General features: G+C 35.1%; 5 protein-coding genes and 1 pseudogene across 5 annotated transcripts; 1 reads left to right on the forward strand and 5 right to left on the reverse strand.

Moving 5' to 3' along the window:
• Positions 1–24,192: 24,192 nt before the first annotated feature.
• Positions 24,193–24,819, reverse strand: LOC142597872 (UMP-CMP kinase-like). Its single transcript, XM_075734889.1, has one exon. The coding sequence runs from the start codon at positions 24,817–24,819 to the stop codon at positions 24,193–24,195; it is 627 nt and encodes a 208-aa protein (XP_075591004.1).
• Positions 24,820–33,921: 9,102 nt separating this feature from the next.
• On the reverse strand, positions 33,922–38,408 carry LOC142597873 (extracellular signal-regulated kinase 2-like). The gene is made up of 3 exons (XM_075734890.1): positions 38,343–38,408; positions 37,574–38,232; positions 33,922–34,006 (listed from the first exon to the last, which is right to left on the reverse strand). Exons 1-3 carry the CDS (start codon positions 38,406–38,408, stop codon positions 33,922–33,924), a joined length of 810 nt encoding a protein of 269 aa, XP_075591005.1.
• A 2,904-nt stretch (positions 38,409–41,312) lies between these two features.
• LOC142597874 (adenylate kinase-like) lies at positions 41,313–42,083 on the forward strand. The gene has a single exon (XM_075734891.1). It carries the CDS (start codon positions 41,313–41,315, stop codon positions 42,081–42,083), a length of 771 nt encoding a protein of 256 aa, XP_075591006.1.
• A 2,508-nt stretch (positions 42,084–44,591) lies between these two features.
• LOC142597866 (aspartate--tRNA ligase, cytoplasmic pseudogene) lies at positions 44,592–45,626 on the reverse strand (annotated as a pseudogene).
• A 713-nt stretch (positions 45,627–46,339) lies between these two features.
• LOC142597875 (uncharacterized) lies at positions 46,340–47,328 on the reverse strand. The gene is made up of 2 exons (XM_075734892.1): positions 46,661–47,328; positions 46,340–46,382 (listed from the first exon to the last, which is right to left on the reverse strand). The coding sequence occupies exons 1-2, from the start codon at positions 47,326–47,328 to the stop codon at positions 46,340–46,342; spliced, it is 711 nt and encodes a 236-aa protein (XP_075591007.1).
• Positions 47,329–59,576: 12,248 nt separating this feature from the next.
• LOC142597876 (calcium-dependent protein kinase 5-like) lies at positions 59,577–60,748 on the reverse strand. The gene is made up of 2 exons (XM_075734893.1): positions 60,280–60,748; positions 59,577–59,614 (listed from the first exon to the last, which is right to left on the reverse strand). Exons 1-2 carry the CDS (start codon positions 60,746–60,748, stop codon positions 59,577–59,579), a joined length of 507 nt encoding a protein of 168 aa, XP_075591008.1.
• Between the last annotated feature and the right edge of the window lie 698 nt (positions 60,749–61,446).

Genomic DNA, 61,446 nt, shown 5'->3' on the forward strand with positions numbered 1-61,446 from the left:
AACAAGATGAGATTAAGTTTAAAAAAGAAAAAAAAAGTGTCTTGATGCTTAAAAAGGAAATGGAAGCACTTCAAGAAAAATTGCAACGCAAAGAACAAGATCTACAAAAAAAGTTTTTGGAAAAGGAACGTGAGCACAAAGAACAGATGAAAAAAATGCAGACCGACTTGAAACAAGAAAAAAACTCTATTGAACAAAAAGTCGATCAGTTGATTGTATTGTCGAAAAAACTTGAGAATCTTAAGAACGACCTTTCTAAGAGAGAAGATGAACTTAATACGAAGCAAAACTACTTAGAAAGGTTTGAGAAACATTTAGAGTCCTGGAAGGCTGAGATCGAAAATAAGATCAGCAACTATATGGATTTAGGTATGGATGTCGAAGGCGTTAAAGCTGCGGCGAAGCGTTTGAAAACGTGTAGCAGCCTGAATAAGCCAGAATTATTTAGTTTTAAACCGGAAAATTTTGTAGATACGCCGTCTAAACTTAAAAAAACGCCTATAGCAGAGTCTTGCAATTCTTCTAAGTCATCCGTTAAAAGCAGTGTCCAGGATTCAGTGTGTTCAAATATAAACAACTTAAACCAAAAAATTATTGGTTTGATGAGTATGTGCGAATTCGATCAATCTTACGACAATATTCAAACGCCTACAAACGACGAAAATCAGAACGTTCAGTTAGAAGTTAAGCCTACTGCAAGTGAACAAATTAAAAAAAATATTGCTACTCTGTATAGAAAGAATGAGCGTGATGACCATCTTGTTGAGCAGTCCACATCAACTAAAAAATTTTTCAGCGATCTTTCATCTGAACATATCGAAAAAAGTTTACCTAAGAATTCAATTACTGAAAATAATAATGATAATGAAAATTTACCAGATGTGATTCGAGTTAAAGATTTAGATCAAAATGAAATCAATTCAGATTCGTTCGAAAGCCTACTTAATTTAGACGAATTAGTTAGAAACAGTCTGGAAAAAGATATGAAATATGAGCTGTCCACGTCTGTAAGTGCGATCGAACCCAAAAAAATTTACATTGACGAAAATACTAATAAATCAATATTATTAGAAGAAAAAGAAAATATCGGATCACACAAAAATCATCAAAACGCGGACATGGTTACTACTTTGGAAAACTCGGAACAGTCTGCGCAACTCGAAGCTGCCTCGCACAACAACTTTAAAGAGAATTTCTTGGCCGACTTAACAACGCAAGAAACAGAACAAGGCGTGAAGCATTCCAAAGAAAAAACCGATGAGGAAATTTTAGAGAGCATTCTCGAAGACATAGCAATCGAATATAAAAACATTAGTTGGAATGTTAAATCGTGTTTTGACCAGAAGCCAGAAGCAAAACTTGATCTAAAAAACGAAATAAAAAATAAAAGTTCTTTACAATATGTACAAGATGAAAATACTTATGCACAATAAGCTAGTAATGGTTCTGAAAATTTCACATAAATGGTTCATTGAAACAATTGTGAAGAAATTATCTCTGCGTCTGGGCTAGCGCGCGACAAGACTATTTGTTCTAGTTTGGACATGGATGCTGGGTCTTTGTAAACGTTTTGCATTAAAAGTGCATAGCACTCGTTACTCAGCTTACTCTGTACAAAATTCTGAGAAATATGGTCTACATTGCTGAGCTTTTTCAGAGTTGATCTGAGACAAAGCGATACCGTCAAAAAGATATTCATCATGGATTGTTTGAAGACGTTTTTCAAATTTTGCGAATATTCAGCTAAAAATCGACGTTCGAGCATTGATTCGTTCAACTGGTCACGTATCGTTCGATACAGCAGATACATGAACGTTTCAATTTGGACAATTTCAGGATCTTTAATTATTGTTGGGACGACCGAAAGAGATGTGTATTTTTCCGCCCAAAGCAGAAATCCGTTATTGTTCGAGTTGGGAACAATCATTGGCTTGGCGTTTTTCGGATGCTTTTCATACCAAGCATCAACAGCTTGATATATTTCTGACTCTGTCTCAAAGTCTCGTTCAAATAAAAATGGCGTAGTACTCAGTTTTTGATAATCAAACCAGTTTGAAATGATTTTCGTTTGATCTACTTTAGACACCGCTATGTCTCGCAACTTGGTATCGATGCCATCATTCTGCGTGAAGTACGTCAATACGGATGCCAGAAAATCTTCAAAATTGGGTACTGGAACTTGCACCGTGTATGTCTCAAATGGATTCAAGTAATACTTGATTAAGTAGCTTTTGTTGTAGGTGCTGGTACGTGCGAGCCAGAGCAAAAATGACTCGTGTATATGTGGCTTGTAAATATCCTTGTTTATTTTTTTTCTAATCACAACAGCAATATTTTGTTTTGGAGTCTTAACGTATTCAGACCAAAAGTCTTCTTTCTCTAATGCTTGTATCAGAAAATTGTTTTTCAGCAAGTTTAGTCGTTTTGGGAAGTTAAATATTAAATATCCACTCTCTGTCGCATGAGAGTTTGTCAAATATTTGTTGATTAGAGTACGTTTTATTTTTGTGTCGTGAACTAAATTAGGATATGTCGAGCCATTGTAAATCTCATTTTCTAGTAAATGCATCACCTCAGAATCTGTTTGCTCCTTACAAGTTGTCTCGTTTTCGTCAACTAGATCAGAACTTGCGGTGTCTATTTTCTGTGTTTTGAAAAAAAGCCGAGTTGGGAAGAAACAGTCTGTACCGTACTTTTCGGAACTTTTTTCAAAAAAAATCTTGGGGATTTTTTTGCTTTTCTAGACTAGCAAGTGTGTCAATAAAAAAAGCCCATAGTTTGATGCTGTTTTTGTCGAACTTGTAAAACTTTTGATAGATCTCTTGTATATCAAAAACGTTTGCGTCGTAGTTTCTCTTAACCGATTTTTTAGGTTCATCTGTATTTGAAAGAGAAGGTAAAAGAGTTACCTTATTTTGATCAACGCTGTGCGAGCTTGAAGAGCTCTTTTCACCCTCAAGCAACTTGTTACAAACATCTAATAAAAAAATGACTAGCAACTCTCGATTTATGCTTGTTTTTTGGTAGTAATAAATGCTATACGCCCTGTCAGTCTTGATAAGTTTAAACTTTAAAATATCACTGGTCTTTAAGTTGATTGCTTCGCCATACAACGTTAGTAGTTTTAATTCTCGAACACAGTTGCCACTTTGTGAATATGAAAGCACTGATTTCTGCGTTAGAGTCTTCCAAAAGTATTCAAAATCTTGAGCGGGAACTTTGCTTACAGAGGTAAGGATATCGTGTTGCATTTGCACTAAAAACGTTTCTATACCGTCAAATTGTGTTGGACCACTACTTATCTTGTTATTTGCTACAATTAGATTTGCTTTTGACAGCTTGTTTGATATAAAACACTTGCGATAACTACTGTCAACTTGAATGTTAGGAATGTAAGGATTGTTTTCGACCTTTGCTTTTATTTCCCAAAGAATGCTGTGTAGGCTGTTTTTTAGTACGGATTCGATTAAGTTGAGCGTTGATTGCTCGAGATCTTCAGACTTGCTATAAATCTTTGTTTCCTTTGCTGGAACCGTATTATCTATTGTTTTTAAAGAATTGTTTCGTAGAATATTCTCTTTTTGGGCAACACTATTAGACTCTTCTCGGTCAGAGTTGATCGAACCATAAAGGTTTTTTTCGAAGATGAAGTTTTCATAATCATGGTATTGGTCGAAATCCAATTGATTTTTAGGATTTAAGTCTGATGGTTGCTCTTGTTCGATTCCACTGAATTCAACGTCTCTAAACGAATATAACCAATCGATTTTGTTTTCGGTTTTTTCAGAATTTGAGCTTTTTGTCGAATTAGATTGTGCTATTAAAAACGTAGAATGATCTTTTGATAATAAGCTAGACCTATGATAGTTTGCAGTAGAACAAAATCCGGGTTTAGTAGAATCGTCAACTTTTGTTGTACTATAGAATTTAAAATGATTTGAAAACAAGTTATGATAAAATTTATAGCAAGGGTCTTCAAAATCTAATAAATCAGCTACGGCTTGAGTAGGTCTAAAATGACTTTCTGAGCACGATGACACTAAACCTCTGGATTGAGTTATTCTCATTAACGACTCGCTAGAACGAACTGAATCTATAGTTTCAATCGACTCGAGGTTGCACAGAAGTTCAGCTTTTTTCTCGTTTGTTTGCGTCAAACCTAGATGACTGGTTTTGCAGCGAACATGATCATGATCGTGCGAATAATATGGATTTCTTCTCAAATACTTTATAAACGAATTACGGTATCTTTGAATAAATACCTTATGTTTAAAAGCGGTGAACTTGAATTTCAATCTACTCAGCAACTTTTTTTGAATTCTTTTATATTTTGTCTGGCGACTTGTTGGAAACAGAACTCTTTCGAAAACTGAAGCGTCATTACTTTCTTTAATTACTCTTTTGTATGTTACTACTATAATCAAGAAAATATTTATCAGTGTCAAGTAAACATTCTCGAATTTATTTATTCTCATTACATTTTGTAATTCTATTAACACAATGGTGCATGAAATTTAATTTAAGTACATATCACGTAGGGCCACTGCTAATTGATTTAGTGTGATAGATTTTGATTTAATAATATTTACAAGATTATATTTAACACAAAAATTAATTTACTATTTTTATCATCGAAAATCAGATTCACTCATTTTTGGTAACATTATAAACCGACGTTAGGAATAGCTGTGAATCTTTCACAGATTTCTAAAAGTTCATTTTGGTTTTAATTGCATAGATTTTTGTTTTTTGTGTGTTATTCTCCGTTTCACATTTAATGATGACTGATAATACACAAACTGAAAATTATCCAAACGATAATTATAATATATTTGAATACTTTTACGATCCGCTGTATGTCACTAAAAATTTGAACTCTACTCTGCCTGTTTATATCAACCAAACCCTTTGGTACAATAGTCTGTTAGATAAATTTCGCGTACACGATTTATGGTTTAAAAATAATTATTCTTGCAAAATCTGTTTGATAAAAAACTTAACTTTCGCACGCCAATTGAAAAACAACTATAAAAAGTACGAGCTAGTACTTGCTGACATGGTTCAACGAATGATTCAAAAGAAAAACTTCATCCTTCTTGTAACTGGAAAAATGATGAGCGGAAAAACTTATTTTGGAATAAGTTTAATTTTTAATTTGTTGCTCAATTTACTGCTAGATAAAAACCTTTCCATTGATCAGTGCAAAATTTTGTATGTTTCAGAAGAGATGGTCGACACCAATTACTGGAAAAAGATGTTTGAAATTGTAAGCAACGAATATAACAAGCAAACTAAATTAAATGTAAAAATCAACGTCAATGGTATGGCAACAATTTTATACGGCTATCCAGATAAAACTTTAAAGTTGAAAAAACTTATTTCCAAATATAAGATAATCATGATTGACGGCATTTCTATCGAAGAATCTCTTTCAGATTTGGCGAACGTCTTATATAAATCGTCTTATTTAATTAATACATATCCAGATGCGATTGAAAAAAATTATTACATCTTGCAAAATGGTCTGATCGAATTGCGCAACAAAATTCCATTTATTTACAAATAAAAATTAAACTTATTAAACTATATTAATTAATTTTAAATTATAGTTACTCAAAACATAAAGTTGTTTGTCTTTATTAAGACCTTTTTGGATTGGTTTATGGAGACAGAAAAGAAAACATTGATAAATATACCTGAAGATTGCGAATTCGAAGAGTATGAATTAATCGATATAAAAAAAGTTCCAGATAATAGTCAAAAATTTGACGAAATTTGGCAAAACTATGAAGAAGTCTGTAAGTTAAAAGCACTGAATATCTTCTAGCTTGGGAGTGCGAAGAGTTCGATAAGGATTATTTCAATAGATTGCAAGACAATTTGCTAAAACCCAAAATTTAGTACGAACTAAGTTTTCTCACAGCTTTTGAGTTGCCTATTTATTTATGATTAACGTTAGTGAAATTTGATTAATTCTGTCAAAAATAAATATAAATTTAAATAATGGATGCATTCAAATACTAAACTATTTTATGAAAAAGTAAATAACAACAAAGATGGCGGAGCGTATCCCGAATTTAAGCAGTTTCAATACCCGTTAAATTTAGGAAATTCGAAGAACAGTTTGCCTTTAATTATCATTATTGAGGAAAATAATGATGAAAAATCTATTTTAGTCAAAAAACAAAATGATAATCAGTTGCTACATGAACAAAAAACAGATATTACCGAAACCAGAGATTTTGAAGATACAAAACAGTATTTACAAAAAAAAATTTCCGAAAATCTGCGAAACAAACAGACAAGCGCGATTGAAGATTCGTTGTCAGCCGTTCCTGTCAATATAAATTTGAAAACTGTAGTTCCGTTTTTAGACGAAGATGTCACGGCAACGATCATACAAAAAAAAATTGACCCATTGTCTGTGAGCGCATTTAAGCACAATAAAGTTCTGGCAGTGAACATACCTGGCAATACTCCCATACTACGGGAAGAACCCAGCAAGGCTACCAAGGAAGAGTTAGCTATGTGGCATGTTCCTAAAAGCGTGAGCCAATGGAAAAACAAAAAAGGTGTGATTGTGCCTTTGGATGTCAGAATAAGCCAGTGTAAAGATCCTTCTGAAAAAAAATTTTTCAAGCAAAACTTCGTTAATTTTGTAAGCGCTTTAAATAAGGCTGAAACGGAAATCCACAATCGTGTTGAAAGATCAATCAACGAACTAAACTTATCGCAAATCGAAAATGAATTAAGTCGTGCAGAATTGTTTGCTGAAACTGACTCAGAAGTTGAAGATCTATTAAAAAACGATTCAGCTGACAATAAGCTCGAAATACAGCTTGATAAAAAAGACACTGCTCATTTCGAGACCTCAGATGATAAACATGATCTAGATAATTCAGTAAATTCGCAATCTCTTGAAGTAATTGCCAATAGTGAAACTGCAAATCTAGAAAGTCATGCTCTAGGTTCAACTGGACTTGCTTCTTCTAGTAAACAACAGCCTGACCAAAACATAATTGAATCCAGCTCTTCAGAAGATAAACCCTCCGATGTGATAAGTGAATCAGATACAGAAAATTCAGAACTAGACGATGAAATTAAAAAAGAACTCACGCGTGTTGAAAAGCAACTAAGAAGAAAAATTTTGCGAGAACACAGAATAGAAAGAGCTTCGAAACGCAACAAGCTCAGCCAAAAGTACAACTCCAGTCAATACGTCAAAGTCTCAGTCAACGAGGAAGTTTTCAACGAAACCGAAAACATCGCCTCCGATCTTTTTGTCAATGCTGACGAAGAAAACATGCTGAAGGAAAGAAACGAGGAAGAAGAAATTCAACTCTTTTCTAAACCTTTACTGGGCAGGAGTGCGCGCTCTCGCTTCTAAATATTTGTTGTTAGATTAATTTGCGTTGTGCATTATCAGTAAAAAAATCGCGCCCACTATTATTGTAATGACTTGGACTCTTAAGTAACGATCAGACATTGCACTTTTAATCATGTTGCTTACTCTTTGCTCGGTTTCAGAAGAAACTTTGATAATCGTTTGGTACTCATTGAGCGCTCTGTTCAGCGTTTCAGTTTGTATGTCCATTTTCTCAGCTGTGTTACGTACAGACTGCTCAGATTTGTTGGCAACAGACACTATGTTATCCGTAATACCTTCATTCTCCTGCATTATCTTATCTCCTTTTTTAACAAACTCCAGCCAACTCAAAGTGTTGTCTGCATCTTTGACCTCCTTGTGCATTTCATTTTCGTCTTTTTTGAAATTTTTTTCTGTTATCAAAGAGTCAAATAATGATTTCAAAACTATTATTCGTTTGTTTTTTTCAGTAATTTCTTTCTTGATGTGTGCTTCTCTAGAATTTTTTTCACTGGGCAGCTTTGAAAGTTCGAGTTCCAATGAATCGATCTGAAGTTGGATCATTTGAAAATTTCGTTTCAGCTTGTTAATTTGAACGTCAACGTCATCATCAGCTTTGGTATTTAAGTCGTTCAAAACAACCTGAATTCGATCTAATTGTTCGTCAATATTTATAAGACATTTTATTGCCTCGTCTAGATCCATTTAAAACTTTAAACTACTAATCTGACTATTTATATAATAAAAATTAAAATAAAAATTTTTTGACTTTTCGCAAGAGAAAGCGTTATTAACGAACTATTTATACTGAGTTAAATAATTTATCATATGTCTATTTTCAACACTGAGCTAGATGACTTTTTCAGTGGTTCGGACCGCGCCAAAGCTTCAAAACCGAACAGTCAAGTAAGTAAATAGCTAAAAGAGTTCATTTTAGAAAGACCTTGGTGATTTGACGCAAGAGTTGTTTACTATGAGTCAGCGTACTGCTTTAGCAACCAACAGTAACTCGATTAATCAAAAAAGCAATGGGGTTCTTCCTGTCACCATATCAATGATTAAAGAACACGTTGAAAGCAAGCCAAACACCACTTTTATAACGCAACTTCGAGGGTAAGTAAAATTTCACCGATATTTTTCAGGCGTAATTTTTCCATGGTTGAAATGTTCGGGAAGTTTGAATCGCTGGAGCAAAAAGAAAACACATTCGAAGGCAAGGTACGTTTTACAGTGGTATAATTTTTTAGTTCGTCCAAAATGGTGAATCGGTCAAAGTAACTTACATGATTCGCAAAGACTTGTATGACATCATTAAACAAGAAATGAAAAAATATCAAGAAATGATTCACGATTCATATTTCGTTATAATAGGTTCGTTATCGCAACGATCAGGCGTGATTGTGTTTACAGCTTCCATTATTCGTTCAGAACCGGCTGAATACGGAAAATATTTCGACTTATGTTTGAAGAAATTCGAACTAGAAACTTCAGATTTCATAGCTCAATCGACTGAAATGGAAGAAACTAGTGAGGATATTTTCAATCAGCTGCATGATCAACTACGGCCAGAAGTAAATCGAAGCTTTACAAAGCCGCTTGACGAGCAGAAAAGTGACTCGGACTACGAAGAGATCGAATGTTCCGATATAGACATTGACGATAACGAAATACAGATTCTGCTGAGCGATTGCCCTCTTGCCAAGCACGTATGGAAAAGCTTAAACGCGACAAAGGATAAAGTCATGGTAAAATCTACAATTCAAAAAGAACTAAAAAAATATCCAAAAAAACAGGTGAATCAAGCAATCGATTTTATGATAGAAGAAGGTGTGGCTTTTTACTGCAACGTTGAAAAAACGCAGGTCAAGCTTGCTTGAAACGTCAAAAGCCCGCGTAACTTCTTTCGTAGTGATGCGACAAAAAAATGTAAATGAATTTTTTTTTAAATAAAAAATCAAAACGATGCTAACGTAAATTATTATAGTTTCAAAGAATTTATCTGGCAAGACAAAGTTGTGAGGATGCACTTGAAAATCATTCCCAGAGACGCAGAAGTAGCTGAATTCTACAGAAACCACAACACTTCTTATTCAGGCGATGCAGGTCTGAATTTATTTTTTCCAGACGACGTTATAGTTCAGCCTGGTGAGACTGTCAGCATCAGTTTGGGAATTAGAATTGCTGCTTATAGCAACAAAGACGACACAGAATCTATTTCTTTCTTTTGTTTGCCACGAAGTAGCATTTCTAATACCCCTTTACGATTTTCCAACTCCATCGGTCTGATTGACGCTGGTTACCGAGGAGTCATCACAACAAAATTCGACAACATCAAGACGTACCCTTATCACATCAAAAAAGGAGACAAGCTTGTGCAGATAGTGCACCCCTCTTTAAAGCCGGGATTCACCATTGAAATTGTCGACAAATTGAGCGAAACCGTTCGAGGAGACAAGAGTTACGGATCATCCGGTAGATAATTTACATCGTTTAAAATTAAAATATAAATATGGCATTTTAATAGTTTTTTCAATTCTTTTTGGCTAATTTTCTTAGAGCTCGAGTCATCTATAAGTATTATATCTTGCGAGCGAGTAAAAATCAAAGTCGAAAAATGCCCGCAATCTGTTGAACTGAACAGTATTACACTTCTAAGTTTATAAGTTTTGCGTGTCGCGCACTCTTGCGATATTTCCAGCGGAGTTCCTGCAATTAACGGCCAAAAGAAAACATCACCCGCAAATTGACTCGTATCTAATAATTTTTTTTTTTCGTTTTGGTATTCGTTTACCAAGACTAATATGGGAGGCAAACGCTGAAAAGTTTGATCCATTACCAATCCTGAATTTTCTGTGCCTTTGCAAGGTGACAATGTTTGTTTTTTGTACTTTAAAACTATTTTTTCGCCGCTTTTAATCACTTCCAGCGCTTGGTTCAACCTAATGTAGAACGCAGAACTTGCTTGTTGCGACTGCAGGTCATAGCACGTGAGAGACTGTTTGAATATCGAATTCAGCTTCTTTATTTTAAACAGATTTGAAATCTTGGAGCTTCCTGAAACGTAATCGAAAAAATTTAGTAAATTAAAAAAATGAAGCAGAACACTCGATGGGGTATCAGGGATAACGGTTTTTTTTTTCGTTTTCAGAAAGTTCGCATATGCCAGGAAAAAAGATGTATTTTCGATCTTATGGGGGCCTTTCTGACTGCAAAGCAAAGCCATCAATTGACGCAATGCACTATCACCAGGCTGGTTTAACAAGTTATTTGCTAGTAAATCATGAGTTACAACACGAAAAAAAATTTCATTATTCAGGGTACATGTAAGAATGGCCACCAAGTAGCAATTGTTGTTGACGTTTTCGAAGAAAAAAACTTCAATGCCAGGCATTGCAAATCGATGACGCTCCAACGAGACGGTTGAAGTATGAAAAAGTATTAATTATCAAAAATTTTGCACATTACTGCAAATTTTAAAAAAATTTTTGTCCTAAAAATTTTGATACACATTAATATTTTTTTAATTTCCACTTAACTGATATCAACCAAATGATAGATAAAAAAATAGTTAGTCGAGTAGAGACTATCTTGTATGATGATAAGAATAACCAGAAGATTATAATAGAAAGTACCTGTCACAAAAAAAAGGGCGAATCTTGTGAAAGCATAAAATCAGAACCTAATCAAACATACGCGACGTGCTACGAAGACAACGACGCTGAAAAAAACGAAGCATCTTGCAGTGACGAGGGCAAAGAAAGAAAAAACAGCATTGAAAACGACACTTTGACGCAGAAAGAATCTTGCTATTCTTCTTGTAAGTGTCATTCCGAAGAATATTTCAACGATTCATGCAGTAAAATTTGTACTTGTTCTTGCAATTGCCCTTGTAAACAAACCTCGTATGACAACACAACAGGCTCTAACACAGTTTACAACTATCAAACGAGGCAACAAGCCCAAAGCGAACCTTGTCAATGCTACTGTCACCTAGCCCCTATGAACACAAACTACTACAACACTACTCAAAACTATAATACTTCGTATAGGAAACTACAGCAGCCGTGCCAATGCAACAACACAAACAATGTGTGTATGCCCAGCTCCGTTCCTGTAATCACTTACTCTCATTCACCGGCAATGATTGTCTCTCCAGTCAGCGTTGGATACGTACAGCCACCGCCTGTGCACAATTCATCGAACACTATGTATAGCACTATGAACTACAAAACCTCGCAAACCCCCTACATTTCTCTTTCACCAAAGCCCTGGGTAAGTACTGCAAGGGTTGCTTGCCAAAACCCACAAAATATCAACTATGTTGTTCAAAATTCAGTGCCAACTTATTCCACTGTCATTCCTAGCCATTATACACAACAAGTGTCTAATTCAACCGTTCAACATCCTTATGTTTCGACTGTATCATCCGCTGTGACTACAAATCAAGCGTCTAACGCCAGCGGTCTGTCGATCACAATTCCGATGTCCTCAGAAAAGGCCGAAGGAAAAACCAAGTCAAAAGGCTATGTGGAATTAGACATCCCTGGATACGGCAAATACAATGTTCCTTTCAAATTAAAGGCTAAAAAGAAATAGTAATTAAACAACTAAAACTAAATTTTAGTTTTCAATCAGACAATAGTAAATCATTGAATCATATAAATTAACCGTAATAATCTTCATTAGCAATAAAATTTAATTATTAGCAGTCATAACTGACAATTGATTATTTCACATTAATCGCTAATCATATCAACGTGAACCATAACGTAAATATATAAATCAGATTTTTTTCAACATCTTGGTAAAAAAATGACAAGTTGTTCAATTCTAAAAAGTTAAAATAACGTTTAACTGTAACCAACAATCAATTAACTACTTTGTAGTGCATAGAAGAATTGTGCATGTAAAGATGCATGTGTTTTTTTATTTCTAAACTTTCATCAAAACGATCAATATAAACGACTACGATGACAAAAGAAAAAAACACAGGTAGCTTTGAAGCTAACTCTTATCAATCTAAATCTGAAATAAAAAAATCGCTTGCCAAGCAAAATTCCATTCTTTCAGATGTACTTTTAAATGAGTTGCCTGTGGAAAAACAATTAGACAATAAGCTGCATCCTTATGGCTTACCTTTCCCAGCCTTTAGCAACAACAAGTCAGATGGAATTATTTTAGGGCCAGTTATTGGTCTCGTTACATCTAATACTGCAAGAGTTTTGATCCAAACCAACGCAGAGATCTACGTCAAAATAAAAGTTCACGGACAAGACGCACAAAGATTATCGACCCACACGTACGAAGGAAAGAAAACGTTGGTTAATCCTAATCAACCGTTCGTTTTTGAGCTGAAAAATTTGAAACCAAGTTTCAGATACGCGGTGTCTTTCAACGTGCCAATGTTTGACCTTATTAATTCTAGTTTCATTACTCTCCCTGAAAAGCCCGATATTGAGAAATCCCCGATTAAAATGGCTGTTGTAAGTGGAAACGAAGTAACAATTTATCTTAAAAAACCTTACCCTACCGCACCCGAAAACAGTTACGTAAAGAAATACACACATATGACTGCAGACAGTCTTTGGAAAGATTTGTACAATCGAATTGTGGAAGAATGCATTCATTACGTTATCCACATTGGAAACAACGTCGATGTTGGGTTCCGCAACAGTGTCAATCAAGAGAGTCACTCATTGTTCACTGAACTTGTTGAAAATGAATCGTCAGAAGACACTTGCTACGCGGCTATATGTAAACGCTATCATGAACTTTGGAATGAGCCTTGGACGAAACACGTATTAGCTAATTGTTCTAACATTATGCTTCTGAATGAAGCTGATATCGGGAAAATTATTGAAATTGGTGATAATCGTCCAAACAGTAATGTCATACGTGTTGCAGAAATGGCTTTCAAATGTTACCAACTTTACCAACAAGCTTTGTGCGTAAACATCAATACATCTTCTAGATCCAAAATACAAAGTAACTTTATATCATTGACGAATCACATAAAACTATTACTATTAGATTGGAGAACAACACCCACGTTTGGTATGAACGAAAGAAATATAACGAGTTTGTTTTGCCAAACCGATATTAAAATTATACAAACGGGTTTGCAAGGAATCGAAGAACCAACTGCGTTTAGAGACCTAGATATCAAATACAATGACTCAATTCAAATACTCGTTTTGTCAACTTTACAAATAACTGATCCCAGAAGTTATATTCATAATAAATACTATTGTTCTGAAACTAACAGTATGATAGACATCTTTTTCAACTGGATAGCAGAAGGACCCAAAAACAAACGACACGTCAATATTATTAGTGGTGCCACCTTATCAAGCAACTTATCCGGAGCAATAGCGGAAATAAAACGCAAATCTGATAACTTAAAAATAAAAGAATGGGTTGTTGGCCCAGTCGCTGCCAAACCACGGGGAATTCAAAAAGAGACTAGTTTCGAAAACTCTAAGTATATATTTAATGTGAGAAAAGCCATACCTACAAATAATTATGCTGTACTTACATTCGGAATGAGATACAACACCACAGACAAAGTAGAAGAAAGTCAAATACCTAATACGTTCTTAGTTGCAGAACCTTTCTTGTGGATTGAGTATTACGAAACTTTACCTAGCAAAGATATGATCGATCACACTGTACCTGATAAATCAAATTTTGCATTGCTAGAACGTACCATTCTGCAAAGCACAACTAGTTAAAACTGAAAATTTTAGTATAGTAAAAAAAATGTTAAATCGAAGGCGGCTGCTAAGCTATAAGTATTGTCTTTTACTACCAGATTTTTCGTTATAAATGATATATTGTATAAATAAATTCAAAATAAGTAGTCGGCATGAAATTTTTATTCAGCTGATCATAATGCGCGCAGAATATGCGCTCTAATAACAAAGATCTTTTGTACTAGTTTTATCCCATCATTATTTCCTCAATAAGGTACTTTAAAGACAACAATGTCGCTGTTTGAATGATTATCTTAAACTTGAAAAAGCATAATAAATTCTATGAAAGATTTTCTTTAACAAATCCATGGACTCAAATTATGCTCAGTGCTATAGTCACTACCTTAGCTCGTGGGTCCTTACAATCGTTAAATTCAAATGGAGGTTACGGTACAACAGACTTGAAATTAGCTTATGAAGTAAATATCACGAGTAGTTTGACATATGCACTGACTAGTTGGTCCAGTTGCAAAGTAGTGACTAATTTAGGATACAAATATTCAGCAATAATATCATCGTTCGTAACTTTCGCTTTATTAACATCAATACACTTAAACGCAAATGTTCACATATTAGTAAGTCTTTATCTCTTAAATTTTCATTAGCCTAGATTTTTCGTCATTTTTTGTGCGGTGTTAGATGGCTTTTGTTCGAGTTTAATTTCAAATGTGAACGGTAGTATTATTATAACGTACTCAGACAAAGATTCGAAAGGTTTTGCTGCATCGATTTCCTCAAATATATATAGCGTCTATGTTGCAAGTATGGGGATACTTTTTTCCGTAGCTTCAGTAGTTGTCAAAAACGATGACAATAAAAGAAATTTAGAAAGACTGTTCCCTTTTATGTTCATATGGGGTTTAACGGCGTTATCTCCAATACTTTCAATATTTTTAGTTACAAAACTTCCCATATCAGATTCTAACGTAGTTACTAAAAATATAAAAGAACAGGGAAACGGAAGCTACAAGGCAATCTTAGAAGACGGGCGTTATTTGCCGTTGTACTTTATTTTTATAATTCTTTATTTCCCTCAATCATATTTATTCAATGTATTGAACTTCAACTTAATAAACACCAAACTTAGGGGTATAAATATATTTCTTTATTGGATGGGTAGATTGCCGGTTTCTTATTTTCTGTCGCTTATTTTGGACAACAAAAAATACGATCAAAATAAAAGAGCTCTTAACTCTGTCAAATTTGCCTACGTCATGATTTGCTTACCACAACTACTTTTATTGTTATACTATATAATTCAACTGATCGTCAAGTCAAAAAATTTCGAATACAGCTTACTCTTTATTTATTTTTTCTACGGTTGTAATGATTCGTATGCCGGAATTATGACGATGTTTATGATCTATCAACTCACTCAACATAACGCAAATTTAGTTCCATATTCAATAGCAGTCTGTAGGTCTTTTTCAGCTGTCGGATGCGCATTAAGTTGGAGTGTTTCCTTATTGACAAAAAGCAATTTTCCAAGTATAGTAATAATCGGATTTTCTTCCTGGTTATTTGCTCTTCATTGGCTAAGAAAAATGTTAATGATGGAGCGTCAACTATTAGTTAGCAAATTATAATATTAAACTGCTGGACCTTAACTGAAATAAAAAGCTAGTTCAGTTATAAAAGAGGGAATTTGGTCAACCCCGAGAAGTTTTAGAAATTCTTTGGTTTCATTGTATAATTCCTCGTTTTGGAATTCATTTTTTCCAAGATACTTAAAACCGTAAATTTCTTGGTCGAGAGATCGAAGACTAAAAAGGGATAAGCAAAATTAACTTACATATTAAGAGTGAGCAGATACAGCGAAAAAAAAGAAATAGTACAGCGACTTCGGCTGAAATTAATAGCAATAATTTCTGGGATATAATATTTTAGTTTTGTAATGCAATGACAATATAAATAATGACCGTTTTCATCCATTAAATAAAGTTCCTTATCTATTTCTTCCTTATAATCTGCTAAGCGTTGATGTTCAAGTTTGGGCGTTCTCGGACTTATTCTAGAAAAAAGTTTAAAAATATAATTTCGAAGCATCAAAACTTTGTTTATTATTGTCAACTGATTCTTAGTAATTTGGGTAGGCTTGTTCATAAAAAAGTTTGAAACAAATTCATTGAGGTCTATAATTGTTTTGAAATAGCAATAAGCAAAGAAAACCCACAACGGTTTGTATATAATTTTTTCGTTCACAGTCTGGTACTGAGAAAACTCAACTAAGTCTTGCTTTATTTCAGAATCATCGCAATTATTAAGATACAATATAAAGTTCAATGCTACGTCGTACCAACGTAAATTTAAAAAGTAATCTTTCGCATGAACAAAATGGGAATTAAGAATTAAAGGTAAAAGAATATAATTAACCGCGTTGCTGCCGTTGATAATAATTCTAGATCGATTCAGTTGTTCTACATTTTTGATTTTTAAGCAATAATGCGACGAATTGCACAAAGACAATATTGTTACTAACAAATTTTCCGCAGTCAGTATATGTTTCCGATGATTTTCGTCTTTGAAAACTCCGCAAAATATGCAAGCAGCAACGTTATTATTTAGCGTACGCAGCAAAAACGAAGAAAAAATGTTATTATCAATTTCATCAGATTGATATACGTTTGCAATAATGTAGGCTAACGCTGGAATTTGAAGTACGAACGCCTCAACAAGATTGAACAACAAATCAGGACTAAAAAGTTATTATCAGTAAATTATTTACAAAACGATAACTTACCTTAACGAATGTTTTTCTTTGTAATCCATAAATAGATTTATCAACGTATCGTAGCGATAAATGTCACCATCGTTCACCAAGGGAAAACCTTTTTGTGGTATTCTGTATTTCGCAAAACTGTTGAGTAGGAACTTTGTGATATCAACTAGATCCACGATACAATGGGCGTTGAGACGAGCATGGCCAAAACTTTCAAGGTAACTTTCTACTTGCTCTATAACTAACAAAACGTCATTTGACATAGCTTAATCATTTTTTGGTTTACGTAAACAAATTGGAATATGACTACTTTTTTTTATTAAGAATAAAACAAAAAACCAAATAACTTTTTTTAAATGAAAAAAAATTTAACTTTCTTCTGCATCTATGTTTTTGTACAATATCAAAAGAACAAAGTGACGTATCGAACTTATATTATGGGAGAGTTTTTTTTGTTACAAATTTATCATTGTAAAAAAAAAAAATAGATCGTTTGCTCAGAAAGTCAAAACTTCTTTTAAATGGTGTAATCGTAAAAATTGGGTATATGATCCATTATAGATATTTTTAAAAAAATTTTAATTTAGCTGCTCTTTGGATCTATCAGTGTATTAGTCAATGAAAGCAGGTTTAAATCAATTTTTATTTTTTCGATTAATGATAGCCTTATATGATTTTTTTCCACATATAAAAACCAAACTGTAAATGTGTATAAGAACCTTTACTTTTTTTTACTGAAACAAACCAAATTCGACATTTACTATTGTTTTAACATTACAACTAAGCATAGTTTTTCTAATTTTAAACCCCAAACCGAATTTGAATCGTAAGAATATATATCTAGAAAATAAAAAAATGTAAAAACTTATAAATTTTTATCCAAACTAAAATTAGTTAAACGTTCGAACAAAATACGGCAAGCTTAAGGCTTGATGAACGAAAACAATGGGACAGCTACTAAAATGGCAACTATAAGAAGACACATTGAAATTCGATAACGCCACTGAAACAAAGTGTAACGAGACTAAAACTTACTTTTTTATTTGACTTTTGAACTTTTTCTGCAACCACTAGATCAGCAGCGGTAAGTTCATTATAGTTTCGCGCACAAATAAGGTTATTTTCAAGTTTTTCTAACTGTTCTCCTTGAAAATCAACTACAATTTCGAGATCTTGGTAAAGCTGATTCAATTTTATCATTTCAGTTTCAAGCTTTTTGAGCTCTCTATTTTTAGCCTTAATATTGATCATGTGTATATTGAGATCTTGATTAACGCCTAATAATTTAGATTTCATAAAGGAATGGATTCTGTCCAGACCTGCATAACCTTGAAGCTCATCATGTTCCAGTTCATTTTGGTCCATACCCAATATTTGTAATTTACGGTTTATACTGTTTGTGACTGTTTTATGAAATTCGCTTTGCAAAAACTGGTACTTCTTGATTATTTGGCGGAACTCCTGCGTGTAAACTTGGTAGATATTTTGGTAACAATACAACTCTGAATTAACGTTCTTATTTAGGCTGTATTTTGCGAATTCGTCTGATAACTGCTTCAAAAGCGATTTGTTGACTTCGATGCAACTGTCAATATGGTTGCAATTAGCGTTTAGTCGGTCTTGAAGAATTTTAATGTCATTAGTCAAAATTTGCAAATTCAAATTTTCATTAATTGTCATTATATCTTCCAAGAACTGCTTTATTTTGTCATACTGGTTTTTAATCAATGTTAGCTTTTCCTCGATTGCAGGAAAATTGTTCTGATAAAATAAATTTGTTTGATACTTACTTTACTACCGGCGAAAGACTCAATTGAAATTTTGTGATCGTTGCACGACAACGCTTCGAAAATCACACTTTGGGATCTGATTAACTTTAGATCAAATCCGACATTTGTCTGCTCAACAACTTGAGCCAGTAAATTTATTCTATCAATCATATTTTAGACGCATTGTTGAATAATCTAGCAATCTTAAAGAACATAAATCGCAAACTCATAATAAAAAATATTTTTAATTATTAACTTAAGTATAAAAATGCAATACTAATTGCGCCTAATCGGCGTTATATAAAAACAATGAAAAGTCGGTTCCAGACAAAACTAGCTGGTACAAATTTCTCCATACGCTGGAACTGATCCGATGGAGCGTTTTGCGGTTGTATTAAAGATATCGGGGTATCTATAAGAAAAAAATAATAAATAATAAATAGCTAAAAAATAATAACAAGTTACTCCGAGTTTGAAAAAATTTTAAGAATAAAAAAGATTTCTTACTAGAGAGTAGTAATCACAGATATCTGGCAAGAAATCTTTGTAGCTATCAGTACAACTTAACGAGATTTGAGTACGATTTTAAGGCAAATAAATATTTTTGTTATTGGTTAGTCATATGAAAACAATACCAATTTATGTTAAAATATGATGTAAATTATTTAATGAAAGCTAATTCTTATAATAAGTTTAAACAATCTCAACTAAACGTGCTGTTTGACGTCAACCCTTTACTCGCACAAGGCGCTGAGCACCAAACGAATCATGATAAAGCAGAATGCATTTCAAAGCTATTAAATTTTCTACACACTGTATCATCCATCGACGACTCAGAAGGGTCTGAAGCAGCGTTCATTAGAGACTTAGTTCGACACTGTGAAAAAGAATTCAATGTTGACTGTGTAAGCGAAGTAGTGGCTTCAGAAATTTCTCAAGACACAATCCACATACCTAAACTTTGGGTCTGCATCATTATCAAGTTTTTGCTAATGTACGACTCTCAATTAAACAGTATTTCTCTCGAAACGGTTTTAGAATCTTACAACGCCGTTCGTTTGCTATTGAAATTGTACTGGGCTGACTTTCCTTTTTCCATCAGCGCAAATCGCTTGTTTTTTTTGTCTAGCTATCCTCAAGACGCCAACGCGTTAACTGTTGCTCTAGGTACCTATGCTCCGTACGCGAAATCCATTCCCATAACACGAGAACAAAAGTTCTGGCGCATTTTGCACAAAATATTCAACAGTCTCGAGTTTAACAACAACAGAATGTTTAACACAATTATCCAAGACAGAGGAAGTATTACTAACATTAGCACATATTCTTTGATGTTCCAAGGTTCTTCAGAGTTTCGATCCGATAATCTGATCAACACTTTTATCAAATTCATTTTTTACCACGGCGATTCTGCCATAGCTTTGATTAACGAGGAAGATTTCATATCTTTGCTTTCCTGTCCTCTCAGCGTTGAGTACGCTCCGTTTTTTTCAGCATTGATTCCGAATACTGTTTCCACACTACAACATATGAAATCTCTAGACTACCATGAAACAGAAACTATAATCAGAAATTTGTTAGTAATTATTTTATCATCTTATATTCATGGAGAAGGTTTCAATATGCACAAAAACATCATAAAAATGATTTGCTTTCTGTCATCTACGTCTTATGTGGCTTCGCCAAAACCTTGCAAAAAACAAAAACACTTGTCGTACCAAAAATTCTTCGAGCTAGACTCAAGTCTACCTGAACTTGTCACCGACTTCGAAAATAGACTGAATTTCGCTTTAAATAACGGAAGTAGCTTCACATTGTTACGCCCTGTAATTTCTCAATTCAACACTAGAATTTCTGATTCAGTTGTTAACAACAACGAAGAACACTACTATTACTCAACAAACTGCTTTTCGGAGAACTCGATATCTCTAATTGGCGAAAGCCAAATACAGGATAGGTTGTTTTCAAAGTCCGTTCCTAACAAAAACTATAATTCAGAATTTACTCCTTCGACTGACGTTAGTTTAACAAATTCTTGTAAAGACGAATATTCAAATATTTACTCTGACACTGTTACTACTCCTCAAAACGTTGCAACTACAATGGTGAATCAAAAATACAACGAAGGCCACTACAACCCTCAACATGTCTATGACGAGAATATTGCTCTTCTCAACAAGACAGGAATTAATCAAAACATTCTTCCAAACATAATTAATACATCACTAAGTACGAACGGGATCAGAATCAATTTGGGCGTTATTTCTGATCTAAATCACAGGTGTCAATATGTCAAATTTGGAGACTCTATTTTTTTTTATCAAACTGAAAAAACTCTTGGAGAACCTTGCGATCTTGCTTCTAGATTCATTATAAAATCACAAGTTCATAATAATCATTTTTACAACAATTCACTTGTAAAATCGTATGTATTTGGAGGAACAAAGATGCCTGAACTCACACACCACTACGAAGGTTGTTTTATGAAATCAAACAGTGTTTTGGGAAGAGGAATTGTATACGACTATGTGGAACATAAGCTGTATAATTTTCTTGCATCAAATTTTGATGATATTCAAACATACTTACTAGTTAAAAAGATCGACGTGGAACCCTATGAAAAAAATACTGCTTCAACTTATCAAACCTATCTGAAAGACGACATTTATTACTTTATGCTAAACGGACGCGAAACCGTTTGTTTAGAATTAACGAGGCCCAATTATTCAGAAGAAGTCACGCTATTCACCATTTTAGAATTCCCGCAGAATATAAAATACCAATTTTCTGTTGGAACTAATTTTATCTATGGAACACCAGACTTTTATCAGTTCTACAATCAAATCACCCCGTCCCAAAGTGAACCTGCTGTAATACATGCTCCCCTGTTTTGGCAATGGTACTCGCTGTCTAAAGAACGTTGTGAAATTTTCAACAAATGCAGAGAGAACATCTTTCTAGATTATGATCGTCAAATAAATCAAATTATGGACAATGTATCTCACCAAAATGATCAAAGTAATTCAACTTGCAATGTAGATTATAAAGCTTCGCATAATAATTTGATCAAACAAAAAAGAGGTCGTGGACGACCTAGAAAAGATCAATCGTTGACCAAGAAATACTTTGACTCATCAATTATGAATTATCAAAAACGCCTTTTAGTAGCTCAATTTATTTGGAATAATTTTATGAGTGAATCAAACGAATCTCAAGTTTGTTCGTTGTGTAAATTTCCATTTACGGCGCCAAAGTCCACTTTATCCGATTTAATTGAACGAGTCGAAGATTTCGACATGAACAAAAAAATTGAATCGAAACCAGTGTTTGTTCCGGAGTATTCAAGTCGAACGACGTATAAATTTAAAAATTCGTATCGTATTTTTAATAAGCATTCCACAATGAATTAATTTTTACGGCTAATCAACTGTAGTGCGCATAACTTTTTAATTTTAGCATAAGTGGAACACAGTACCTAATGTATAACCAGCTATGATAACTTTTAAAATTTGGGTAATATTCACACACTTCGTTCAAAGTGTAATGATATGAATAATTAACCAATGACACAACCTCTCAGACGAGAGAGTAAATCTTCATATCTTTCGAAATCGCAATGAGAGAGTTGTTTTGGTAACGTTCCCAAAACACGTTGTTCAAACCTGGAATCTGAAACTTCGAAGTAATGATGTATTCTTTTTTTGTTTTTTGAGAAATTATAAATAGAGTCTCCTCAGTAGAAACAGCAATAAGCGCGCCGGTAAAATCGGAGCAAATAGAAACTACTGGAGATTCAACGTCTAAAACTGTAACGATAACACACTTCCTTAAATCCCAAAAAACGATCTGACCAGAATCAGTTCCAGCAATCAAAATGTAACCAATTTCGCTAAAACAAAGTGTTGTATAAGCACTTGAAACGGCTTCAGACTTTAAAGTGGCAATTATTTTTTCTGTAATAATGTCGTGAACAAAAATAAATGAACCAGAATAACTGACTATCAAATTACCGTCCGGTTGGAACACCACGTGTTTACCGAGTTTCACGCTATTCTCTGATTTTAGTTGAAAAAAACTGGTTTTGCCGGTTAAAGAATACAGTAAAATTTCGCTATCAATTCCGTGAAGCATTACAACATATTTCATAGGGTGAATTACGACTGATATTTCGTTCGAACCTGATATTTTAAAAGAAGTCAATAGTCTTAAAGAGAGAGTTTCTTCTTTCGACTGCCAAATACATCTTTTCTGTCCATCTATAAAAAAACCGGGATGATTTTCGATATTTTTGTTGTTTGGATCTACAAAAATATCTACGATTCCGTCTTCGTGCGCAGCAATGATATATATAGCTGACTCTAACTCCGTAAAACCAGAGTTTACTTCGGTTAGTTTTTCAAAAAAAGATTTTGACATTGACACTAGATCTTGATAGAGCACAAATTTCAATTCGGATATTTTAGATTTAACGGATCCCGTAATTGAATAAACAGTTTGTTTCTTTTGAACATCAAAAAACAAAACAGCACCGGAAGTAGAACCGCATAGTACCAACCCTGGAACTAAATTTTCTTTGTGTGTGCAATAGCCGATCACATCTGCACGGCATACTTCGTCTGGAAGAAAAATTGGCTCGCTGACAAAAGAAGGAATAATGTATCTCGCATTTTTCCTCGATTTTCTGTCATTAAGTAATACCAAAAATGTCTCTTTAACATCAGCAACAAATTTTTCTTTGACTTGAGTTTTATCAACGGTATCAATAGATCGATTGTTTGTCCTTAAATCTTCGAGTTGAGCTTTCAACTCGTCTATTTCCTGTAGTTTATCAGCTATCAATTGTGTGGCTGAGTCCTTAAAATACAAAAGCTGCGTAACCATTTGCTTGGCTTCGTCTCGTTGCTTACAGGCTGTGGCGTTTTCAGCAGACATAAGAGTAAACCTGGTGTTTATTTCGTCTAGCAAAGTACGCATTTCTTGGAACGCAAAGGCAGCTTTTGGTCGAATCACGTCCCTCTGTACTATGTTGATTAAATCAGAAAATTTCAAAGGTTTCCCACTTACAGGACAAGTGTCATTGTTTTTTAAATGATCAAGAATTGCTGATTTTTCAAAAATAAATCCGTCTAAAATTTTTTTTTAAATTTCAAACACGAAGAACGTACCCGGAGAAATAACAGCATCTTTAGGAATTAAACCTGTAATTTGGCATACTAACATATTAACGAAACTTTCTTTTTATATTACACGTAATTATTATTAAATATAAAAAAAAAGATTTTAACTTTTTCACTATATCAGTTTAATAGTTCAATATTATCATATTTTCAAATAGTAATTATTTTATCATCAATCTACAAATTCGAGATAGCGACCACACTAATTATCAAGTTAGATTATTCGCATTTATTTTAATTATGACAATTTATTTATCCTTATTTAAATAAATTTAATTAAAACCAGTACAAAAGCACCAATTTATATATGAATTTTATGAAATGTACATTTAAAAATAGACGATATGATACGAAAAATTTGAACACATACAATATTTAAAACATGCCATATAATACTATATACCCGTAATTAAACATTATCATTTATCAGCTGATGATAAAATTCGCTAAACATTCTGGCAGCAACGGGCCAATGCTCATTAATGTCTATGTCTGTCTGTATGGTCAAACAAGTGTCCAAAGAGCGGAAGTGACTAATGATGGATTTGCATTCGTACTCAAAACAACGTAAACGCTTTTTCAAGGTTTCCAAATTATCGTCAATTCTACCAGAAGATTCACCTCGTTTCAGTATCCTTTGAATGATTGTTTGTGTATCACACTCAAATACTAAACAACCTATATGTTTGATATTGCTTAAATCTGAGTTGTACCAGCAATCAAAGTTTTCTTTGTTTCTTGGAAAACCATCGATTAAAAACCCTTTGTACTGGTCGGCACACATTCGTATTTTGTTTAAAAGTAAGTTTACCGTAATGTACGCTGGCACTATTGCGCCTTCAGAGATGCAATCGTTGATTAGTTTGGAATATTCCGTATCCGGATGCTTTGCTTCTTCTCGAAGTAAATCACCAGCGCTTAAGTGACAGAAGTTGAACGCTTCTGCCAATCTAGTGCAATATGTACCTTTTCCTGTTCCAGGAGCACCGAGGACGAAAATTACGCAATTAATAGTTAATTCTGAAGGCTTTGTCATTTTATAAGTTTTCAATAAATAAATAATTGAAATAAAATATGATCAATATTTGATGACAAAAAAATATGCGCCGTCGATCTAATTCCTTTTATTTTTATTTACTAAAAAAAAAATTAACTTACACAACGATGTAAAGTGTGGAAAACTTTTAATTAATAAACTATTTTTGTTCCTGCTTGTGTATTGCTTGTATTTATATCGAATTTAATTTGTTTGTAGCGGTAACAGTAAGCTTATTTAGTTTATTTTAAAAACACAATGTTCATCGTAAGTTGATGGTCTGTTGAAAAATCGTAATCCAGTTAACAGTTTTATTTTGTCGTTGCTATAATTTTAGGTCATTACGTCTATAATCACAAATATTACTTAAAGAATTGTTTATTATATTTCTTAGCACGGATAATTGTTGAGTAATTTCTGTTAAAGCTAAATTTAAATTTTGCATGTCATTGCTCGACGCTAGCGCTGTTTTGTAAACTTCATTGTCAATTTCTTGATCTGATTCAAGTGAGTGAAATACACTATTAGACGATAAAAAATCTGACTCCAATATTTCGCAGCTACCTAAAGTTAAATCATCAACTTGTTCTTTTAATACAGAGGAAAAACGAAGGTTTGCGTTATGATTCTGGATACCTGACTTGTCGCTTAAAAAATTATTTTGTCGGGTTGCATTCGCGCAATTTTCTCTGATTTGAAATTCGTTTTTACAAGGCTGTAAATTATTTACAGAATTTCGTACAGAAAAATTGCCTTCCGAAAAATAAGCAGTATCATCAATTGAAAAAATGCTTGAAGACTGAAAATTAAAATTTCGTGGTTCAAACAACAAACCATTATCTTTTGAACTTCTACTGTAAAGATGGCCAACGTTAACCGATTCGAGATTGTTATCGACATAAGCCGGACTATTGAGAAAAGTTTTTTGCGGCACACCGTTGATACTCAATCGATCCTTGTACCGAGAAGAAAATTCAACGCATCTGTCACTATCAATTGATAATTCTTCTCCATTAATGAAGATATCAGAGTTGGATAATCTATTTTTTGAAAACTTATGAGAAGGTTTTTTGTGGTTGTTCGTCAGTATAGAGTTAGCAAAAGCAACTTTTTGCTGTTCATTGTCTTGCACAGGAGAGGTTTGCTGCTTCTGTGTGTAATTATATGTAGGAATCGAAGGAGTAAGACAAAAATGGTTATGAATGTCTTTTGCTTCATATTGCAAATAGTTTTGTTCTCGCTGATCGGTTAAAGCTAAACGTGGATATGCGATTTGTGCGTCGTCTGGTTGTACAATTCTCGGACTTGCAGTAAAATTGATGTGTGAAACCGGTTTGTCCTGGTTTGAAATGTTGTAAACAAACTTGTTACACTTGTCCGCATCTTTACATGCTCTATGGTTCTGCAGTAAGTTGGATTTTTGAAACCAAACATAATCGTTGACAGTGCAAAACTCTTCCAATCCGCAGCCAAAACATTCTTCAATACAATTGCAATGGTTATTCATGACGTTAGCAGTTGCTGCACTACGGATACCTTCAGTGATAAAAGCCTTCCTAAGATAAATTACGCCTTTTCGACACAAATAAGATCCTATCTTAGTAAAGAAAGACAAACATGGCATTTTATGGCTTCATTAACGAAGAAGAAAATTATATCCATGCACCATCTACTTTAATTTACGCTTACGCTTTTCATCTGGGGCATTAATATTGCCCTGAGAGTAAAAATCTTGAAAAATTTTGACTGCTCTGTCTGCAAAAAGCCCTTTATATACTTCAAAATCTGCGTTACATTTTTTAGCTACGTCGATAACAGTGCCACACCCTCCAAATTTTTCGTTGTCACAGCAAAATACACATCTTTTCACGCCAATTTGTTGTAAGAACGATGCACACATAATACAAGGCTCGCATGTTACAAACAAATCTACGTTCTTGGCACAACTTTTCCAGTTATCATAATTATTATTAAATAACTTCTGAAGCATCAATTTGAAAGCTACTATTTCGCAATGAGCTGTTGCATTACGACACTCGTTCGATTTGTTACCACTCTTGGCAAGTATTTCCTTCGTGTTTCGATCTACAAACAAGCAGCCTACGGCTACTTCTGCATTTTTACCTGCCTCTTCGGCCTGAAAAATCTCGCTTTTACGTACTTACAACTTTTAATGCTTCTTCTAGAAAAGCACACGCTTCTTCGTAAGTGTATTCAGAAGGATACTGCATTTCAATTCATACAAGTCATTTAATTTTACAAGTCTACCATCAAAAATCAAATTATCGAAATAAAAGTAAAGTTATTAAATTTTAAAAACTAATTAGAAAAAAAATGATTCTTTTTTTATCGGGGAACTTTAAATAATTTGTATTTTCAAACAAAATACGTATCGAATTTGGTTAAAAACTTGAATTGATCTATCGATCTTAAAAACTTGATGAATGAAGATAGAATGGAGACGTTTAGGAGATTCTTACTTTACAATTTCTGACGTATGTGATAATTTAACGCAGTTTACGGAAAACCTGTTAATTGACAAATTTCAACTGATCGAAAATCTCGACAAAAAAATCGTTTGGTTCAACCATTACTTATCGTTTTTCGCTTGCTTGCTCAAAAAACAAAACAAATATTTTTTACAACTTTACTCATGGACTGGAAAACTCAAAAATTCCCTCGTCTATGACAGCGTCAGCATAATACATGGAAATTGGATAAACGCAAACAATCTTATATTTCTGCAAGATAATGGCTTGCTGACGCAAATTTCGCTCAACAACTGGGAAGAAAAACTGTTTTCGAGTTCGATCAAGAAAATGCTCAACAGTTCTGCTGAAAAGACAGTTAACACTATTTCGATTGCCAAAATGACTGTCGACTGGTGTGTTGTAATCACAAACACCCAGAAGATTATTTGGTACAACTTTACCAAGAAAGATATAATAAAATACACGTTTGCGTTAAATTTCAAAATCATAGATCTCGTAATATTGTCGAAAGTTTCTCAAATAGCTTTACTATTGAGTGATACTGGAAGCTTGTACTTAATGAACGGGTCGAATTGTTTGGAACTAAAACTGCCGTTAGACCAAAACGAACCAGCATTCGTCGTCGACGTTACAATATCATTTCAATACAAATTGATCGCGCTGTATTTGAAGTCAAACAAATTCTATATTGCAAAATGCCAGGATATTCTGCAAATGAACAATGAAAGGGCTAGCAATTTACTGCCAGTCGTTCATTGCCAGCTGCCCTGTCAAAAAATCGACTATCTGCACTGGATTGGAGATCACGCCTTGGTCTTACAATCGTCCCAGGAAAAAAACAAAATTGTTTACATTGGAGGTTCTAAAGATAAATGGATAAGCTTATCAATCCCAGGTTGGCTGGCTATATCTGCAGATATAAATCTAAAAATTTTGTTTATCAACAAAATTCGGGTCATTAGTTACGCGTCGAAATCCTTTTTCAACGTTTACGGACCAGCTAGCAACCACGCTGCCGGGTTACTTTATTACAGTTTAACTAGAGAAAACGAGACCAGAAAAATTGAAGCAGTGAAAAATATTGAATTTCTTAACACGTCCTCACCAAGTTTAGATTCAATAGATACTCAACCGTCTAGCAAGTCGACCGATTCTTCTGACCGAATCGATTTTCTCCTCACGGACTCGTTCAGTAATTTCAACACACAAGACAGCGAATTGGTCGAAACTGACGAACAACACGTTGAAGATCTACTTAATATGTTTGACGAAAACAGCTTGATGGATATTTTAAAAAACTTGTTTGAAGCCTGCAAACAAGTTTTGTTTGTCAAACAACTGTCTGATTCTCTCAAAGTAATTCGCTTGACGCTAAATCAATTTGAACTCAAATACGGAGAACGGTATTCTAAGGAAATAAACGAAATGTCAGCGAGTTATTTTTTTGCGATGAAAATTTTCAACATCATATTGTTTCTACAAAAAGACTCAATTGGCATTTTCCTTAGTCCGGCTCAGTTTGTGGAAACCAAGATTCGGATTATTTTTTTCTACCTGCTAGAAAATGGTATGTTCAAAGAAGCTGCTGGACTGATTGACAAAATAAAGTATTTGCAGATTTCGAGTTACAAACCCCTGCTTAACGATATGTTTCGTAACAGATACACTTCGTATATCAATTATTATGAGGACAGGTTATTATCATCCAAGATCATCAACGAAAGTGACAACTATCCTGTAGAAAAAATAATTACGCATTCTACACAAGTGCAACGCTCGCTGCTGTGGCACTATATTGTGACACAAAAATACAACGCTTCCAGTTTTATTCTCGCAAACGAATCTGATCCTTTTATTTTGATTTATGCAAGCCAGTTGTTAAACAACACGCAAAGCGTCGTTGATTACGCTATCAAATATAACTACATCGACGCTCTCGATACCGTTCTCAAAAACATGTGCAGTTCGATGCAATACTACTTGCCGGAAAGTGATCACTTGAGAAACACCAAGTTTAACATCATTAATCTGTTTGAGGTAATGTATAAACTGATCGACAAATTTCATTTTGTGAACCTGCAGTTTTATCAAGTCAATCCTTCACGTCTCTACAACTACGTGTTCAGCAAACTCTATGAAATCATTCCTAAAGCCGTGGCCTTGCAAACTCTGGTGAAATCTGAAAACATCAAATCGCAAAATTCCAATACTAAATACAATAATTTCACTATAAACAAGTATTTAAATCAGATTCTTCCGGTGAACGGGCTTTTTACATCAGAAATAACTTGCTCAACCTTGATAAAAATAATTCTAATCATCGTTCAAAACACGAAGCTCAATGCCCAGTACGATGAAGGTATTAAGAAAAACTATTTGCTGCTAAAAACTAATGAAATTTATTCCAGCATTTTCAACATGTCATTTTTTTCTTCGAACAAAAATTTCAAAGAAAACGATTCTGTTATTAAAACCAGAATCATTGCCGAACTTAAAGCCCTCGAGGAAAATTTGTCGTCCAAAAAAAATTATAGCGGTTTCCTTAAGCGCTTAACTTCTACACTCAATATTCAAGCCAGACTCGACGAAAAACTTAATAATAACGTTTTTGGTCAAAATATCTTGCAAACTATAGAATCGATTTTTCTACAAAAAGACGTTTCGAGAGTGTGTGAGCTGATTAAAGAAATAAGTTCGGGATATCAAATTCCAAGTCTGACCGTTGTTTCTTGTTATTTCAAATTCTGTATAAAACAAGGATTAATCAATCAAGTTCTTCATATTTGCAAGATCCTGATTCGCAATAGCGAAATAGATAGAGTGAGAAATGGAGTTCCGAACAACTCAGAAGTATTGGTCAGCTCAGTCAAGTTCAAAAACACTTTTTTAGCGATGCGCAATACCATTAGTAACGCTTTTGCTACTGTCAAAACTCAATTCGTGCCTTTTTTACCTAGTGAGTCCGATCTTGAAGTTTCAATTGTTGAACACGAAGCGCTCAGTCTCAAAAACAAACGAGATAATACCCGTTCTTCGGAAGAAAAAAGACCGTCAAACGTAGAACTAACCAGTTCGCAAACCGAAAGTATCAGTAAAAATAAAAAGTACGAAATTCCACCAATCATACTCGAATTGCTAAGTAAGTCCAAGTTCCTGCCATCATACGCCGTCAAAATTTTGTCTTCAACAAAGATGAGATTGCTTTTATACTATTTGCTTCCGTACTGTGAAGCAAACTACCTTTACAACATATACAATGTTTACTTTGGATTTAATTCGATTGATCATTTAGAAGAACTCATTTTTAACATTTTAACACTTACAAAACGAATCAACGAACAACAATCGAGTATAGAGATTTCGCTGGAAATCAAAAACATGCATTCCATTATCAAAGAAGTTAACACAATGTCGATGTAACTTGCTTCTCATTCGTATTTCGTTTAGTGGTCCAGTACCGTGTGAGATTTTCCAACTCCGGTATAAGGTACCAAAAAAATGGTATCTTCATCCTTCATAAACGGGTTTAATAAATATTTCGAAGTATACCCCTGCTTTAACGCATCTGGAAATGATATTAAGCGAGACTCAGGATACACAGGGTAAATCGTAAGCAATGTTTTTTCTGCTATTTGTTTGCCATGTTTGTTCAAGTATGCGTCGAAAGGTGTTTCAGCTGTGAAGTTTGGATTTTCAATCGCTTCTTTTATTGAATGCGAAAAAATAAATTTCGTCAAACTGTAAGGCCATTCATTTAGGCTTAAAACTTCTTGATTCTGTTGTATTACGTCTTTCAACGAAGTTTCATAAGGATTATACCCTAACCGCAAATTTAGAATCTTGTCACTGGCTTCGGGCTTGGTCATATTAGTATTGATAATTATTTTACCAAGTTTTGCATCGATGCCAAGTGAAGAGTTTTCATACATTTCACTGAACTTTTGTTTAATTTGAGAGGCTATAATATTTTCTCTTGAAACTGTGGGATCGATTTGACGCAGGAAATTTATGTTATTTTCGTTCAAAATTGGCGCTAGTTTGCTAGAACCGAATGCTATTTTTTTAATTCCAACCAATGGAGTAGCTGTTTTAGTATTGTTCAAGATAGCCGTTTTATTTTTTCTTCGAACAATAATGGTATCTATTCTTTCGAAAAATGGCAAAGTTACATTTTTTTTTTCATTCTTCAGGTTCAAATCTAAAATTGACAATAGGAATGAACAGGATTTATTCGTGTCGAAAAACAAAGATTCTAAGCAGTCATACAAGATTTCAGACTTTCTACTGTTAACTGAATCGCTATTATCGTAAACTGACAGTATGTCCAAAATCGACGAAGAACTGGTTTTATCCAACTTCGAAGAAGCTTTTAAACTTGTTTCTCTAAGTATTGAAGTCAGATCACTTTCTTTGTTCTCATTAAAAAAAGAAAGTACTGGTTTAACGAGTGGGAAAACCGGCTCAGGAAGACCTATTATAGAATCAAAAAGTAATGAAACTATTATGTCATCCTTTTTTGAATTCAATATTTCGTCGAATTCAATTTCAAAGACTGAAACAGGCTCTGAAAACCTCAAAACTCCGACGTCTGAAAGTAATTTTGCGGATTTTGTCCACTTTCCGTAAAATTCAACGTAAATGTTTGAATCACGTAATTTGTGCTTAACGTTTCGATCTGCTAGTTCGTTAGAATTTTCGTCGACAGGTGTAAAGGTAAAATAAAACGGCTCATACTTGAAGCCGTTAATAACGCTTAGTTTTTTCGGAGCGTTTTGAGTGTTCGACGAGTAAAAGTTTTGAAATGTTTGTTGCATTTTTTTGTTCTTATTAATGTCGATTAATTCTAAATTTTTGCCTACTAGACTTTTAAATATTTGCTTGATTGATAAATATGTTCGCAAAGGCGTCAAAAACAGATTTTGGTATAAATATTCCCAGATAAACTTAACCGGCTTGTATTTGACAAATCTTGGTTCTTCTGAGCTGATGCTCGTAATGTTGAATATTGGTTTATCTGAATTCGGCAAGTATTCGCTGAGCACGCGTGACACAGACGAATTTCCTAAGATTTTTTTAAGTTGACTATTAACTAATTTTAATAACCCGACGAACGTTTTTTCCGGGGGGTCTTGTAAAATGTTATTCGCGTTGAGAAAATTCAACCTTTCTTCATTTGTGGCTAGTTTATATCCCAGTTCAGCAAGTTGAAGTTCTTTTGTGTAATCGTTTTGATTTATTTCAATTTTAGCTGGATTTATGCTTTTCGAGTAAGGAAAACCTAATTTTTTTTCTATATCAGCGATACTGTAGAAATTATTCTGATCAATCTGATATAGCGTTTTATATGGCTGTAGTCGATAGATGTCTAATTCTGGTTGAATGTTTTTATTTACCAGTAGACATTCAGTTTGGTTTTTGTCGCGATTTTGACTAGACACTTGATCTAAATTAGGAAAACTATCGAAGTTATTATTTGTGAATTTCGTAAAATATTTTGGATTAAATGTGTTGTAATGTTTCTGACGACTAAGTTCAGAATTTTCGTATATATCAATAAGTTCGGCGGTATCGGCACACTTGCTAATTGTTGAGTTTTTGATCTTGAAGTTCGGTTCGAATTCACTATTAACAAGTAAGGCTGTAAGGGCTGAAGCATCTAAAGTTCTAACTAATTCGTTCCAGCTATCTATATCATTTGTTAGTGTAAACTCGTCATTATCAATTACGATTTTCACACGGCGGTCAATAGGAAACTCCACAGTTTCTTCTTTTAAATAAATTTTTTTAGGTCTCTGATCGATCAATTGCAACCTGATGGACTCAGTAATCTCAGATACATCAGGTAACCCATAATACAAAACTTCTTCGATGGTTGCAAAATTTACGGCTGGGCAAAACGACCCGCTGAGGTTATTACAATTTCCGTAAAATTTCTCACCATGTTTATTCCGAGAGTTTACGTTGATTAAATCATTAATCGGGTAATAATAATCTGAAAAATCAGCTAAGAATTTTTTATCTCTCGGAAAACCAAGCTCAACGGTTTTTCCGAGTAAACTATATAAAAGAACAAATACAGGAATATTCATTGCTGCATTATTTAAAAATTATAAATTGACAATTATATTACGAACTAACTATATTTCAACCGAATATTAAAGACAAAAATATAAATACTTTATCAATCTATGTGGAAATGAAATTTTGCAACAATTTGTTTATCATGCACCACGAAAATTTGTTGCAAAACGGAATTTATGGTGAATTTAGCTAAATACCATTCTTCTCTTGACCCCAAAAGCCTGAACAAATATGAAGATTACAGTTTGGTAAGTACAAAACTGCTATTGCAACGAATCTAGGACTAATATCTCCGTTAGACTGGGATGCTTTTTCTCTATTATTTTATTTTAGGTAGCACAACACAAAAAGATCGCAAAACAAGTTTCAGGCGGAATTAAGAAAATCCGTGACTTATATGGTAGTCTAGATAAATATATTACCGCAGAAGACGAAGGCCTAGCCAGACAAGCAACCTCGTTGCTTAACGACATTGTTTATGAACAAAAAAAAACTATTTTTCAAATTGACAAACTAGTGACCGAACTGTTTATCGGGAATAACTATGAAGTGGCAATTTTAATTGACTTCTTGAAAGACTTAGACCAGCAACAAATACTAAAAAAAGTGGACCTCTTTAATGACATAACAGAGAAAGAACAGGAAAAATATTTGGTATGCTTTCTAAATTGCATGGAAAATGTACTAGAAATTGTGCTAAGCAAAGAAGAAATAAACAACGAAGGATCTATCAGCTTTTTTGAGTTCTGGGAGAGATTTCAAAACAACCCGCTGTGGACTAAAGTTTTAGAATTATCAATACTATTGGAGCTTTTGTCTAATCTAAACGTTAAAATTAACAAAATACTCAATCAGTTCGCGTGCAAGTTGATCGAGCCTAATCCTTACTATTCGTTTCGCTGTATTGAATATTTGCTGGAAAAATACCCAGATCTCAGGTACATTTCGTTTGCTGACGAACTTATTAAGCCCAAAATGATACAGTTCATCAACAAAATTATAAATAAACCTTAAGGTTAAAATATTTAGTTATGTATAAACCCGCAAACTTACAATTCTAACTTTTGGCTCGTTTAAATGTGTAGAGTTGTAAAAGGTGGAATCATTTGAGTAATTATCCAACACGGAAACGGGATTGAGCGCGGATGCCGTGTACTTATTAATTATCTGAACAGCAAGCGTAAAAGCTAGAGTTTTGATCGATTCAAGGTTCTGTGAGTACAGCACGCCATTGAGTTTGAATGATGTAAAGTCAAAAAACCCGATTTTGACGTGTATTTTGTTTGAATTAACGGGATTTACAACTAGTGAGTGGTGAAGTCTGATGCATTGATTTTCTAAATTCAACAAAATTTCTCCCAAGTTGTTTGTTGCAGAAAAAGTAATGGTGGAACCGGCTGATTTCTTTTCTTCGCTGCGTTTGTAGTAAAACAAACCGCTGCATATATTTATTATATTGAGGAAAGAAACACTTGTCGTGAAGTAGGACTTCAGCTCGTACACTTTCTGCAGCACTTCAAAATTGGTTTCGGCCGAAATGAGATTTTTCAACATTCTCTGTGTCGATTCACCGATTCCCAGTAGTTCCTTGGTGCTCAAGTTCAAACAGTATACAACAGAAAATTGCGGTCTCAAAATAAAGTTAGCTGATGGCTTGTTAATGCCACAACATTTTTTCGCTAGCGAGCGCGTCGTGGCGGCTCCTATCGTGCACTTTAAACCGCCTGTCAAATCGCTTATTTCCTGTACCAGCTTGTTGAGAAACGTTTCAAGCGAAACCATGCTTTTCCAGGCTGCGATGCAACTGATGTTAACACTCACTTCGTCTAATCCCATCGATATATAATTCCTGTCGTACTTTTGAATGAACTTAAAAAAAACCTTAGAAGCTTCCTCGTACTTTTCTATGTTGGGCGGTATTACAATCAAATTAGGGCAAAGTTCTTTTGCCTTGTGAATGGGTACGCCTACTTTGACGCCATACGCCCGTGCTTCGTAGGAAGAAGTGCAGAGCATGTGTTTCGTGCCTATGCCCACAGGCAGGCCTTTTAACGAAGGATTGTCGCGAATTTCCACTGCCGCAAAAAAACAGTTCATGTCGATGTGGATATAACAATGGTCGTGACACCATATCTCGCCTTCTTGCGGTTTGTAACTTTTCACATCAACACTTTGCATCTTTTGAAAAAACTGATCACTCGCACTGTAAAAGTTAGAGCAGTCTGTCAGCCCTTGCGGGTCGTGTTCCGGCGGACATTTGTAGTACGTCAGCAGAGACAAAACCGTTTGTTCAATTTTGCATTTATTTAAATTTTCGTACGACTTGTTTACCAGTAACTTGACTTTTTTAGTTTTTTTCCTTTCCAGAGCTGCAAGTGAACGTTTTAACTTCTCGTTTTTGAACTCTTTTAAATTGCTTTCATAGTCATTTGGCATCCTTGTGCAGAAATTTGGACAACCCAACACAGTTAGTCATTCGGATTTCGGAGTTGAGTAATTAGACTAATTTTGGATTAATTGACAAAAAAAAAAAATAATATTATAATTGTCCGTACTGCTCGCATCAGTTTTTGTAGAGCTTTCTGCTTAAACGAGCGTGAATTTTTTTATACTTGTTCATCCCATACAACTCGGTCATATTGTCAAAGCTGTCGCCGTTCGAGGATAGCTTTTGCCTGGATTTTGCGGGATTTTCGTCGGACGAAGACCTGACATCATCGATTTTGAAACCAGATTCGGGAATTGAGCCGTTGTTCTCACACTTTTTAATTCTACTGTAAAGCTGTTTTATGATTAGCACTAGATTGTCGATTTTGTTATCGATTATAGAAAGGCGTTCATCATAGCGATCGAAGCCAAGCTTCACATCGCAAACGGTGTTCGACTTCAAAACGGTTTTTTGCGGGTTTTCGTCATCGAATGTAATGTCGTTCGAAATATTACTATTGTAAACGTGTAAATTTTGACTAGGCGCTTTCGCCTGCTTTAAACTGAAAACTTCTTCGTTGTCAGTGGCTTTTGTAGGTCGTAGCTGCTCGGAACGCGCAACTCGGGGTTTTTCGCGATTTTTTAAGTCATCACTCAATTTTCGGTTTTTTTCGGGGTTTTGACTTGTAGTTGTGTCGATAACGTTGCACATAATGCCGTTTGAACAGTTAAAACCCTCAGTCATAAAATCAAAAACAAACGTTGGCGTCAAGTAGTTCTTCATTTCTTCCGGTGAAGTGTTGGACTCTTCGGAAGTGTTAGGCGTGTTTAAATTATTGTCTGATAACGGGGAGATAGTTGTATTTTTGTTATTGTTGTTTGTTTTAGATTCGTTGAACGAATTAATTGATAAGCCGTCAGATGAATTTTTTTGATTTTTCTCTGAGTTTGAACTTGTTTCCTGCTTACTTCTAGGTGTGATTTTTCGATTTGTGTGCAAGAAAGAGTTGAACTCTTTGATATAGTCGTTGAGTGGGTCATCGGGGTTTTTAATATTATTCTGACCCTTACAGTCAACCGGGTTCTCTTTGTTGGATGGTTTGGAAGCGGTTAATGAAGCTTCATTCGAACAGTCCAAATGAGACTTATTTGGAAATTTATTGTTTTCTGCACTGGTCAATAAAGAACGTATTCTTTGCTTGTCATAACGTTTCGAACGACTCGTAGACAACAATATACTCGACTGCGTGACTTCAGTTTTAGACTTGGAAGAACAGTTTTCAAAGCTACTTCGATTTGTATCCGACTTCTTGTCTGTTGTTTTGTCCTTGGTTGCTATCGTGTCTTTTGTGTCGTCGTCAGCATTTTCGTCCGAGGTGACAAGTTCTTTTGTGGACTCGAGTAGCATCTTTTTGCCTTGGTTATTTTTATTTGAAAAACTAAGCCATTTGTACAAATATTTTTGGTATTCTAAAACTTTTAATTTTTGACACACGGCAGCAGGCAACGTGATCGTACTGATATGCTTGCTAATATCCTGGTAAGTTGGCAAATATCCCGGAACATCCTTAAAATAAGGATGAATCAGAGCTCTGCCGACGGAATAGCGTTTGGTCGGTGAGAAGTCCAACAAATGCAGCATCAAATCGAATCCTTCAGGCGGCATAATTGACTCTAAGTTTTTGTATAATTCAGAAGACTCGATCGGCGTTGTGTACCGGATGGGAGAATATACTTCTGGGCATTTGAACGACTTGAGGGTTGCTTTTGATGGCATGCCTAGCAACCCGGTTATCAAGTTGAGTTGTTCCATAGTGGAACTGCCGCGAAACAAAACTGAACCCAAATACAACTCAGCCATAATGCAGCCCAACGCCCAAACATCCACAGCCTCGGAATATTCATTCATCCCAAGCAACACTTCAGGACTTCGATACCAACGAGTTGCCACATAGTCTGTCATCGCCATCAGCGATTCATCTACCACGGAATTTCGGGCCGGACGAGCCAAACCAAAATCGGCTAGTTTAATTTGGTATTGATCGTCAACTAAAATGTTGGAAGGTTTTAAGTCCCGATGAATCAAACCTCGACAATGCAGATCTCGTAAAGCCAGCAAGAGTTGATAAACAATCTGTGGAATCTTCTCTTTGTCGAGTTTTTTCTCTTTTAAAAAAACGCTCAGGTCGGATTTCACATATTCAAAAATCAAGTAAATGTCGTTGTTGTTAACAGCCTGAATGACCTCATAGATAGTAACGATGTGAGGCAAGCCTCGTAATTGCTCCAGTATTGTTACTTCACGTAAAGTTCGAACGGCGTCTTTTTCATTGTTGAACGCTTTGATGATTTTTTTGAGCGCCAAAATTTTTCCAGTCTCTTTGTTTTCGATTTTCCAAACTATTCCATAAGCCTAAAAGAAGGTGTCGTGCTTTTCAAGCGTGATATACCATATATTAAATGATAAATGTCATATTTAAAATTAAATGTAGAACAATTAAACTTTTTCAATTAAAAACATACCCCAGAACCAACTACTTCATGAATTTCATATTTTCTCAATACATGGTTGTCAATTGAATCATCCATAAATTTAAAATAAAAAAATTAAATTTGTAAAACTCTCGGCTTTTAATAAATAATTAATCTTGCTAATTAAATTTAATTTTATACTGATGTATCATGCAGATTAAAGAAAGATCGAACCTACTATATAACTTTCCCAGGTTTGTTTATGACTGGAACGTGGATGACTCCAAGTACTGGCGTAACACTGGAAAAAAAGTTGCTGTTATCAATATGATCGTTTCAGTGTTCACTATTTTTGTGTCTGGAGCAGTATGGCAAATGTGGGCTTCGTTGGCTCCGATCTTGCCTTACATCGGATATGACTTCACAATGAACCAGCTTTTCTGGATCGCTTCTATTCCTTCTTTAAGTGGCGCTACATTTAGAATAATTTACACTTTGCTGTACGGGGAAATGGCGAACAGAACGCTCAACACTATAATCACAGCCGTTATGCTTATACCAACGGCTTTGACGTCAATTGCTTTGATATACAATATTTCCTCCATGGCTTTTATATTGATGACCGCTGTTTTGTGTGGTGTAGGAGGAGGATATCTTTCTTTCAGTATGTCGAATATTACTGATTTTTTTCCAATTTCTAACAGAAGCTTTGCATTAGGTATAAACGGAGGAGCAGGCAACATAGGAATCATGGGCGCTCACCTTTGTGCTGGTATAGTCATTTCTTTACCCCCAATTTTGGGAAGCAAATATTTCGCAGAAAAATATGGAAATGTAGCTCCACAAAATCTGCCAATATTTTGGTTCATAATGTCCGCAATCGCAATAAGTTTAGTTTTTTTCTACACTACAAACATTAACACACACTCACAAGAATCTGCAGTGCTATACCAGATATGTGAATGCAATGACGAATGTAATCATTGCTTGTACAAAGGAATTCATAATCGCAAATTAAGTATGATAAAAAAGACATTTAATAAAAAAGATTTTTGGATACTGTCCTTCATGCTTACAGCTTCGTACGGAACGTTTCTTGGGTATTCAACGGCGTTTCCCTTACTCTCGAACATTTTTTTTCCCGAAAGCAATGCAATTAAATACGGCTGGTTAATTCCTTTCTGTGGGTCCATAGCTCGACCCATGGGTGGGTACCTCTCTGACAAAATTGGAAACGGAAACATGACCGTCCTCGCATACGTCAGTTTGATGTTCTGGTCAATTATCGTGCTGATCAGTTGCCCAAACACCAATGCTTACTCCTTTGGACTTAACGATGGACACTTCTTTCTCTTTTTGTTTAGCTGCATAATGCTTGCATCTAGCGGTGGTGTTGCTAATGGTAGTGTTACAGGAATCATACCTATAGTTTTTACAAAAATTAATATGAACAATGCTAGTCTATCTAATGAATCCCAAAAAATGTGGAAAGCAGAAGCTAGCAACCAAACTGCATTTGTAATTGGTTTATCGGCCGCACTCTGCGCATATGGTGGTTTTGCCATTCCGAAAATACATAACTACAGCGTATCATTTATTAATGGAATTGAATATTCAGTTTTCGGAATGATAATAATTTACTTCATTGCTTTGTTGGCAACTTTAAAATTTTATTTACGTTCAAAATAACGTATTATGCAATACAATTAACATTAATGTTTTTAAATAGATTGAAAAATCAGTAACTCTTCTATAAATTCAATATTTGTATCTTTGAAATCAATACAATCATTTTTACATGAAAAAACAAATAGCACTGAAAAATTAATTCTGCTGAGAATTTCTTCATATTTTGGATCATGTTCCGTTACAATGGATAAAATGGTCCCAATAACTTGACACTCAAAAACTCTCAAACTGCCGCATAACGGACAGTTTGGTGGGTTTCTTTTGCTTAAAACTAGATTCAGTTCAAGTCCTTTTAAATTAGAAGTAGTAAGCCAAAGGGGTTTACCACCATACTCGTAACGAAGAACTTGATTTGGACAAAGTTTTAAATGGTTATTGAATCTTATTAATATATCGTCTTCCTCTCTGTCAAGCAAACTGTCATCGATTTCGTCATCGCTGCACACATCTGAAACGACAACAGAAGACTTATTAGTACTATTCGTTTCACTAGAAGTATTTATTAGATCGTCAATATTGTAGTCTTCTTCTTCGAAGTCTAACTCATAACAAGGTAATATTTTTTGCGATATGATATTATCTTGAATTAGTTCTGTATGGGTAACAGCCTTTGTTTTAGGTTTTCTCAGTTTATTATTGTCAGCATTGTTGGAAACCTTCAAATCAGTTAGCATATTGATTAAATTCTCCATTGAACTGCCGGTTTCAGAAATCGACAATAAGCCATTTTTAGAAGCATCAAAAATAGATAATTGCGCTGTTTCATTTGAATATTCTGAAAAATTTTCTTTTTTGATTAAACAACGAAAAACTTTATATTTTGAACACTGATTGTTACAACCATCGTTCAAACAAACAAAAATTAAAAGTAACCGATCATAGGCGGGGGAATGTGAAGTATTTATTTGCATTAATAAAGACATCGTCTTTGAACAAGTCTTACAGACAAATCTCGGTATTTTCGAAAAATATTCATGAGATACACTCTTTAAGAAGTGTATTTAACTTTGATACTTACAGGGATTCCTCCGAATTTGTTAAAAATGAGAGGATAAAGATGTGTGTCTTTAAGTTTTTTTCCGATAAATCCTAGCTCCATTTCATTATGTAAAAAATATTTAGAATATTTTTGGCTAATTCAAACCTGGTTCTGGAAAATGAAGAAGCTCGCACAAAAAAATTATTTATTCAAATTTATTTCTATTAAAAGAATTGTGTGAAATTATTGAAATTTGTAGGAATACTAAATAATTTTTTAATTATTCAGCGAATGGTAAACGTTCATATAAAAACATACTAAAACTAAATTTGTAAATAATATAAGATATAGACATGTTTATTCAGAAATCTGATAAGTACTATGAATTAATCTCAAAAATAAGAAATTACGCAAATCGCGTGGCAAAATCACAAAGATTGATTTACATTATAACTGGTTATCCAGGTGTAGGAAAAGGAACTCACGTGCAGTGGTTATCCAAAGATTTGAACCTATTTCCTATTTCTACTGGTGATATTATTCGTAGAAAAATAAAAAAACCTAAAGAACAATCTAGTTCATTTGAGTTACAAATTATTGACAAGATGAACAAAGGTGAATACATTACAGATGATCTGGTGATTAAAATGGTTGAAGACGAGCTTAAAAATATTCCTGGATCATTAGGAATTCTTTTTGATGGATTTCCCCGTACGCTTAATCAAGCCAAGGCTTTGACAGAATTACTGCGTAAGTACAATTTGGAAGTAACTTTGGTGTTCTTTTTAAAAGCTTCAAAAGAAACAGTAAAAAGAAGAATTTGTGGAAGATTAATTCACGAACCATCTGGCAGAACATATCATAAAATAACTAGACCTCCTAAAGTGGCCGGTTTAGACGACGTGACTCATGAACCATTAAGTCAGAGATCAGATGATAAACCAGAAATAGTAGAACAACGAATCAAAGTTTTCAATGAAACTGTCACTGATGTGTTGTCTTATTACGATAATCTAAACATACTTATTACTCTAAACGCAGATGAGGAATATAACGAAGTACGTGCTGATATCGAAGATTTGTTCTATCTAGCTAATCGGTACAAAAGTCATGACGGCAATTAAACACTTAACATTTTTTTTCTAAACCAATAGGATTCTTTTTACCTTTGGTAATATCACCATAGATCTAGCTGGTTTATTAGAAATTAAAAAAAAATAAGGTAAAATAAATTAAATAACTCTTCAGGTATTTTAGTTAATATAATTTATAAGTAGCCATTGTCATAAGTTACTTTATTGAAAAACGGGATATATTTACCATAGTAAAGTGAAAAGTTGAAGTGCTGAAGAAAATATTTATTTTATACATAAGTGACTTTGGATAAAAAATTAGTAGAATTATTCTTTGAAGTTTAATAATTACACTCACTCTTTGTTTAAGTTCTTCAGATTAATAAAATCAAGTTAACTGAATTTTTAGATTAGTTATAAACTTAAGATTAAAGAATTCTATTTTAGTTATCCTAGTATATTCACAAACTATAGCGACTATTCTTAATGAGTTCGAATTCTTCTTTACAAGTAAACGAAGAAAAATGTACTCATCCCATTGTTGTAGACGGATTATGTTCATATTGTTATGATGTAATTAACATACATATACATCGTGTCAAAAATAATCACGAGTCATACATTGGCATAAATGAAACGAGCAAACCAGACGAAGCTATTTTGATATCTCAATCTGAATCTAGAAACTTGGCTCAACAAGAATTAAATCAAACGATACAAGATAACAAATTATTTCTTATTATAGATTTGGATCACACCTTGATTCACGCTACGAACAATCCAATCACATTAACCACACACGCTTTAAATACTTTGCCGCTTTCTGAAATTTTAAAGCTCGACGTAGTTTCTAATGGCGAGTTTGCAATTTCAATAGATAGTTTAGAAACTGATGTTTTTGTTGATGACAAAAACGCCATCTATTGCGAAGACGAAGAAATGACTGATCAAGTTAAAAAAGTTATCGAAACTATAGAGAATCAGCTTATCGAATCTTCTATCAATATGCCACCTTCTTATATGTTTGCCAGAATGCGTACGTTTTATAAGGTAAGACCTGGAGCTTTTGTTTTTTTAAGACGAATAGCTGAAAAATTCAAAATCGTTATTTTCACTGCTGGTGATGCTAACCACGCTGCTTGCGCGATGAAAATATTAGATCCGCAACGAAAATATATAACCAGAGCTTATTCCAGGTCTGATCTAAACGAACAAGGTATGAAGTCTATCAAAAAAGCTTTCCAGTTAGCGCATCCTTATTGTTTAGTTGTTGACGACACTTTGGAAATTTGGGACGAGCAAAAACAAGTTATGCCGTGCTACCCTTATGTTTATTTCCAAATGGCCGACCATTTTCTTCTGCGAGAATCTAAGTGTTCGTTCGACTATCGTAGCATAGCGGAACGCTACTCTTACTCTACTTACTTTCCACTCAGCTTGGCTTACTACTTGGAGAGCTATTACAAAATCAAATTCGAAGATTTAAACATCAATACGGATCAACCAGTCGCCTACATTATTAAAGACTTGTGGGAAGAACAAAGAATTGCAGAACGATTCAACACTCCTCTTCCCTTCTTGTTGGCAGACCGAGATTTACAACTCCAGAGTTTTTACCACGTACTTCTTATAGCGCATCACGTTTTCTTTACTTGCTCACACTGCCTCTTAGAAAATGTTTCACCAGGCGTAGAAGAAATTGCAGTCCCCACGCTAGACAACGTGCTCTCTTCTTTGAAGCAGTTTGTACTTACCGGAGTCGTGTTTTACATTCCTGCTGGGTACGAAACTATCCGAGCTAGTTCTTTGTACTCACTTGCCAGCCAGTTTGGAGCTATTTTCACTTCTCAGTATGACAGATCAGATATAACACATGTTTTGTTGACCAAACGACAGATTACCTCACAAGATCAAGAGAAATATTCTTATCCAGTAGTAAACACGGAATGGATCTTTTTTGCCTGTTTTCTGTATTGGAGACCGCCAGATGATTTAGGTAGAAATGTTTCTTACAGATCTATTTTCGATCTTGTCCAAATTCAAGAAGATATAAACAACACGTCTAAAGAATATTGGCCCGAGTACGACGGCACGCGCTTTTTAGAAAACTCCACGGTAGATCCGGAGATTTGTTCCAAAGATCCAGATTTAATTTACGAAGATTACTCTAGAGATAAAGTATACGATAAGCAAAATTTGTATAATAACCTGCGGCACGTCATTAAAGAAGTCGAAGAACGTCGAAAAAAAACTGGCATTTATTCAGATTCCGGATTGAAGATGCTGTGCTCTAAATTGCCGCGAAAGCGAAGACATGACGATCCCTTAATTCAAAAACATATGTATAAAATTAATTATAACAACTGGTTCAAACATCACAATTATAGCATCGACGTAATAATTAGTCACATCATTTCAAAAGAATACAAACTGTCAAAAAAGGTGTTTAACGATATCAGCAAAAACTTTGAAGATCTAATAATGGAAGGTCTATAGTGTTTTAGATGTTTTAATATTAAAATTACATTTAAACATACCGGAAAACATAAAATTGTTTATCTATATACGAATAAGTAATAACAATTTTAAATAAATTGTATATCTGTTGTCTGTTACAAAATCATGGGATGAGGCGTTTAGGGTCTCTTGGAAACATGGAAACTTTTCTTATGTTGGGCAGCCCTAAAAACAGCATGACAACTCTTTCCAAACCGATTCCACATCCGCCGTGCGGAGAAACGCCATATTTGAAACTGTTGACGTAGGTCTTAATAGTTTCCGGATCGATTCCGACGCGAACAGCGGAATCGTAAAGCGCTTTTGAGTCGTGGATTCTTTGAGCCCCGCTAAGAATTTCTTCTCCGCGCATGAAGAAATCGTAACTGCGACTGAACTTGGGGTTTTTGGGGTCTGGCATAGTGTAGAATGCGCGCACAGTGGTGGGATACTCCGTCATGTAGTAGAAATCAGACCCGTAGAGTTCCTTGACAATATTTCCGAGCGCCTTTTCTTGCTCCGTATTGATGTCAAAGTTCTCTATGCACTCCGGAATTTCAAATCCTCTTTCTCTCAACATGTTGCAACCTTCAGCAAAAGTGAACTTGACGACACGTTCCTGACCGTTTTTAGTGTTGTAGGGAACAAACGGCTCGACCGAGTAGTGGCTGTTTAAAAACGAAATTTCGAGCTCAAAGTGCTCTTGCAGTTTTTTGAAAATGTACAACAACAAGTTTTCAATCATGTTTAGCACTTCTTTGTAGTCTTCCAAAATGGCCATTTCAAAATCCAGTCCAGTGAACTCACACAAGTGACGGTGCGTGTTGGAGTTTTCCGCTCTGAAAACCGGACCTATTTCGAAAACGCGATTCATGTCACCGCAAATCGCCATTTGTTTGTAAAGCTGGGGCGACTGTGCCAGAGAAGCTTTTTGAGAGAAATAGCTTAGTGTGAACACGTTCGACCCACCTTCGCTGGATCCTCCCAGCAATTTGGGCGAGTGGATTTCAGTAAAGTCGTTCTTGATGAGGAATTCACGGAAAAACATGCAAACACCATGAGATATTCTCAGTATCGCTTGTGTGGCTCGAGTTCTCAAATCGATGAACCTAGAGTCAAGTCTGGTGTCTTGAGCTACGATGATCGAATCTTTTTCATATTCGTTTCTGTTGGCGTCCCGCATCAGAAATGGCATGGGCTCTTCACATAGTGAAATACAAAACAGTTTATTGATGTCTATCTCTATTTGTTGAGTCGCGCTCTTTATCGCGACTTTAGGGACTTTAACGATACCAAGCACGTCTACAATCGACTCTTCGGGGATGCTGGCCGCGTATTTGTAAAACTTGTCGCTTTCTTCAGATTTGTCACTGCGAATAACACATTGGACTGTCCACAATTTGAACCTGAGAATTAGAAATATCAAATGTTTGCTTACGACACGCTTCTCATACAAACGTCCTCTAATCCAAACCTCGGCATCGGACAATGTGCTGTCTAAATCGTTTATCTTTACAAATTCGCGTTGTACATCGACTGCCGTGTCAACCAAATTCAAATAACCGTATCTACTGTTTGCGACCGATGAGACTTTCGATTGCTTAACGCTTTCCACGTTGTTACACAATTCATTAGTTTCTTCTTTACTCATTTTTATTTTAACGCTAATAACTAACAAAACAAAAAAATAATTAATTTATTATAATGGAACCATTAGAAGAACTGTCACAAAAAAAAATAAATACAGAAATAGTTTTCTCTGCTCATCAGTATTGATCCTTTGTACGATTTTTCATTGCAAAAAAAAGTATTTATCGAGTGTCACGCGTTTGAATTTCACATGGAGCTTTATATCTAGATTCCGAGCGTTTAATCGATTTTTTTTCAAACCGATCAAACCTTGGATAATGTTGTCTTTGTCGACCAGCAAAGGTTCTTCGAAATACAAAATAGTTTGCTTCCAGTGCGTGTTTTCGTCCAGGGGCGAAGTAGAAAGAATGGTTGGCACGTGGCCAGGGAAGTAAACGTCGAACCAGACCACAAACCCAAAGCAGTAATCTCTGCGTGTGGCTTTGAGCTGGAAACCACTGAAGAAATTTAACTGCTCGGGCTGCACAGTGTACAAATCGAACATGGCAACGTGGGCAGGAGTGGATATTATTCTTTCTTCGTCAATGGAGTTGACTACTGCTTCGTTCAGGATGTGCTCTTTCACCGGGCTGAAGTCGAAACCGTAAACGTTGTTCCAGTACATAAGATTACCGAGCCTCCACTCCGAATTGTTCACCGCTGCTATTTCAAGGAATGCTTTTTCAGGAAACATCAACCCACTGTTACGAAGCCATTTATTTCTGCAAAATATAACCGTGTCCAACATGCCTTCAAATAACAGCATGTACCCCATCCATTCGCTTATAATGATGTCCACTTTGTCGACGGGTAATTCTGTCTCTTCTGCCTTCTTCTTAATAATAGTTATGCGATCGTTAAGTTTGTTGGTTGCCACTATATTTTGAGCTATATCAGCGACCGAGCTGTACTCTATTGCGTACACGTGTTTGGCGCCCGCCTTGGCTGCAAACATGGATAGTATACCTGTTCCTGCCCCCACGTCAAGCACAATTTTGTTTTCGAACAAATGCTTGTTGTTCATGATTGCGTTATGATAACTCAACGTTCTCTGGTGATCCTTCAGCATTTCTTCGTGTACATTTAAGTATGAATATGAATTGTAATAATAGTCATGCTCAGGATTGTATAAATTACTCAAAATTGAATCGCTTCTCAAAAACTCTGACATTGCTATTTGAGTGTCTGCATCAAATTTAAAACTTTCTGCCTTGGTCAACGTGCTCTTACTGGCCATGAATCCGTATACTTATTTATCCTAAAAAATTTCAAGCCAATAGCGTCAGACCAAAAATTTTTTTAATTATTACTAATTATTACAAAAATCGCTAAACCTATCTAAGTTGTAGCGCCGAAGTGGGCTCTAAAAATAAGTCAGGGGTTTCCGCACATTCAGTTGTAATAAAATTTTATTTATTACGTCTGTCGTTACTTTTTCCACTTTAGCTGACGCGTCAATGGTAAACCATCTCTCCGGGGTAACTCTCTTTTTTACTTGGGCAAATGTTTGATCTGCAAGTTGTAGCTGTTTTAGTGTTTCATATTTTTCTTTTTCGCCGGAAATACGTTCTAAGCACAGATCTACGGGCAGCTCAAAATGAAATACAATGTCTGGTATTGGCAAACCCTTTTCGCGCGAAATACACCAATCTATGTCTAAATTGTTGTGACCGTGTCCGTACACTATACCACTGTACGAGTAACGATCTATGAGCACTATTTTTCCCGCTTCAACCGCGCTACAAATTTTGTCCGCTAGCTCCCAGCGATTGGCCACAAATAGAAGATACTCTACTTCGGCATTTATCGTAAGCTTGTTCTGCAACAAGTCTGTTAGCAAACGCCCAACGGACGTTGTACGGTACGGGAAGCGAAAACACTCAACTTCGTATGCCTGTCTTCTCAATTCTTCACTAACGAGCGAAACCTGTGTTGTCTTGCCGCATTTATCTACGCCCTCAAATATAAATATACCTCCTTTCATTTTTTTTCCGATTCTTAAAAATAAAAGCTTATTCATAATTAAATTATCGTAAGACGAAAAGGTACAAAAAATATTTAAGAAATCAACACTGCGACAAATATTTTTCCACTTCGTGTTTGCAAAAAAATCCCGTTAACGTTTCGTTATAGATTTTAATGTTTGCAACATTGATTTTGTTTCTTTGAAGAAAGAGACCATATTTTCGTTTGTATTGGATTTAGTTGAGTCTGATATTACACAAACTTTACCATTTTCTATCATAAGAAGTTCTGTTTGGCTTATGATCTCATTAAGTTCCTCGTTACTTTTATAAATAATCGAAGACAATTTGTCAAGAGTGACGTAGGAATACATGTTGATACAGTCGATAATTTCTTCAACGGTTTGTGTCAAGACGATTGTCTTACGCAACGCTTCGATTGTATCTTGTTTTAAATATTGCTCCTCATCAAAGATAATAAAAACATGTGCAAATATTCGCTCAAACCTATAGTTGGGAAGCTCGTTTATCTGCCTCGTTGGTTTGTTGAAAATTTCAAATATGAGTTCGAGGTCTTTAAAAAAACCACGTTGAATATCGCATCCAGAAGAGATGTAGTAGTAAAAACGTTTTTCCTGATTTTTGCTGTCAGTTCTGAGCGCCGAAACGGTGTTTTTAATTTTATAAACTTCGCCAGACTTCTGGTTGAATAAATTGTGCAATAGCAAAAGAAAAGTGTAGCATAAACCAAACTCTTTGTCTGAATAAAGTTTCGACGTGTCGAACATTTGGTCTAGGTATTTCTTAAATCTTTCTGATTCGTGTAAACAAAGACACAAATAAGCTGCAGCCAAGCATGCGCACTGATGGCATTTGCTATGAAAGTTCATCAAGAGTGTTGAACTGTTTTTTTCTTTGATGATGAGTTTATCGAAACAGTCGAAGAGAAAATCCGTCGTGACGATGGCTTTCAGCTCTTCGAGTTCTTCGCTAGATAAATACGTCCGGTTAAGTCGTTGCACAAGAGACTCGAACAATAAAACTAGATTCACCCAAGATAAAAAAAATTCCAATAACCAGCTGATGGGAAGCAAAGTCAGCAGCGAACCACCGTTGTTGAACGCAGCACTGAGATGGTTTACGAATTCAATTATTATTTTTCGCAACAAAGCATAATCATTGATTTTCAATATTGGAGATTTAATGCGGATTGCATTTACTAGTAAAATAAGTGTTAACTCAAGGTTTTGTGCTTGCTCGTTGTTGATGTATGAGACTAGGCTATCGACAACTGGAGGAGATTTAAAAATAGATGAAATAATTTTCGAACGCGATTCAAGTGTAGAATTTAGTGCATTGTATAAGTTTTTTATACACTCCATCCAGGTTTGACTACTTTTCGGGTAACTCCAAATAAAATATTTGGTAAAATTATTTTTTTAATAATTCTATTCATAGTAAATCTAGAAATATTAAAATCAAAATCAAACAGATACCGTCGCGTTTAACAGTTGCTCGACTCAATTTGCAGTAACTGGTGAATTTTTTTTGAATATTTTATTTTATTAAGTATTTGCTTATTAATGGCTTTTCCTTGCGAAAAAAACTGTATCAACTTTATATCTGGTTAGTCCATCTATTGATTACTATTTGGTTTCAATCTGAATTAAGGAAATGCCCCAATAAGTGTCTTTTTTGTTTGCACTTAACGTTGTACCAAAGCCTAAGCGCAAAGATTTTTCTGTGTGTGGAAAAACAACGGATACGGTTTCAAAAAAGTGATCATCTGGCATAGGACCGCCGCAAAGATTAATAAGCCCTTCACGGGCTTTAGGAATAGGTTTAGTCCAGATGTGGACAAAACTGTTTTTTTCGCCTATGTTGGCACGAATAAAAGCTGTTTCTGAATTCCAATTGTCGATAAAATGAAAAGTCAATGTTAGACGAACATAAGAGTGTGCATCATCGAAATAAAATAATTTCGATATCTGGCCTGCTGAAAACGTTTTATAACCTCCAAGCATTGACACGCCCGAACAAACCGTAACCGCCGCAGGTTGATCGGTGGTCCAGTTTTTAACTGGCTTATGAACTTCAAAACTTTCTGTATAAACAAGCTTCCACTGAGATACGTTATTTATCTTTATGGAAGACATTATTTTGAGCGATTCCGTAACAGTCAAGTTCGGGACAACTAGAGTTCCATCGTTGTTCGGTTCTGTCAATAAAACAGACTTATGATTAACACTAAAGTTTATACCCTTTTCGTTTGCAGAAATACTAGCTAATTCTTTACCTTGGTTTACAAATTTAATTGCCGGATCATCATCAAAGTTTTTGCTTGCTTCAAGAATAATTTCTGACGTTAAAATCGTTTCAATCTCTTTATCCCCATTAAGAAACGGTAAAATACTAAATAAACTAGCTTTGAACAGCATTTAATCACAACTATCAGAGATTTCTTTTCACCTTTTATCCTGCATGAAATTCATTTAAATAAATTAAATGCAAAAACAAGAAATATATTAACTAATTCTATACTATACAAATATCGTGAAGCTTAAAAAATCAATGAAGTTGTAAATATATAGATTACTCTTACTGCAACATGTAGTAAATTGGCTTAATTCTATGAATCAAGTTTTCAGGATTCACTTTGATCATTTTCATGAGATCCGTGATTATAGCAAACAGAAGTATCACCTTGACAAAGTTCTATATCACCTAATTCAACGGTTCCCATCAGTCTACTGATTACATTTGATCGGTCTAACTCGCTTTGGTGATTATCGTCAGCCGCAGCAATATTTTTTATGACTTCCATGGAATTTTTACTAGAGTAAATTGTATTTTGGTCGTCTGAACCACTGTCACATTTGTGGAGAGGTTCAATTAGATCCGTGTTCATGGAAGTAATGCAAGAGTCATCTATATCTATTGATTCAATTAAGTCGTTTGCCAGATTTTCTGAATTAGAAACTCTGCTGACAGATGATGAATTATCGTCTAGTTCTGTATTTATGTAGTTGGCGTATTCAGCTGTCGAAAGCTCGGTCATGTGTAGTTTATTCCAATAATTATCTTTTAAATCTTTCTTCTTGCTCATATTAGCTATTTTGATATCCAATTTTTTGAGGAACGTGTTTCCGAAAACTTTGATATTCGGATTCGAAGCTACAATATGCAGAATATCATTTTTCAAATGTTCAGTCAACTGAACGGTGATTGGAATGTGATCGAAGTTAACAGTCAAGAAAAATAAAAAAGAATTACACATTATGTCGAGAGATACCGTCTTCACTGACGTAGACAAACGAATTAAAAATATCTCAAGACAGTGTAAAATTTTTTCAACGTGTTTCTCATTGATAACAGAACCGTCGCTGCACTGATAGAAAGTGTGATTCTTGGTACTTGCAAACGAAACTAAGTCATTTTTAATGAAGATTAAAAACTCATTCAGGAAGTAAGCCACGTTAACACTTTCATACCTTGTTAAACCTGTTACAGATAAGCAAATAAATTCGAGGACTTCTAAAATAACAGAAATAATATTCAATTTCTTTTTCTTTGAACTAGTAGCTACAAAGCTTACTTTTTCAGGGTAACTCAGTATCATTTTTAAAAACAAAAATACACTATAGGCTTCAAAACAAGAAACTATTGAACGGGACAAGACTGCTTTCGTTAAGAAATCAGACAGAACAACTTTAGTGTTTTCGATGTATTTTTCAAAAATCATCATTGATGACTTGTAAAGCTTATTAACGTGTTTAGATTCAGTCTCTAATCGCGAAATCAAATCAGGCGAAGAGAACTCTTTGCAAGAGAGTTCCTCGATATGCTTTCTATATAAATCTAGCGAATCAGAAAGCATGATAGGTGAAGAGATCCAAAAAAGCACGTAAAACTTGTTGTTATTGAGGTCTTCGTTGTTTTTGCATAAAATTTCAGCAAACTCAACAAAAGACAAATTGTTTTGCGTAAATCCAGCGAAATCGACTTCTTTATTATCTTGGAAATTAACTACTTGAAGTGGATTGCCCCAATTAACTAATCTAAATGCAATACAGGGTAGAAGGACTTCGAAAAGATTGCGCCAAACGTCTGGTTTAAACATGATAGATGCACGGGTGCTGAATACTTCGGTTGTTGCGTCCTGATTAACAATTGGAGTTGGCATTCTGTCTAGGAAATCGAGCAAGTAGTTGATGGTTTCAAGGGTTTTAATACTAAGTTCGCAAGAATCGTACGAAATGAAAGTTCCAAATGTACAATCGTTGTAAATGTAATTGAGCGCGTAGATAATAGACAGTATTCTGTTTTGATCAAGTAACGCACTTCTTAAAGTTTCTCGAACGTTCCTTTGACTACATAATACTCGAACTTCCATATTGGTGAAAATTGACGAATGCGCTTGCATTAATATATCTTTCAGCATTGGACCTACCTTCAAGCAATCTAATTGAGAAGAAGTTAGTTCTAAATAACTTAAATAGCTGTATCCTGCCACATAAAGTAGTATATCTGAAATGATAAAAGGTATAAGCCTGTATTTAAGCGTGTTTGTGATTAATTTATCATGTATCAATTTAATTATGATACTTGAATCAGCCCAAGAAAACTCACGTAAAAAGTAGGATATAACCAAAGTCAAGTTTTTAACATTGTTAGGTGGTACATACAAGTTCTTTGAAGACTCAGAATCTAAGATCTGAATGATTTTGTTAAACAAACCTACAAGTGTGATGTTCATTACCAAATCAGTTACGGCTAGCAAGCTTGAAATTAATGATTTAACCCAAATTGAGTCCAAGATTTGCGCATACAAAAGAATGCAATACGAAAATGTAATAGGATTGTTGATCATTTGCTTTACTAAAAGTAGGCGGAAAGTGCGTTCTTCTTGATCATTTTTACAAGTAGTAACAAGGTCGGAACTTGAAATCTTCATTCGTTTGAAATAACGCTTTAGTTCATTAATTTGCGCTGATTTCTTTTCGGTTTTAACAAAAATTTTCTCGTAAATCGTAAAAATGTAAGTTGTCTTAGAAAACACGGAAGGAAAAATGCTGTTTAACACTTCGTTAAATGTCTCGTGACAAATATCAGAGAATGGGTAAAGCGTGTAGTGCTTTACGATTTCTAGAATACTCTTTCCTTGGTTGAATTTCTCAAGCAAATCTGAATCAAAATAACTTTCCGGCCGAGAAATATTTTCAATAGCGTGCAATAAGTACTGAAAGATACTCACCAGACTATCTATTTCAATAATACAGTTAGCTTCATGTACCCCTTTAGAAAGCAATATGAAATTCTTGCAAACAAAAACAAATAGGTCACTGGTTATTTCAACATCACAATCGGATTGTACCATGAAATTGCAAAATAGATTTACGATCATGGCAGCCATTTCTGAATTTTCAATTGTGTAAGCGTAATTGCTTGTGCCCAGAGGACAGTTAAAGTTGTATTGAGAACAAATGTTCTCTATTTCAGTTCTAAGCAAGTTATTGTACTTGGCTTTTTGAAGGAAAGCTGTTTCTATTTTGTTCCCATTTTCCTGAAATAATTCTTGAGCTAACGTGGCTAACTTAAACTCGTTAAGTAAAGAAAGTTTTTTTATCAGAATGACTTTTTCAGTCTCATTGAGGATGTCAATCGGACAGGATTGATACCTATCAATGTTTTCTTTTATTGCTTTGTCAATGACGGCATTTAATTTCTTGCCGTCCGTAGCTGAGCTGGTTACAGAGTTTGATAACTGTTTAGAAGAATCAGAAGTTTCTGAGTTTGACAGCATCATGCAAGCTTCGTCAGCTAGGTAAGAAAATTTAGAGTTGGATGATTGTAAGTCTGACGAAAGACTATAACTTTCATTTGAATTAGCTAAAACATCTTCTAAAGACGCAAGTTTCTCTGGAGATTGAGGTTTGATAGAATTCATCGCGTAAATATAAAGATTAGAAAGTTCTAATAGATCGAAAAGTTTTTTTAAACTGTATTTAGCTTCAATTATCAAGAATAACACAAGATTGATGACGGTTGACGAGGCAAAAATTTTGAAAGTAGGCTGAAACATTATGTCTAAGTCAGTCGCAGCTTCGTCGCTTACCATTGGATTATGTATTTTTAATGAAGCAGGTTCAGGCAAGCCGGACAGTATAGAAAAGTGGTCCGTAAGTGTTGTCAACAAAACGTCTTTCTCTTTTTTATGCGTTCCAAAGTTCAAATACTGCGCATATTTTCTCATTTTTAGTAGTAGAATTATTTGCTCAGCCAATAACTTAGGAGACACGAGGTTTTGCAAAAAGTTGAGCAAGATAAAACATTTTTCTCTGTCGAGGGACTCACACGACAGTAATAATACGTTTATAACTGACTTAAGGTTCAACTTGCTTGAAATGATAAAGTAGGATAAATGTTCAGTCACATAACTGTCTTTGCAAAAGTATCTGGTTAAAGTGGCAATCGACGAATTCAAAAAAACGTCGTTGAATACGTAAACTATCATGCTACAATGAAACCAGTCTACGTAAGAAGTGGAAAAAGATGCATAATTTTCTAGCATGAATCTGGCGTTTCCTCTGCAAATCCTGTTTAACTTTTGAAGAGAAGGTATTTCCAAAGGTTTATAGCTGCGGCTATTGACCATATTAAAGTCTTCAAGCCACATGTCGTTATAAATTTGAGCTTTATAAGCGTAGTCACTCAGCAAATCTATATCGCCATGCAGAAATAAATGATAAATTGAAAGAGCAAAAATTGGTGTCCCACTTACTCCTAACTGAGACTGAATTTGTCCGACCGCAGAAGCAAATTCTATAGAATTAATATCTATGTCGTACCAAGAAACCAAATCGTGAGAACTGTAGTACAGCACACCATATCTAGGGTCGCATAAAGGCGATGGCAATTTGGAGAGTCTTCTGAAAAAAAGCTCCAGTATTTCCGAAATACGTTTATTAATGAACTCGGGGGACGGAACTTTTTCTTCAACAAGTATTTCGAGCAAAGTATCTTTTGACGCTTTAGAAATGCCCGAACTAGTCGGCCTTGCCGCCAGTTCTGCACTCAAAAACTTGAAACAATTCAAAACGAAGCAAATAGACTGAATCAAAGACCTGGCAGCTATGTCAGCTGTCGTGTAATATTCCATTAATTGACAAGGCCGCGCCATATTTGACACGCTCCTGTCGACGTGCAGATGAACTGCTGCAGAAAAAAGCAGAAGCAGTTCGTCAAATAAAGATTCACAGCATTTGTACGTAGGAACACAGACAACTCTCACCATATAATCGGAAATGACCTTTGAAAAATACAAAGTAGACATTATGCTAGCTGTAGACGCGCAATCCATAGCTAGACTTATTAGTTCTCGACGAATGTAAGAGTGCCAAGTTTGTTCGTCTATTTCTGTGTTTACATTTCCGGAACTATATCTCATGGGGGTTTTTTGATCACCAGTAATGTACAGACTCAACATTTCTAACAACTTCTTCGACACATTGTCCATTTCCGTTATTTCGATCTTTTGTAAGGCGTCATTTATCTTACGGACTAATCCAAACATATGGTAGTTTGAACGCTGACGCTTATCACCATACTCATCTGTCGGTTCAATTCTTCTTCTTCGCGGAGGCTCCATTTTTCAATTTATATTTCCATGCTCAAACTTTTAGCATTATTTTCAAGGTAAATATCTTTTTTTTTAAAGACAAAAATTCCATCATTATTCGCGATGAAATAATCTCTTTCAAAATATTAATAATATCAAAATTAAAGAATCTAAACATTATTAAAAAAAAAATCCGTGCTCAACCACTACTCCAAACAGACATGTGAATATTTATTTCTGGTATTTCACTGACATTATGTTTCAGCCAATTTTTTATTTGTGTGGGTATAGGGTTGCTTCTTCCACAAATGAATATGCTTGTTTTTTTGGGATCAGCGCCGTTTATAAAATCGCTTCCAAATTTTGCTAAACAATCTTTCGTGTAGTACTTGAATTTCATTTTGTAGTCTTTTGCTATAGGATTCTGTGGTTCCATTTTATCACGGAGCTTCACAATGTAACTGTCGTTTACGAGTTGTGTTTCTGATATCAAACATTTATCTGTGAGCTGAATGAGCTCTGACTCAAATAAAGACGGGTGTCTGGTGATGAAAAATAACAACAATTTCACGTTATTGAACATGGGATTTGACCTGATTTCTTGGATCAAACCTCGGATAAACCCGATTCCGGTTCCACTTGCGAAAAACCAAATAGTAGAGAAGCCTAAAAGCTTTCTGTAATCGAAATGTTGTTCGAGTAAAAACGAAATGTGCTTTTTTCGACTGCATTTTTTAAGCAAGTAATTTGTTGTTAAACCAAATTTCTTGAATACATTTCCTTTGAAAGTCACTTTCTTTATCATTATTTCAATGCGATTAGGAATAATGTTGCTTCCTGCTGCGATAGAAGATGTTAAAACCGATAGCAGTTTCTTTTTTTTTTCTTGATAGGTGAAAGAGTTAGCGATGCTGAAGCTTCTTGGATATACTGGCGGCGTCGACATCAGCATAAAACCGAATAGCGAAAAAGCGTAACGATCGTTTTTATCTTCCATAATCAAATAGTCAAATAAAACGTCGATTCTGCCTCGATGAACGTTGTAAACGTATTCAAAGTAGAGAGCCAAAGACTCGGTTTCGTTTTTGATCATTTTATCTAGGTTCTGTTTATGAAGTGGGCTGAAAATATAATCACGAAGCCTGGACAGCCACCAACGGCTGGGTCGTGCGTACACATCTAGGCCCCGTTTGAATCTTTCCAAGAAACAGTCTAAAGTCAACTCTTTTTCGAAAAGACAAACTGAGTCATTGAACAAGTTTTTTACCTGATCATAAATGTTTATTGCAAGTTTGTGCTCATTGCTGTTGTACAGGTTAACTAATTCTTCCTGTTTAGCGAGCGTGAAAGGCAGTACCTCGACGAGATCTATAAACCAATTTGTTTTAGGCAAGATTTTGATAATGTCCCCGGTTTCGAAATTGTGCAAAGTACTCAGCCCGACCAAATATACATCGCCATTTCCTTCGACAACAGACTCGATTTTAGCTTTACTATACTTTTGTTGCGGAATTCGCAAGTTCGAGTGATATAAGTTCATATAACCCAAGCACTTTTCCGCCTCCGATTGAGCGCGTTTTTCGCAAGGAAGATTCAATAGCTCTTCAAAAAATAGCTTACACCAAGGGTCGAACTCCGAATAACTTCCGAAATCATTGCAACCGTCTCCATAACCGACTGTTTTCCAAACGTACAAACCGAGAGTAGTGTTCAGAATCGTATATGCTCTTTTCACTGCGCCATTAAACTTTTTATAGTTTGAACTTCCGCAGCCGAATAAACAGATGTTCGGCGTTTTCCGGTTTTTAACCAGAAAATCGGAGGGAATTCCAGATGAACTGCTTACCAAACTAAAAAAATAAAGATATGAATCGTGTTGCAAGCTGCCATCTTGGTCGGTATGAAGGATTAAACAAATACAATCACAGTTTTCAAACAGAACTAAGGGGTTTTCTATAATGTTACCGATGTAGAATATTTTCGTAGAGCAGTTTCGCTGTTCGCAGCGTAACGCCAGGTCTTCGCTTAGGTTAGCGGTCAAACCAATGGGGGAGGAATGACAAATGTTAATTATCATTCAAAAAAAAAAATAATACAGCAAATTTCTACACTCTAGCGAGTCCTTCAAGATGTTTCAGCTCACTCTAAACCGGCAGGCGCCAAAAAAATGACTGAAATTTTGTAAATTATTTCATTAAAATAAAAATAAGATTAAATAAAATATTTTAGTGTGCATGCTTGAAAATTCAAGCGACAATGATACAGAAACGAAACAGTCAAAACCAGTGCTCAACGTAGAACACGGGCAAACACTAGCAAACGACAGCTCGATCGGCGTTTCCGGATTTCAATGCAAAGCCTGCAAAGTGGCTTTCAAGGATTCACTGACTTACTATAGACACATAACAAGCGTCGAACATATTCGCTGCGTTGGCGAAGACGAGTCTAGCTCGCGCACAGATAAAAATGTGATTTTTGCAAAAATAAAATATTATATGAACCTGTCGCACAGAGACAAATTTTAGTAAGTGATTGTCAGAAACAGAAAAATAATCTATTTTTGTGCCAATAAAATTACTCAAATAAGCAAAACTAATATTTTTTTCTAATTTATTGCTTATTTTTCAGAAATAAATTGTAATTCTTGCCTTTTTGTAAGTCTTGTTTTTTAAGCGACTAGCCTTGCCAACTTCGCAAACTGCGACTTCGATAGAGCTTTCTATCAACCAATTTAATTATTTCTTTAGCCTGTGCTGAGCATCGCTATGGAACTTTAAACAAGAATTCGAAAACGATAATGGAATTTCATACTAAAACAAACAATATGCAGGTGGACTACATTATTTACCTTGAGCCCCAACTGAGTAACAAGTTTATTGACTGCTGCAACGAAATCATACAAAACTTTCACGACGAAATAAAGTCGAGCAGACAAATAATTTTTCAGCCGCATTGCAGCATTACAGGCTTTTTTACTGTTGAAGTTGACCCGTGCAGGTTGCCGACCATGGAAAAAGACATGAACCACTGTTTTGAAGCTTTTGTCGACGACTTGACCGATGTCTACGACCATTCTAGTGTAAGTATTACAAGCAAATTGACCTGTGAAAGCGAGCAGCAGTTGAGCAGCTCGATCAAATGCATCAAACACATCCGCAACATTGACTTGAAACCTATTACCTCCACTTGTTTTACCATAAAGCGACAACTCTCGGCGCGACTACTAGCAGCGCTTAACAACAAAAACAAATACATTAGTGTAGCTGAAGAACGCGGACATGCCCAACGGCCGCTAGAAGAAATTGAACGGTTGAACTTCTTTCTCAACTACGTTAAAATCGGTCACGACTACTCACTCTACATCCCCATGATTATCAACAGTCTTAGACCTAATGACCTTATCTCTCTGGGAGAAAATCTTATCAAGTGCATGAGCAAATCTCGCGGGCGCTTCGTCCGTGTTCAAGATAAGTTCGGCATTCGCATCAAATTAGCAGATCATATGAGCATTTTAAACCGCCCTAAAATTGACTCACCTGAACAATTGCGTATATTATTCAACTGTGCCAAAAAAATCGATCAAAAATTTTCTGACTTAAAAGACCTCTACTGGGACTTGGTTTTTTACAGAGAAACAAAATCGCTTAACTCTTTGCCGCAAAAAGCCAGAAACTTTCACGAAGTTTTCCGCAAGCCAAACTTTACCTTTTCGAATTTAAACACGAGTTTTAGCTCTTGTCTGAAAAACCTAAGCGACCATGCGGAGCTTACTCAAAAAGTTGGTGTACTTGTCCACGAATAAGTGCCGAACCATCTAGTACTGATATCTATTGATAATTAACTTTTTGCATATATAAATTTAATATAACAATAGTCTTAGTATAAGTGAATATAAATTATCAAAATTATGCAACTTCACTTATAATCTCCAAAGCAAAATTTAAACATAGTCAGAAAATTTTAATTGGCAATGTGGGACGTAAAATCATAAACAAGTCTTCCAGAAGCAAACTGTTTCCAATGATGTTGCTGGAGATTTTTTTCAAAATTTCTGCAGCCTGCGTCGATTCGACGTTTTTCAGCTTGCACGTCGAGAAAAGATCGTTGGTCTTGGCTTTAAGTTGCTGGCAATCGATGGAAACGGAACCGTTCACACTTAAAGCGTTGTAGATGTTTAAAATTTGATCGTCTGGAAACTGCATGACTGTCGCTGAGTAGGCAGCTGTGAAGTCCAGCACGTGAAACGCGGACTTTTGGAGAAACTCCGAGTCTATTTTCAGCACTTCTAGACAATAACTAATATTGTGGCAACCGCTTTCGCTGATAATTTTGACCAACTTCTGATTGCTAATCAGGGAATCCTCCCCCGAAAAAAACTGCTCACTGAGTAATTTGTACAAATCGTAGTAATAGTCGAAGTTGACGATGAGCAGTATGGCTGTCAAGAGTTGAAGCAGTAAAGTTGAATTATAGTACTTGCGAAGCATCCACACCATTGCAATCACGGTCACGGGTTCATTGGATTTGCAAATGAACTCACTTATTCTGTTGTTGCTGATGAATCGGTGTTTCAAAGCGTCGGCAATCGAAATCCGCTTGTGACGGTTACGTTCCAGAAGTCGGCTCAAAAGATCCTTAGCATCGTCAGAAATGTAATCTGGAACGTTGTTAATCTTAATTAGTTCGTTTTTGCCAGCGTCGAGCGTCAAGGAATTGCGATACGGAACTTTCTTTGACAACATCATAAACATGATTATTCCAATACTCCAGACATCGGCTTCGTATTTAAAGTGTCCTTCGACTACTTCCGGCGCCATGTATTGCGTGGTGCCGAAAGTTCCTACGATGTCTTGGTTGTTGACTATCTTTTTGGCCAGTCCAAAGTCTATCAGAATCAATTGGGACCAAGGATTAGGGTGCTTTATCATGAAGTTCTGTAGCTTCAGATCGCAGTGCACAATGTTTTGCTCGTGGCAACGCTTAACAATGTGTAGAATCTGACGAATCATGTGAGAAATCCAGTACTCGTCAACAACGGGATTATCTAGAATTTGCTGGTACAAATCCCCCCCTTCGCAATACTTCAGAATAATCACAAGGTCTTCCAAAGTGTCGTAGTAATTGCACATGTGCACTATTCCGGGACTTTTAAGCTCAGTCAGCAACTTTACCTCTGTTAGACAACTGTTAACGTCGGGCACTAGGTACTTTGGCACATGTTTTGAAACAAAAATTTCTTTGTCTCTTTTTGATCGCACCAAGCCTACCTCGCTGGTGGACCCGTATGCAATAGTAGCCAAGTAGTAGTATTGGTCGCTTATAATACCAAACCATGACGGAATCTCAACGATCTTATCGTTGTTGCAGTCACTACTGACGGTCCAAGTATCAATGCAGTCTTGGGACTCCGTGTTGCTGATTGAAAAAAAACTTTCTAGTGTTTCTTTAGAATTCTTGGCGTAAACAGGATATAATCCTTTGTCGTGCAACTGGAATCTGCATTTTTCTGCGTCTTCGTCAACATTTTTCTTCTGCAACTTGCTTTCAAAAGTGTTCAGCCTAACGTAGTTAATATTTTTTTTTCCGTAGTGATATTGGCATCTATCTAATTCTACGTACCCCCATTTGACACTTAAACTCACCAGCGACAAGTCACCGTTATCAACAGAGATGACAAAAACGTGGTTATTTTGCGCCGGTTCTTTTT

Source organism: Dermatophagoides farinae, unplaced genomic scaffold, assembly GCF_024713945.1.
Source record: "Dermatophagoides farinae isolate YC_2012a unplaced genomic scaffold, ASM2471394v1 contig1, whole genome shotgun sequence".
Taxonomy (NCBI): Eukaryota; Metazoa; Arthropoda; class Arachnida; order Sarcoptiformes; family Pyroglyphidae; genus Dermatophagoides; species Dermatophagoides farinae.

Coding starts and splice junctions, on each gene's coding strand:
- LOC142597872 (XM_075734889.1), bottom strand. CDS start 24,819: ATGACAAAGCCTTCAGAATTAACTATTAATTGCGTAATTTTCGTCCTC.
- LOC142597873 (XM_075734890.1), bottom strand. CDS start 38,408: ATGGATGATTCAATTGACAACCATGTATTGAGAAAATATGAAATTCAT. Junction 38,233..38,342: donor ATGAAGTAGTTGGTTCTGGG/GTATGTTTTTAA, acceptor ACCTTCTTTTAG/GCTTATGGAATAGTTTGGAA. Junction 34,007..37,573: donor CCATCAAAAGCAACCCTCAA/GTCGTTCAAATG, acceptor ATGTCATTAAAG/AGGTCCACTTTTTTTAGTAT.
- LOC142597874 (XM_075734891.1), top strand. CDS start 41,313: ATGTTTATTCAGAAATCTGATAAGTACTATGAATTAATCTCAAAAATA.
- LOC142597875 (XM_075734892.1), bottom strand. CDS start 47,328: ATGTCAGAGTTTTTGAGAAGCGATTCAATTTTGAGTAATTTATACAAT. Junction 46,383..46,660: donor ACTCCTGCCCACGTTGCCAT/GTTCGATTTGTA, acceptor CTCGGAATCTAG/ATATAAAGCTCCATGTGAAA.
- LOC142597876 (XM_075734893.1), bottom strand. CDS start 60,748: ATGATTCGTCAGATTCTACACATTGTTAAGCGTTGCCACGAGCAAAAC. Junction 59,615..60,279: donor CATCAGCAACAACAGAATAA/GTGAGTTCATTT, acceptor ACTTATACTAAG/ACTATTGTTATATTAAATTT.